This window comes from Somniosus microcephalus, chromosome 21, assembly GCF_052327205.1.
Source record: "Somniosus microcephalus isolate GS21.2 chromosome 21, FLI_Smic_1.0, whole genome shotgun sequence".
Lineage (NCBI taxonomy): Eukaryota > Metazoa > Chordata > Chondrichthyes > Squaliformes > Somniosidae > Somniosus > Somniosus microcephalus.
The window spans coordinates 18071911-18143999 of NC_141007.1; the positions used below are offsets into that span (position 1 = coordinate 18071911).

Genomic DNA, 72089 nt, shown 5'->3' on the forward strand with positions numbered 1-72089 from the left:
CTGGAATTCCCTCCCTAAACACCTCCGCCTTTCCACCTCTCTCTCCTCCTTAAAACCTATATCTTGTTTTAATATCGCTACTATCAGCAAGAACAGATTATCTGGTCATTATCACACTTGCTGTTTGTGGGAGCTTGCTGTGCACAAATTAGCTGCTGCGTTTTACAACAGTTACAACAGTGACTACACTTCGAGAAATTACTTCATTGGCTGTGAAGCGTTTTGGGACGTCCTGAGGTTGTGAAGGGCGCTATATAAATGCAAGCTATTTCTTTCTTTAGTTTTCAATCTGGAGAGTTTCCTGGTCATCTGCAGCCATACGCACCTCCCCTTTAAGAAGTGCTGGCTGCATTCAAGTGGCGTCAGAGACGCCCGATTTCCCGTCCCACCCTAAACTGGGGTGAAGCCAATAAATAGCGCGTGTAGCGAGGGTTGCTCGCCTGTATATCATTATAATGAGGTCCCAGCACGAATTTCAGGTGGTGCCTGGGACCACGAGACCAGGTGCATTTATTGTGTTCAGTGCCCCCTGCCCACTGCACGCCCATGTACGGGCGCGATCGAACTTCAAGACCAGTGTTCTAGTCTATCATGTATAGAAACATGGAAACATAGAAGATAGGAGCAGGAGTAGGCCATTCAGCCCCTCGAGCATTCAATGAGATCATGGCTGATCATCCAAATTCAGTACCCTGTCCCTGCCTTCTCCCCATATCCCTTGATCCCTTTAGCCTTAAGAAATATCTCTAACTCCTTCTTGAATATATTTAATGAATTGGCCTCAACTGCCTTCTGTGGTAGAGAATTCCATAGGTTCACCACTCTCTGGGTGAAGAAATTCCTCCTCATCTCTGTCCTAAATAGCTTACCCCTTATCCTTAGACTGTGACTCCTGGTTCTGGACTCCCTGACCATCGGGAACAACCTTCCTGCATCTAGTCTGTTTAGTCCTGTTAGAATTTTAAGTTTCAATGAGATCCCCTCTCATTCTTCTAAACTCCAGCGAGTATAAGCCCAATCAACCCAATCTGTCCTCATACGTCATTCCTGCCATCTCAGGTATCAGTCTGGTGAATCTTCGCTGCACTCCCTCCATGGCAAGAACATCCTTCCTCAGATAAGGCGACCAAAACTGCACACAATACTCAAGGTGTGGTCTCACCAAGGCCCTGTACAACTGCAGCAAGACATCCTTGTTCCTGTACTCGAACCCTCTCGCAACGAAGGCCAACATACCATTTGGCTTCTTAACCGCCTGCTGCACCTGCATGCTTACCTTCAGCGACTGGTGCACAAGGACACCCAGGTCTCATTGCACTTCCCCTTCTCCCAATCTATTACTGTTCAGATAATAATCTGCCTTCCTGTTTTTGCCACCAAAGTGGATAACCTCGCATTTATCCACATTATACTGCATCTGCCATGCTTCTGCCCAATCACCCAACCTGTCCAAATCATCCTGGAGTTTCTCAGCATCCTCCTCACAGCACACACGCCCACCTAGCTTTGTGTCGTCTGCAAACTTGGAGATATTACATCTAGTTCCCTCGTCTAGATCATTAACATACATGGTATCTGACCATGTATCTTTATCTAGATCTGCATTTGCCTTCTCTTGCCTGGACCCTAAGCTCTGGAATTCCCTGCCTAAACCTCTCCGACTCGCTACCTCTCTTTCCTCCTTTAAGACACTCCTTAAAACCCACCTCTGTGACCAAGCTTTTGGTCACCTGCCCTAAGTTCTCCTTATGTGGCTCGGTGTCACTATTTTTTGTTTGATAACACTCCTGTGCAGCACCTTGGGACGATTTACTGCTTTAAAGGTGCTATATAAATACAATTTGTCGTGACATTTTAATATCTTCCTTCATCAACCGTGCCTCTGGCCATCTGCTGGGAGTCAAAATAATTTTTATTGCTATTTTAAGTATTGTTTAACATTGCACGACATATTTTCGGGTTAAGCAAATGGGCTAGCGGTGAAAATTAAATCTCACCTATGAAATTTTTGTTTCCTCATTTGCCCTCCCACTTAACTAATTTTGGGAAGGAATCTAGGAACCAAGCAATAAAATCTTTCAGTCCTGCTCAGCTTCTGGAAAATAAAACCAGCTCCTGGTTTCAGCTGCAAGGGTCTGAAGCTGACGGCTCGGCATGGCGTCGCCATCTTCAAACTTGCGGGTCTCCGGGGAAAAGCTAATCTGTGCCATCTGTTTGGAGGTGTTCAAGAATCCGGCAACGATTCCCTGCGGGCACAATTTCTGCCTGGAATGCATCGGCAGATTCTGGGACCAGCAGTTCAGTATCGGGGCCTACAGCTGCCCTCAGTGCAGGGAAAGCTTCATCCCAAGGCCCACGCTCCACAGAAACACCATCGTCTGCGAAATAGTGGAAGACTTCCTCAACTCGAGCGCCAAGGTCGGGGGGGCCAGGCCCCTGGCGGGCCCGGGCGATGCCTCGTGCGATTTCTGCACCGACGGCAAGTTGAGAGCAGCCAAGTCGTGCCTGGTCTGCCTGGCTTCTTACTGCGAGGACCACCTGAAGCCTCACCGGGAGAGCGCGGCCTTCCAGGACCACCCCCTGACCGATCCCGTCCAGGATATCAAGGAACGCAAGTGCAAGCTGCACAAGAAGCACCTGGAGCTCTTCTGCAGGACCGACAACACATTCATTTGCTGCGTCTGCACGACCAGCGAGCACCGCAAGCACGAGGCGGTCACGCTGGAGGAGGAGGTGCAGAGTAGAAAGGTAAAAGCTGACAAACTGTTAGACCTGTGCAAAGGTATTGATCAGCATTTTCCACATTCAGTGTAACACACGGATAGCGGGGACACATTCAGTGTGACACACGGATAGCGGGGACACATTCAGTGTGACACACGGATAGCGGGGACACATTCTGTGTGACACACGGATAGCGGGGTCACATTCAGTGCAACACATAGAAACATAGAAACATAGAAGATAGGAGCAGGGGTAGGCCATTCGGCCCCTCGAGCCTGCTCCGCCATTCAATGAGATCATGGCTGATCATCCAAATTCAGTACCCTGTCCCTGCTTTCTCCCCATATCCCTTGATCCCTTTAGCCTTAAGAAATATATCCAACACTTTCTTGAATATATTTAATGAATTGGCCTCAATTGCCTTCTTTGGCAGAGAATTCCACAGGTTCACCACTCTCTGGGTGCAGAAATTCCTCCTCATCTCTGTCCTAAATGGCTTACCCTTAGACTGTGACCCCTGGTTCTGGACTCCCCGACCATCGGGAACATCCTTCCAGCATCTAGTCTGTCTAGTCCTGTTAGAATTTTATAAGTTTCGATGAGATCCCCTCTCATTCTTCTAAACTCCAGCGAGCACAAGCCCAATCGACCCAATCTCTCCTCATACGTCATTCCTGCCATCCCAGGTATCAGCCTGGTGAATCTTCGCTGCACTCCTTCCATGGCAAGAACATCCTTCCTCAGATAAGGCGACCAAAACTGCACACAATACTCAAGGTGTGGCCTCACCAAGGCCCTGTACAACTGCAGCAAGACATCCTTGTTCCTGTACTCGAACCCTCTCGTTACGAAGGCCAACATACCATTTGCCTTCTTAACCGCCTGCTGCACCTGCATGCTTACTTTCAGCGACTGGTGCACAAGGACACCCAGGTCTCGTTGCACTTCCCCTTCTCCCAATCTATTGCCATTTAGACAATAATCTGCCTTCCTGTTTTTGACACCAAAGTGGATAACCTCGCATTTATCCACGTTATATTGCATCTGCTATGCTTCTGCCCAATCACCCAACCTGTCCAAATCATACTGGAGTTTCTCGGCATCCTCCTCACAGCACACACTTCCACCCAGCTTTGTGTCATCTGCAAACTTCGAGATATTACATCTAGTTCCCTCGTCTAGATCATTAATATATATTGTGAATAGCTGGAGTCAAAGGACCGATCCCTGCGGTACCCCACTATTCACTGCCTGCCACTCGGAAAAAGAGCCGTTTATTCCAACTCTTTGCTTTTTGTCTGCCAACCAGTTCTCTATCCAAGCCAATACCTTGCCCCCAATCCCATGTGCCTTAATTTTACACGCTAATCTCTTATGCGGGACCTTATCGAAAGCCTTTTGAAAATCCAAATACACCACATCCACTGGCTCTCCCTTATCTATTTTACCAGTTACATCCTCAAAAAATTCCAGTAGATTAGTCAAGCACGATTTACCTTTTGTAAATCCATGTTGACTTTGTCCGATCCTGTCACTTTTTTCCAAGTGCTCTGCTATTACATCCTTTATAATAATGGACTCTAGCATTTTCCCCAATACCGATGTCAGGCTTACCGGTCTGTAATTCCCCGTTTTATCTCTACCACCCTTTTTGAATAGTGGGGTAACATTAGCTACCCTCCAATCCATGGGTACCATTCCAGAGTCTATCGAATTTTGGAAGATGACCAGAAATGCATCTACTATTTCTAGGGCCACTTCCTTAAGTACCCTAGGATGTAGATTATCAGGCCCTGGGGATTTATCGGCCCTCAATCCCATCAATTTCCCTAACACCATTTCCCTACAAATACTGATTTCTATCAGTTTCTCCCTTTCATTAGACCCTATGTTCCCCGACATCTTTGGGAGGTTATTTGTGTCCTCCTTTGTGAAGACAGAACCAAAGTATGTATTTAATTGGTCAGCCATTTCTTTGTTCCCCATTATAAATTCCCCTGATTCTGACGGCAAGGGACCTACGCTTGACTTCACCAATCTTTTTCTCTTCACATATCTATAAAAGCTTTTACAGTCAGTTTTTATGTTCCCTGCAAGCTTACTCTCATACCCTATTTTCCCCCTCATAATTAATCCCTTTGTCCTCCTTTGTTGGATCCTAAACTGCTCCCAATCCTCAGGTTTACTGCTTTTTCTGGCCAATTTATATGTCCTCTCCTTGGATCTTATGCTATCCCTAATTTCCCTTGTTAGCCATCGTTGAGTCACCTTTTTTGTTTTATTTTTATGCCAAACTGGGATGAACAAATTCTGTAGTTCATCCATGCGATCTTTGAATGTTTTCCATTGCCCATCCACCGTCAACCCTTTGAGTGACATTCCCCAATCAATCCTACCCAACTCGCACCCCATACCATTGTAGTCTCCTTTATTTAAATTCAGGACCCTAGTCTCTGAGTCAACTATTTCACTCTCCATCTTAATGAAGAATTCTATCATATTATGATCGCTGCTCCCCAAGGGGCCTCACACAACAAGATTGCTAATTAATCCTTTCTCATTACATAATACCCAGTCTAAGATGGCCTGATCTCTAGTTGGTTCCTCGACATATTGGTCCAGGAAACTATCCCGTATACACTCCAGGAATTCCTCCTCCACAGTATTGTTACTAATTTGGTTAGCCCAATCTATATGTAGATTAAAGTCACCCATGATAACTGCTGTGCCCTTATTGCACGCTTCTCTAATTTCCCATTTACTGCCATCCCTGACCTCCGCATTACTGTTTGGGGGTCTATATACCACTCCTACTAACGTTTTCTGCCCCTTGGTATTTCTCAGTTCTACCCATACAGGTTCCACATCATCAGAGCTAATATCCTTCATTACAATTGTGTAAAGCCCCTCTTTAACCAGCAATGCTACCCCACCTCCTTTTCCTTTCTGCCTATCTTTCCTGAATATTGAATAGCCCTGGATGTTGAGTTCCCAGCCTTGGCCACCTTGGAGCCATGTTTCCGTAATCCCAATCATATCATATTCGTTTACCTCTATTTGCGCAGCTAATTCATCCACCTTATTACGAATGCTCCTTGCATTAAGACACAAAGCCTTCAGGCTTGTTTTTTTAACACTCTTAGATCTTTTAGAATTATTATTTACTGTGGCCATGTTTGATTTAAACCCTTGATTTCTCTGTCTGTCACTTTTGTTTTTCTCCTTCCTGTCTTTTGCTTTTATCCTTGTTTCCCTTTCCTCTGTTTCCCGGCTCAGGTTCCCAAACCCCTGCCATTTTAGTTTAAACCCTCCCCCAGAGCACTCGCAAACACTCCCCCTAGGACATCGGTCCTGGCCCTGCCCAGGTGCAAACCGTCCAGTTTGAACTGGTCCCACCTCCCCCAGAACCGGTTCCAATGTCCCAGGAATTTGAATCCCTCCCCCTGGCACCATTCATCTAGCCATGTATTCATCTGAAATATCTTTCTATTTCTACTCTGACTAGCACGTGGCACTGGTAGCAATCCTGAGATTACTACCTTTGAGGTCCTGTTTTTTAATTACCTCCTAACTCCCTATATTCAGCTTTTAGGACCTCATCCCGTTTTTTTACCTATATCGTTGGTACCTATATGCACCACGACAACTGGCTGTTCACCCTCCTCCTCCAGAATGCCCTGCAGCCACTCTGAGACATCCTTGACCCTTGCACCAGGGAGGCAACACACCATCCTGGAGTCTCGTTTGCGGCCGCTGAAACGCCTATCTATTCCCCTTACAATAGAATCCCCTATTACTATAGCTCTCCCCCTCTATTTCCTCCCGTCCTGTGCAGCAGAGCCACCCCTGGTGCCAGGAAGTTGGCTGCTGCTGCCTTCCCCTGGTAAGCCAGCCCCCCCATCAGTATCCAAAGCGGTATATCTGTTTGAGAGGGGGGTGGCCACAGGGGACCCCTGCACTACCTGCCTGCGCCTACTACTCTGCCTGTTGGTAACCCGTTCCCTTTCTGCCTGTGCCACCTTTATCTGCGGTGTGACCAACTGATTAAACGTGCTATTCACAACGTCCTCAGCATTGCGAATGGTCCAGTATGTATCCAATTGCTGCTCCAGCACCGCAATGCGGTCTGCCAGTAGCTGCAGCTGGACACACTTCTTGCACACGTAGTTGTCAGGGACACAGGAAGTGTCCCTGAGTTCCCACATAGCACAGGAGGAGCATACCACGGCACCGGGCTGTCCTGCCATGACTTACCCTTTAATTAATTGAAATTAAATTAAATCAAATCAATCCCACCAATTACACTACAGATAAATGATATATTTTAGGGCCATGGTTTACCACCACAGAGACCCTAGAAACTATAAACCACAGAGTTAGAGTTTAAAAAAGAAAGAAATACTCACCAACCAATCACTTACCTGCTTTCTGGTGACGTCACACTTCGATTACTTTTTACTTCTCTCCCTCTCTGAGATTGGAGATTGGTACGCTCTGAGGCCTACCTGGTCTCTGGGGGCCTTTTAAAGCCTCGCCGCTCGCGTTTCCCGCTGCTGCCGCTGTGAGGACTACCTGGTCTCTGGGGGCCTTTTAAAGCCTCGCTGCTCGCGTTTCCCGCCGCTGCCGCTGCGAGAACTACCTAGTCTCTGGGGGCCTTTTAAAGCCTCGCCGCTCGCATTTCCCGCCGCCGCCGCTGCCGCTGACACTGTGAGGCCTACCTGGTCTCTGGGGGCCTTTTAAAGCCTCGCCGCTCGCGTTTCCCACCGCCGCCGCTGCCATTGACGCTGAATAGCACACACGGATAGTGGGGTCACATTCAGTGTAACACAGATAGCGGGGTCACATTCAGCGTAACACACGGATAGCGGGGTCACATTCAGTGCAACACAGAGAGTGGGGTCACATTCAGTGTAACATGGATAGCGGGGTCACATTCAGTGTAACACAGGGATAGCGGGGTCACATTCAGTGTAACACACGGATAGTGGGGTCACATTCAGTGTAACACGGATAGCGGGGTCACATTCAGTGTCACACAGGAATGGCGGGGTCACATTCTGTGGAACACGGATAGTGGGGTCACATTCATTGTAACACGGGGATAGCGGGGTCACATTCAGTGTAACACGGATAGCGGGGTCACATTCATTGTAACACAGGGATAGCGGGGTCACATTCAGTGTAACACGGGGATGGCGGGGTCACATTCAGTGTAACACACAGATAACGGGGTCACATTCCGTGCAACACGGGGATGGCGGGGTCACATTCAGTGTAACACGGATAGCTGGGTTACATTCAGTGTAACACACAGATAGCGGGGTCACATTCAGTGTAACACAGATAGCGGGGTCACATTCAGTGTAACACACGGATAGTGGGGTCACATTCAGTGTAACATGGGGATAGTGGGGTCACATTCATTGTGACACACGGATAGTGGGGTCACATTCAGTGTAACACGGGGATAGTGGGGTCACATTCATTGTGACACACGGATAGCGGGGTTACATTCAGTGTAACACGGATAGCGGGGTCACATTCAGTGTAACACACGGATAGCGGGTCACATTCAGTGTAACACATGGATAGCGGGGTCACATTCAGTGTAACACGGATAGCGGGGTCACATTCAGTGTAACACATGGATAGCGGGGTCACATTCAGTGTAACACGGATAGCGGGGTCACATTCAGTGTAACACGGATAGTGGGGTCACATTCAGTGTAACACGGATAGTGGGGTCACATTCAGTGTGACACACGGATAGCGGAGTCACATTCAGTGTAACACGGATAGTGGGGTTACATTCAGTGTAACACGGATAGCGGGGTCTCATTCAGTGTAACACCCGGATAGCAGGATCACATTCAGTGTAACACACGGATAGCGGGGTCACATTCAGTGCAACACACGGATAGCGGGGTCACATTCAGTGTAACACACGAATAGCGGGGTCACATTCAGTGTAACACGGATAGCGGGGTCACATTCAGTGTAACACACGAATAGCGGGGTCACATTCAGTGTAACATGGGGATAGTGGGGTCACATTCATTGTGACACATGGATAGTGGGGTCACATTCAGTGTAACACGGGGATAGTGGGGTTACATTCAGTGCAACACACGGATGGCGGGGTCACATTTTGTGCAACACACGAATAGCGGGGTCACATTCAGTGTAACACGGATAGCGGGGTCACATTCAGTATAACACATGGATAGCGGGGTCACATTCAGTGTAACACGGATAGCGGGGTCACATTCAGTGTAACACGGATAGTGGGGTCACATTCAGTGTAACACGGATAGTGGGGTCACATTCAGTGTAACACGGATAGTGGGGTCACATTCATTGTGACACACGGATAGCGGGGTCACATTCAGTGTAACACCCGGATAGCAGGATCACATTCAGTGTAACACACGGATAGCGGGGTAACATTCAGTGTAACACATGGATAGCGGGGTTACATTCAGTGTAACACATGGATAGTGGGATCACATTCTGTGTAACATGGGGTAGCGGGGTCACATTCAGTGTAACACGGGGATGGCGGGGTCACAATCAGTGTAACACGGATAGTGGGGTCACAATCAGTGTAACACGGGGATGCCGGGGTCACATTCAGTGTAACACACAGATAGCGGGGTCACATTCCGTGCAACACGGGGATGGCGGGGTCACATTCAGTGTAACACGGATAGCTGGGTCACATTCAGTGTAACACACGGATAGCGGGGTCACATTCAGTGTAACACACGGATAGCAGGGTCACATTCAGAGTAACACGGATAGCGGGGTCACATTCAGTGTAACACACGGATAGCGGGGTTACATTCAGTGTAACAGACGAATAGCGGGGTCACATTCAGTGTAACACACGGATAGCGGGGTCACATTCAGAGTAACACGGGGATAGCGGGGTCACATTCAGAGTAACATGGATAGCGGGGTCACATTCAGTGTAACACGGGGATGGAGGGGTCACATTCTGTGCAACACACGGATAGCGGGGTCACATTCAGTGTAACACGGATAGCAGGGTCACATTCAGTGTAACACACGGATAGCGGGGTCACATTCAGAGTAACACGGATAGCGGGGTCACATTCAGTGTAACACGGGGATGGCGGGGTCACATTCAGTGTAATATGGGGATAGCGGGGTCACATTCAGTGTAACACGGATAGCGGGGTCACATTCAGTGTAACACACGGATAGCGGGGTCACATTCAGTGCAACACGGATAGCGGGGTCACATTCAGTGTAACACGGATAGCAGGTTCACATTCAGAGTAACACGGGGATAGTGGGGTCACATTCAGTGTAACACACGGATAGCGGGGTCACATTCAGTGTAACACGGGGATGGCGGGGTCACATTCTGTGCAACACACGGATAGCGGGGTCACATTCAGTGTAACACGGGGATGGCGGGGTCACATTCTGTGCAACACACGGATAGCAGGGTCACATTCAGTGTAACACACGGATAGCGGGGTCACATTCAGTGTAACACGGATAGCGGGATCACATTCAGTGTAACACGGATAGTGGGGTCACATTCAGTGTAACACACGGATAGCGGGTTCACATTCAGTGTAACACGGATAGCGGGGTCACATTCAGTGCAACACGGATAGCGGGGTCACATTCAGTGCAACACACGGATAGCGGGGTCACATTCAGTGCAACACAGATAGCGGGGTCACATTCAGTGCAACACACGGATAGCGGGGTCACATTCAGTGTAACACACGGATAGTGGGGTCACATCCCGTGTAACACAGATAGCGGGGTCACATCCCGTGTAACACAGATAGCGGGGTCACATTCAGAGTAACACGGATAGCGGGGTCACATCCCGTGAGCTCCTGATCTGGCCTGCTGAGTGTTTCCAGCATTTTCTGTTGTTATTTGAACCTTTGTAATAATTGGGTTATAATTCCTGATTAATGAATATAACTTTGATGGTGTATTCCTACTGCCTGGGGAAAGTTGTATGTATAATTCCCGAATGCTGAGCAGAGCTCTGCCCCCAGTCCCGCCCCTCTGCTCCCTGCTCTGACTGTCAGTGAACCAGGAATGATTTACTCCCATTCCGTGCTTGCCTTGATGGTATTTGGTCTCTCATTTCCCAGAAAGAGCTTCGCCTGACGGACCTTGAGATGGAGAAGCAGTTACAGGGGACCCTGCTTGAGATCGGAACAGTTCAGCAGAACATCAAGTCAATCACGGTGAGTTGGTCCGCAGCCTCCTTGGCAATGAGGCACTCGGGAATTGCCTGCGTTTCCCAATCCCGTTTCGGGATTGAGGGGGTGATCTTCCGCTCGAGTTCCTCGGCGCGACGGCCCATCGGGAGATTGCACAGACCACAGCCTGCGATTTTCTGGCCTTTGGGCGGGAAATCACGATCGCTTATATTGAGAGTGATGGGTTTTTGTTGGGTAAGGTATTGAGGGATGTGGAGCAATGGTGGGTAAATGGAGTTGAGGTACAGACCAGCCGTGATCCAATGGAATGGTGGAACAGGGCCTGAGGGGCTGAATGGCCTCCTCCTGTTCCTGCGTTCCCAGGAACAGGGCAAGGCAGCTGCACTCGAGAATCCCCTTCCTTTTCCAATCCCCCACCTTCTCCCTCCAGATATGCCATTGTGTCCGGAGCTCATTTACGCCGCCCAATTCAATGTAACCAACCTCAGGGCTCCATTACCCCATCTCACTTGACTTCCCTCCTTGCTCCTGATTAGCTCTGTTTTAGGGTTTTCGAAATTCTATTGAATGGGAGTGAGCGAGAGCAGGCGGTCTAACCGGACGGTGTTCTGTAGAGCAGCTGCTTAATGACGAGTGGAAGTGTTGCTGTGTGTGCTCCAGGGTGTGTTGGTGGAACACTGATAACAAATGAGGCCCAGTATTGGCTGTGGTGACAGAGCTAGTGTCGCCAACTCTGATTGGACATATTCCTGGATGTTTCACCACACGACCTCCGACCTCCAACCGCCCCACCTCGGACAGCCAATATTTTTATAATTGGTAAGCTAAAGTATTCAAAGAAAATGAAAGAAACACAGGATTTTTTTTAATGCCCCTGTGATTTTTCTCCCTAGTCGCTCCCAGCTGTGTTCGGGAGATTAATCTTCAATTCCTGGAGACTCCAGGCCAATCCTGGAGGGGTTGGCAACCCTTGGCAAGGCGGATCAATATTCAGGTCACTGATTTCTGCCCTGCCTGAAGGCAGCTGCTTTATTTTGAACGATAAAAGCCTCCATCTAGTTGCCAGTTTTTTTTGGAGTGGGACAACTTTTTCAGGCACGTGCCTCTCTGTGCTCCCTCTTGCCCTCTTTGTGCTCAGTCTTGCCCTCTCTCTGCTCACTCTTGCCCTCTCTCTGCTCACTCTTGCCCGCTCTCTGCTCACTCTTGCCCTCTCTCTGCTCACTCTTGCCCTCTCTCTGCTCACTCTTGCCCTCTCTCTGCTCACTCTTGTCCTCTCTGCACCAATCACCCTGCGAATTGCTTATCTGCTGAACCTCCATGAGACCCGGGAATTTGGAAAATACGAAGAGGCTTGGCACTGGGTGCTAGGAATGGGTGCTGGGTGGCACTGGGAGCGGGTGCTGGGTGGCACCGGGACCGGGTGCTGGGTGGCACTGGGAGCGGGTGCTGGTTGGTATCGGGAGCGGCTGCTGGGTGGCACCGGGAGCGGGTGTTGGGTGGCACCGGGAGTGGGTGCTGGGTGGCACCGGGAGCGGGTGCTGGGTGGCACCGGGAGTGGGTGCTGGGTGGCACTGGGAGTGGCTGCTGGGTGGCACTAGGAGCGGGTGCTGGGTGGTACCGGGAGTGGGTGCTGGGTGGCACTGGACAGGTTGGACGAGGGTTTAGAACACTTTCTTTATCTCCCACCACAGAGATCCTCGCAGAAAGCGGAATCGGAAATCACCAACAAGTTTTCTGCAATGACTGAAGCCATTGAAGAGGCCCTGAAAGTGGTGATTGGGCTGATCGGGAGGGAGCAGCGAGTGGCGCTGAACCAGGCCAAAAACATCAGGACCCAACTGGAGCAGAAATGCACTGAGCTCAGAGAGAAGAAACTCCAATTGGAAATCTTAGCCAATAAGAGTGATAATTTCAAATTCGTGCAGGTAAAATCATTATTCACCATTAGTTCAATGTACAATGTGACGGTTACATACTTAGTTCATTGGTGGGAACTTATAGTACATTTTTAAGAGGCTTTTACGGAATTTAACAACTTGACCTTTTTTTTGAGTTATAATGTAATGCACGTTACATGGTACGCACGGACATTTAGTGAGAATCGAAGGTTCAGTAACTCTTATCTCAAGCAGGCTGTCTAAGGCAATAGATATTCAAGAAGCTAATGAGAGTTGGATTGGATATGATGGGTTGGGGAGGCTTGGAGAGTTGGATTGTGTCAGAGAGACCTGGAGAGTCAGGACTGGCTGTGTCGGGGAGACCTGGAGAGTCAGGACAGGCTGTGCCGGGGAGACCTGGAGAGTCAGGACAGGCTGCATCAGGGAGACCTTGAGAGTCAGGACTGGCTGTGTCGGGGAGACCTGGAGAGTCAGGACAGGCTGTGTCGGGGAGACCTGGAGAGTCAGGACAGGCTGTGTCGGGGAGACCTTGAGAGTCAGGACAGGCTGTGTCGGGGAGGTTTGGCGCGTCAGGTGGAGTAAGTGAGGCCTGGGGAGTTAGGATCGGTCAGGTTGAGAAGGCCTGAAGAGCTGGGATGGTTGGGTCAGAGAGGCCTGGAGAGATGAGACAGGTTGGGGATGTCTGAAGAAAATCGGTCATGAGTGAGGAACCGAACATGCTAACGTGCACAAGATGCAATGCTTTATCCAGACAAATGAAAGGATCGGGTACAGCTGCTGAAATGTTTAGTTCAGTTTTTGTAGCGTTTACTCACGGCTGCTACTTCTGGAGCCCATTATACCAGCTTAGAGTCACTGCCAGTAACCAACACCCATTAGCGACTGTGGATTGCCTTAGTACAACTGACATGGAAGTCTGATTCTGATCCGGGGATATCTCACTCACCGAGAATGTCTGAAGATCAGGCCTTGATCTTGTCTTGGAGGTGCGGAGGGAGCGGGGGTGGGGGGCTGTTCTGCGGTTGAGAAACCTGGAAGAAAGGGTTTCCCTCAGACCCTGACGAATTTAACGGAAGGACCTGATTACCATTTTTTGTCTCCAGATTGGGAGGCCGGATGGCTGTCGGGTGGGTAGGCCTTCGGCACCAGTCGGAAGGGTCGGGGGGAGATCGGAAGGGCCGGGGGGAGATCGGAAGGGTCGGGGGGGAGATCGGAAGGGCCGGGGGGAGATCGGAAGAGTCGGGGGGGGTGATCGGAAGGGTCGGGGGGGAGATCGGAAGAGTCGGGGGGGTGATCGGAAGAGTCGGGGGGGGTGATCGGAAGAGTCGGGGGGGTGATCGGAAGGGCCGGGGGGAGATCGGAAGGGTCGGGGGGAGATCGGAAGGGTCGGGGGGGGTGATCGGAAGGGTCGGGGGGGAGATCGGAAGAGTCGGGGGGGAGATCGGAAGGGCCGGGGGGAGATCGGAAGGGTCGGGGGGAGATCGGAAGAGTCGGGGGGGAGATCGGAAGGGTCGGGGGGGTGATCGGAAGAGTCGGGGGGGAGATCGGAAGGGTCGGGGGGGTGATCGGAAGAGTCGGGGGGGAGATCGGAAGGGTCGGGGGGGTGATCGGAAGAGTCGGGGGGTGATCGGAAAGGTTGGGGGGGTGATCGGAAGGGTCGGGGCAGATTGGAAGGGTCGGTGGGGAGATCGGAAGGGTCGGGGGGGAGATCAGAAGGGTCGGGGGGGATCGGAAGGGTGGGGGGATGCTCATTATCAAGTTGACTGTTTGTGGGAGCTTGCTGTGCGCAAATTGGCTGCCGCGTTTCCTACGATACAACAGTGACCACACTTCAAAAGTATTTCATTGGTTCCAAAGGGCTTTGGGATGTCCTGAGGTTGTGAAAGGCGCTACATAAATGCAAAATGCTTGTATCTTTCTTACGGTTTTGTGTTTTCTCTCAGGAGTCCCTTTGTTTCAGCACAGCCTCTCAGATCCCCGATGTCCCTCAGTTAAAGTCCGATTTACAGTCCAAGCTCGCTCGTGCCAGTGAGGCTGCCACTGAACTTTCCACCCAGGTGAAGGAGTGTCTGCATCGAGCCGTGAAACGCAAACTGAAAAGTACAGAAACACGAGGTCAGTGAATTCCATAACAGGCCAGTTTGCGGACCAGGCTCGAGGGGCTGAATAGCCACCTCCCATTCCAAAGATCCTAGTGTCTCGAGACGTTGACACCGGCTTTGCATTCACGGGGTCAGAGGGTAGCTGCAAGGGAGGTTCATCAATCCAAAATCAAAACAACTTCCATTCCCCCCCCCTCCCCATCTCATCCCCTAACTGGAGACCACTCCAAGTGTTGCTCACTCTTTATGTACCAGCACGTGAACAATGAGGGAGTGGAAAAGATGCTCTGGTCCGGCCAACCTGTCCCACACATGCCTTGTGCCTCACAACACACACATTGGCGAAAAACCAGATAAAAACCCTGGCCCACTTGGGGAAAAAAATATCTGGGAAATTCCTCTCTGAGCCCCCCAAGCGATCGAAATTAGTCCAGGCGATCACTCTGGCCCCGGTAATTCGATGCCGTACCTACCTCTTGTGCAAGGTGATCGCCCCCCCTGCCAGAAACAGGTCCCGCTCGCGCTCGAAGGCGCTTTTCCTGACATCAACTATCCTCTCACCAGTTCTGGCGATGCCTCCTTGCTGTAGTATCCCAGCCTACCGCGATGTCGTGCTCTGGATTAACCTTATTCATCCCATCTAATATCTTGTACCCTTCTATAAACTCACCTCTGTTTCACCTCCTTTCAAGGCTAAAGAGTCCCAGTTTCTCCATTCTTTCCTCATCACTCAATCCTTTGACACCAAGAATCATCCTCTTGGATTGTCTCTCCTTTTCCTCAGTCACATCCTGCTTCTTGGAAACATTTAAGTGGATAGAGAATTTCCCCCTCCTCTCTCTCTCTCTCTCTCAATTAGCAGTACAGTTTGAAACTGAACTAAGATAGTAAAACAGAACTAATTTGTATTTAAATAAGTACTTTTAAAGTGTAGGCCTAGAAATTGAATGACGCTGAGCTTGTTTTACAGGCGGGTGGCAGGTGCGATTGCATCCTGAGCTGGAAGTGCGCCACCTGCCATTTTGGAATAGGCATCAAAGGAGGCGCCCAGGACCCGGAAGCAGGAGTTAATCAGGTTGCCAATTCTGATTGGATGTATTTCTGGAGGTGCCATCACATGACCTCCCGCCTCCAACCGCCCGGCCCCCCACGCTCCCGCCATCGGTCGCCCGACTCGGCCAGCCTCAGGGTGCCCCGCCTTCCCACGGCCAATTGGTGAACAGAATCTTCGTTACCTGATTAGATGATTCTTGACTTGTTGGTCAAACAGCCTTTACTCCCACGTCTGATATTTTTATAGAAACTGATGTGCCTCAATAATTCCGAGACTCGATGTTAGCGAAACAAAACAAGGCTTTTATTAACTTAGAAAGTAACACGTAAGAGAGAGAGGTATCTTCCTTCTGGAGACTGAGGCCAGACTGAGCTAGCTTACAAAAGGGGCCAGGTATGGGTGGAGCTCTACACACACAGCACATTCCAGCACATTCCAATAAACAATACAATGAGGACTGGGGGGAAGGGAAATGACACTGAAACCGACCACAGTCACAGGCAGTGATGAATGGAATATTTCATCACATTCACCCCTTCTATCGATTTAGTCTGTTCGGGGGTTTGATAGTCCTCTGTGACCGACGTTGCTGTTGTGGTGCCGCGGGTGTCGGCTGGGTGTCCCCGGTAGCCTCCTGGGTCTCTGCCGGGGGTGCCGCCAGGGTTGTTGAAGGGGTAGTTGGTGGGGGTGCCGTTGGTCGATGTTCTTCCGGGGGTGCTGAAAGAGTAGTGGGTGGGTAAGAGTTGCTGTGATCGTTGTTGCTGCTATTGCCGTGGTTGTTGTCGATGCCGGCTGGGGCGACGTCTTTTATGGACACGGTGTCCTCCCTTCCGTCGGCGTGCCGGACATATGCGTATTGGGGGTTGGCGTGGAGTAGGTGTACTGGCTCCACGAGAGGGTCCGTCTTGTGGCCCCTCACATGCCTTCGCACGAGTACCGGACCTGGGGTGGAGAGCCATGACGGCATGGATACGCCTGAGGTGGATTTCCAGGGAAAGACAAACATTCATTCATGAGGCGTGGCATTAGTGGCCGTACACAATAGCGACCGTATCGAATGGAGCACATCCGAAAGGACTTCCTGCCAGCGGGAGATAGGGAGGCCCTTGGTCCTTAGAGCTAGAGTGACTGCTTTCCATACTGTCCCGTTCTCTCGCTCCACTTGGCCGTTACCCCGGGGGTTGTAGCTGGTGGTACGGCTCGTGGCGATCCCCTTGGACAGCATGTACTGGCGTAGCCCTTCACTCATGAAGGACGCCCCCCTATCCGTATGGATGTAGCTCGGCATACCGAACAGGCAGAACAGGCTGTTGAGGCATTTAATGACCGTGGCGCTGGTCATGTCTGGGCAGGGGAAGGCGAATGGGAACCGGGAGTATTCGTCCACAATGTTCAGGAAGTAAACATTGCGGTCGACGGACGGGAGGGGGCCCTTGAAATCTAAGCTGAGCCGCTCAAAGGGCCGTGTAGCTTTGATTAAGTGGGCTCTATCTGGGCGGTAGAACCGAGGCTTGCACTCAGCGCAAGTGCGGCAGTTCCTGGTCAGAGACCGAACTTCCTCAATCGAGTAGGGTAAGTTACGGGACTTTATGAAGTGGAACAGCCGCGTGACCCCTGGGTGGCAGAGGTCGCTGTGGAGGGTCTGTAGCCGATCCCCGGTGGCGCTGGCACACATCCCTCGTGAGAGGGCGTCAGGGGATTCGTTAAGGGCCCCTGGCCGGTAAATGATGTCGTACTCGAAGGTGGAGAGCTCGATCCGCCACCTAAGAATCTTATCATTTTTAATCTTCCCCCTCTGTTTATTATTGAACATAAACGCTACCGACCGCTGGTCGGTAAGTAGGGTGAAGCGTTTGCCGGCTAGGTAGTGGCGCCAGTGGCGCACTGCCTCCACGATGGCTTGGGCCTCCTTTTCCACGGAGGAGTGTCTGATCTCGGGCCCTTGGAGGGTCCTCGAGAAGAAAGCTACGGGCCGCCCCGCCTGGTTGAGGGTGGCCGCCAAGGCGAAGTCAGACGCATCACTTTCCACTTGAAATGGAGTGTTCTCGTCCACTGCCTGTAGCGTGGCCCGCTCAATATCCTGCTTAATGCTTTTGAAGGCGGCGTGGGCCTCAGCAGAGAGCGGAAAAGAGGATGCTTTCAAGAGGGGGCGGGCTTTGTCGGAGTAGTTGGGGACCCATTGGGAATAATAAGAAAATAACCCCAGGCACCTTTTCAGGGCTTTGGGAGTGTTGGGCTGGGGCAGCTCCCGTAGGGGGCGCAATCGGTCGGGGTCTGGTCCGATTTCCCCATTCTCCACCACGCTGCCTAGTATGCAGAGGCGCGTGGTGTTGAAAACGCACTTGTCCTCGTTGTAGGTGAGGTTGAGTTTTTGTGCGGTTTCCAGGAACCTCTCGAGGTTCGAGTCGTGATCCTGCTGATTGTGGCCGCAGATGGTGACGTTGTCGAGGTAGGGGAAGGTTGCCTGCAAGTGGTGGTCATCGACCATGCGGTCCATCTCCCTCTGAAAAACCGAGACCCCATTCGTCACCCCAAAGGGGACTCTGAGGAATTGGTAGAGGCGCCCGTTCGCCTCGAAGGCGGTGTACGGGCGGTCCTCTGGTCTGATAGGGAGCTGGTGGTATGCTGACTTGAGGTCAATGGTGGAGAACACCCGGTATTGGGCAATTTGGTTCACCATTTCTGATATGCGGGGTAGCGGGTAGGCGTCTAGTTGGGTGTACCTGTTGATCGTTTGACTATAGTCGATCACCATCCGTTTCTTCTCGCTACCCCTTACCACTACCACTTGGGTGCGCCACGGGCTGTTGCTGTGTTCAATAATGCGCTCTTTCAGGAGCCTGTCTACCTCGGTCGCGATAAACCGCCTGTCCTCCCAGCTGTACCTCCTGCTTTTGGTCGCTATTGGCCGGCAGTTAGGGGTAAGGTTCGCGAATAGCGAAGGCGGCTTTACCTTCAGGGTAGCCAGACCGCACACTGTGAGGGGCGGCTGGGACCCACCGTACTTGAGCGTGATGCTTTGGTGGTTGCACTGGAAATCCAGGCCCAAGATCACGCTCGCACATAGGTTCTTCATGATTAATACTTTAAAATTATCGTATACAGTTCCGTTAACGCCCAATTGTACCGTGCAGTAACCCAGAATGGTCGATGTCTGGGTTTTATCAGCCATAGAGATGGTACCCTGAGCAGGGACCACCTTTAGGGAGAGTTGTTGTGCCAGTTCAGGGTGGATAAAACTCTCCGTGCTTCCACTGTCAATTAAACATTTAACCCGGCACCCGTTTACCTCGATGTCCACCATTGATTTGGATAGCGGGTGCGGCCTGGTCTGGTCCACTGTGACCGATGCCACTGTAGGGCCCTGATCGATACAAGATGGCATCCACGCTGTCTGCTCATAAGATGGCGGACCCCACGAGGTCGGGCAAGATGGCGTCCAAGATGGCCGCTCCCACGGCGCACACGCGGCGGTGGTGGGTTTTCCGGCGGTTGGTTTTCCGGCGGGGTTCCCTCTGCACACCTTCCCGAAGTGCCCCTTCTTACCGCACTTAAAGCAGGTGGTGCCTTTTGCCGGGCACAGGTTTCTGGTGTGTTTTGGCTGCCCGCAGAAGTAGCAGTTGGGTCCCTGACGCGTCGCGGCTGTCGTAGGGCTTCTGGGGGGAGAGCGGGGCCCCGCCGGTGTCGGGCTGCCGGGCAGGGAAGATGCCTTCCAAGATGGCGGTGCCCTCGGTGCACACGTGGCGGCGTGGACGGCGCGGGCTGAAGAGTAGGCGTCCGAGTTTCTCTGGGCCACATCCAGGGATTGCGCGGTGTCCGCAGCCTGTTTCAGGTCCAACCCCGTTTTTTCCAGCAGTCTTTGCCGGATGTAAGTGGAGCTGAGGCCTGTGATAAAGGCATCGCGAACAAGCTCGTCAGTGTACACTGCGGCTTTTACATCTTGGCACTTGCAGTCTTTGCCAAGCATTTTCAGGGTGCTTAGGAACTCCTCTACCGATTCCCCAGGTCGCTGTGCGCGAGTAGCGAGCAGATGCCTAGCATACACCTCATTCGTAGGCTGCTGGTAGTGCGCCTTTAAGATGTTGCAGGCGGCCAGGTACGTACCGGCGTCTTGGATGAGGGGGTAAACCCGGTGGCTTACCCAATTCCGCAGAATTCCGAGTCTCATCCTCGCAGCGTCCGTAGCGTCTTTGACGGCTGCGGAATTGTCCAGGAAGAATTCCATACACTCAAACCAGTGTCCGAAGCGTGCTGATGCGTCCGGAGCATGTTGATCCAAATCCAAACGTTCGGGTTTCAGGAGTTGATCCATAGTGTTGAAAAATAAGTTAATAAAATTGATGTGCCTCAATAATTCCGAGACTCGATGTTAGCGAAACAAAACAAGGCTTTTATTAACTTAGAAAGTAACACGTAAGAGAGAGAGGTATCTTCCTTCTGGAGACTGAGGCCAGACTGAGCTAGCTTACAAAAGGGGCCAGGTATGGGTGGAGCCCTACATACAGCACATTCCAGCACATTCCAATAAACAATACAATGAGGACTGGGGGGAAGGGAAATGACACTGAAACTGACCACAGTCACAGGCAGTGATGAATGGAATATTTCATCACAGAAACATAGAAAAATAGGAGCAGGAGTAGGCCATTCGGCCCTTCGAGCCTGCTCCGCCATTCAATATGATCATGGCTGATCCTCTATCTCAATACCATATTCCCGCTCTCTCCCCATACCCCTTGATGCCTTTTGTGTCTAGAAATCTATCTATCTCCTTCTTAAATATATTCAGTGACTTGGCCTCCACAGCCTTCTGTGGGAGAGAATTCCACAGGTTCACCACCCTCTGAGTGAAGAAATTTCTCCTCATCTCAGTCCTAAATGTCCTACCCCGTATCCTGAGACTGACCCCTCGTTCTAGACCCCCCAGCCAGAGGAAACATCCTCCCTGCACCCAGTCTGTCTAGCCCTGTCAGAATTTTATACGTTTCAATGAGATCCCCTCTCATTCTTCTAAACTCTTGTGAATACAGGCCTAGTCGACCCAATCTCTCCTCATACGACAGTCCTGCCATCCCAGGAATCAGTCTGGTGAACCTTCGCTGCACTCCCTCTATGGCAAGTATATCCTGCCTTAGGTAAGGAGACCAAAACTGCACACAGTCCTCCAGGTGTGGTCTCACCAAGGCCCTGTACAACTATAGTAAGACATAACAACAGGAAACGCTGGAAAAACTCAGCAGGCCAGGCAACATCCGTGGAAAAACAGAGTCAACGTTTGAGGTCAAAGACCCTTCGTCAGAACTGAGAAAAAAGCAGGAAATGAAACATTAAAAAGCAAGTTTGGGGGCTGGGAAATGGAGGAGGGGATGAAAGAACAAAAGGGAAGGTCTGTGGGAGGTGAAGAGATCCTTGCTCCTGTACTCAAATCCTCTTGCAATGAAGGCCAACATACCATTTGCCTTCCTAACTGCTTGCTGCACCTACGGATAAAACAAAAGTGTTCAAATAGAATTTTAAAAACTCTCAATTTTTATTGCCCCTGTGATTTTTCTCCCGGGATTGCTCGCAGCAGTGTGGTGGGGATTAGCCTTTAATTCCCGGAGACTCCAGGGCAATCCTGGAGGGGTGGAAACCTGAGACGTTAGGCTCTTTGCGTTTTTAAATGAGGGGCCCAACGCCTGCTTGACGCCTCCTTTACCAAATTGGGTCGCCTAGAACGCAGTGGGCACCGGGCCAGCTGCATTCAGGAAAGCGCGGTCTACATGCAGCCTAACCAGCAGTCCTTGAAGGGCCGCTGCAGCCGCCACCAAAAAGGTAATACAATAGCAAAATACTGCGGATGCTGGAAATCTGAAATAACAACAGAAAATGCTGGAAATACTCCGCAGGCCAGGCAACATCTGTGGAGAGAGAAACAGAGTTAACGTTTCAGGTCTGGGACCCTTCATACTGCAATGATATCAGCAAATAGTGATGATATTTGTCTGTGTTTGATTACTTATGCCTTACAGCATATTTGTCTGTGTTTTTGATTACTTGTGCCTGACCAGCAGAGGTCATGTGAGAGACAAGCAGTCCAGAGGAGTTTTACTTTCAGTTTCATTCTAGATGCATCACAGCATAGTGTGTTCTGTAAAAAGCTGTAGAAAGTCTTGAACAAGACTTTAGATTAAACAACATTCTCTTTCAGAAATGAGTCTTTATTGAACCCAAAAAGAAATCAAAACATGATGTCAGAAGTGGCTGAAAGAGAAAACATCTGAAGTTAGCAACTCGATGGGACAGTGAAAGGAATTGTGGCAAGTAAGCGAAATCAGCTCTCCACAGATTAGCAAGCCAGAAGAGAACATCGTTGCTTACCATTAGAGAATAGCTAACGAAGTGAAAAATGGAAGGTTTACACCCACCGGCGACGCTTCAATTGTCAGGTAATGTGGCTGAAAATTGGAGAAGGTTCAAACAACGTTTAGAGTTGTATTTAGCGTCAATCGGAGCTGACAAGAAAAGTAATAAACAGAAATCGTCACTGTTCTTACATGTCGTGGGTGATGCAGCGCTGGAGGTATATAATAATTTCATATTTGCCGATGATGGAGATAAAATGAAGCTAGATAAAATAATGGAACAGTTTGAGGCCTACTGCATACCTAAACACAACGTGACCTTTGAGAGGCACAAATTTTTCACATGTGTACAGAAAATCGGCGAGACTATTGATCAGTATGTGACTGAACTGAGAAACCGGAGCAAATCGTGTGAATTTGGGGGACTCACAGACTCGCTGATAAAAGACAGACTGGTGTGTGGTATTCGAGATAATGGTCTAAGGGAAAGACTGCTCAGAGAGCAAGATCTAGACCTGGGAAAAGCCATAGCACTGTGTAGGGTTACAGAGACTGTGAAGTTGCAGGCAAAGGAGCTGTTCAGTGACAGTAGCTGCAACGTGGATGCAGTGAGAAAGAACGGATACAAACCGTTTAACAAAGAGAGCGCCAATGTGAAAAAAGAGACGTGGCCAGCAAACGAAAATGAAAGAGACAATCGGAAGTCATGTAGTCAATGCGGTACACAGCATCCACCAAGAAAGTGTCCAGCATATGGTAAAACATGCAATAGATGCAACAAAAACAACCATTATGCCCGTTGCTGTAAGAACCAAGCGCAACAAAGCAAGGTCCATACAGTAGATGAAAGCGAGATAGAGGAATTCAATGTAGATGTTGTGTCTGAAAACAAAAAAGAAAGAGACTGGATGTTGACACTAAAAGTGAATGACATACACATTCCATTTAAATTGGATACTGGAGCACAAGTTAATGTGATATCAGAGACCGATTTTAAGAGAATTAGACCCAGACCAAAGTTACATGGAATACAAGTGAAAGTGACCGGATACTCAGGTACTGATATACCAGTGAAAGGAAGATGCATTGTCAAAGTAAAACACAAGGACAGAGAGCACACGCTAGCATTAATCGTGGTGCCAAAGGATGTGCAAGCCATACTAGGTTTAAAAGCCTGTGAGAGACTGAACCTGGTAAAGAGAGTCCTCGATGTGGAAAGCGAAGGAGAGACAGTCTATGATGAACTGAATGTTGCGTACACACCGGGTAAGCTGATGTATACAGCAGACACGTTGTCCAGAGCTGTTGACCCAGGAGAGCCCGCAAACACAGTGAAAAGACTGAAGTACAAGGCAAAAGACAGTGGAACTGACTTCTACCAGAGCATGCTTGTATACCGCACAACGCCGCTCGAGTGTGGTATGTCACCAGCCCAACTCCTGATGGGACGTCGGCTAAGGTCAAACCTACCCATCCCGGAGAACCTCCTGAAAACAAAAGAGGGAGAAAGTGAGGAAGTTCAAAGAGCAACAGAAAGAAAAGCAAAAGTACTACCATGACAGAGGAACACAAAACCTACCTGAACTCCACACTGGTGACCAAGTAAGGTTGAAAGACAAAACAAACACATGGACTCTGAAGGGAACTGTCCTGAGTGAAGTTCAACCAAGATCATACACCATTCAGACAGATGAGGGTGCTGTTCTGAGAAGAAATCGTCGAGATCTTCTCATGGGACCAGCCACAGCAGGTCAAGAGACTGATACTGGTGAACAACCTGATCACACAGCTGAGAACCAATCATCTGAGGCAACAACTCAGATTCAAGGACAATCAATCAGAAAATCCTCAAGACACGTGAAGCCTCCTGAGAGACTCATTGAGCAAATTTAAGGACTATTGTTAAAGAAGGAAGTAATGTTATCTTATTCTTTCTTCAAGTTCTAGTGTATTGACATATTTCATGTGAACACACAAAGCAAGGGTAAAAAACCTTGATCATGATAATGATAATGTAAGTTCATTAAATGTTGTTAGTTAAAAGTAAAATACTTTTGTTTTAAGAAAGGGAGATGTAATGATATCAGCAAATAGTGATGATATTTGTCTGTGTTTGATTACTTATGCCTTACAGCATATTTGTCTGTGTTTTTGATTACTTGTGCCTGACCAGCAGAGGTCATGTGAGAGACAAGCAGTCCAGAGGAGTTTTACTTTCAGTTTCGTTCTAGATGCATCACAGCATAGTGTGTTCTGTAAAAAGCTGTAGAAAGTCTTGAACAAGACTTTAGATTAAACAACATTCTCTTTCAGAAATGAGTCTTTATTGAACCCAAAAAGAAATCAAAACACATACTTACCTGAATCTGGAGCTGGGAAGGGTAGGAGTGCTCCTCCTGACTCCACACTAAAAACGTTGGCCACAGCCAGCCACCGCTCACCTCCATAGTCCCCTCCGCCTCTCCCAGTTGCTCCCCACCCTCCCTCTCCCGGTCACCTGAGACCTACCTGAGGGCTGCTGCCGGTGACATAGCAGCGCAAAATGCCATTGTCAGAGAGCTTCCTGAGGACACCCAGCAATATTGGCCAGGACACCGGGGAGAACTCCCCCGCTCTTCTTCCAATAATGCCGTGGAATCTTTTACGTCCACCTGAGAGGGCAGACGGGACCTCGGATTAACGTCTCATCTTAAAGACGGCCTCTCCGACAGTGCAGCACTCCCTTAGCACTGCACTGGGAGTGTCGGCCTAGTTAATGGGCTCAAGTCTCTGGAGTGGGACTTGAACCCACAGCCTTCTGACTCAGAGGTGAGAGAGAGAGCTGCCACTGAGCCACGGCTAACACCATACGATAATGAATAACATCCCAGAATACACAAATATACTCCACTCTTTTATCTCTTTTGTTGTGTGCAGGGAGTGAGAAAGCTGCTCGATCATCAGATGTGTCTCCACAAACCTCTCTGCTGCCCCCAGAACCTAAGGTTCGGAAGGATTTTGTACAGTGTGAGTAGATTTTTGCAATTTTGGTTGAATTGATCACACCCAGTGCTCGTATCCTTACTCCTTCAGGACGGTCAGCTGATGATGCAGATCCGGTAGATGGCAATCACACCGAAACTTTTCCCTTTTTAAGGGCCAAACAATCAGCTGCTGACTGTGAGCGACCTCCCGATCGAATTGAAAGTTGCCGGGTTTCCCACTCGATTTCTACCACTGAGAATAAAAGAAGTTGCATTTATAGCGCGCCTTTCACCACCTCCGGATGTCCCAAAACGCTTTGGGGCCAACAAAGTACTTTTGTGAAATGTAATCACTGTTGTCACGGTGGAAAATGTGGCACCCAATTTGCGCACAGCAAGCTCCCATAAATAGTCTGTTTTGGTGGTGTTGGCTATGTATGAAGCGTTGACCAAGACACTGGGAGAATTCCCATATTTGCCTTCGAATAAAGATCCTTTATGTCCACCTGACCGGGCTGGTAAGGCCAGGGTTCAACATCTCATCCCAAAAGGTGACAACATAGCACTCCTTCAGTACTGCATTGAAGCCTACATTATCTGTACAAGTACCTGGACTGGGACTTGAACCCACAGTGTTGCTGACTCACGGGTGGGAGCACTACCGATTGATCCCCGCTGACAGCTCGCAGTGAAGAGCTGAGGTCCCTGGAGACTTGGCCCTGCAGCAGGTTTTCAAGTTATTCCCAAACTCTGAATGTGACTGGGGGAAGCAGGGTGAGGAAGTGATCTTTGGGATGGACAAACAATCTGCGAATCAGGAAAGATTGGGAGGGCACAGAGTGCTTGTGTATGTTTTTATAAAAGAACGGATTTGGTTGAAAGGAAAAATGTTTCTGTGTTCAGTAAGAAAGGGAGTGAGACACTGAAAAAGAAGGGTAGAGAGACGCAAACAGACAGCGAGGTCTAGAAACGCAACCTGCAGCAGTTCCTGTGACCCGGACTTGAACATCAGGGGCAGGAGGTTCCTGTGCTGGTCGTGGGTCTGACCTTTCAGAGGACCAGCAGCCCGGCCACATCTGTAATAGCACAGCTGCGAGCCGTGGCTCAGCGGGCAGCACCCTCGCCTCTGAGTTAGAAGGTTGTGGGTTCAAGTTCCACTCCAGAGACTTGAGCACAAAATCTAGGCTGACACTCCCAGTGCAGTGCTGAGGGAGTGCTGCACTGTCGGAGGTGCTGTCTTTCAGATGAGACGTTAAACCGAGACCCCGTCTGCCCTATCAGGTGGACATAAACGATCCCATGGCACTATCTGAAGAAGAGCAGCGGAGTTTGTCCTGGCCAATATTTATCCCTCAACCAATATCACTAAAACAGATAATCTGGCAATTATCACATCGCTGCTTGTGGGAGCTTGCTCTGCACAAATTGGCTGCTGCATTTCCTACATCACAGCAGTCACTACACTTCAAACAGAATGTCCTTATTTGGCTGTGAAGCTCTTTGGGATGTTGTGAAAGGTACTATATAAATGCAAGTTCTTTGTTCTTTAATTGGCCTGGGTTTTTATCTGTTTTTTAGGAGCTCGCATGGTTTTGGGTGGGGTGGCGAGTATATACACAGGCATCGCAGTTGTGTGGGGCAGGCTGGACAGACCAGTAGGTCTTTTCCTGTGCATCATTGTTCGTACGTTTGTTGCACCCTTGTCTCTGATTTAGAGGTTATGGGTTTCAAGCCCCATCTCAGGACTTGAGCACATAATCTAGGCTGACACTCCAGCAGAGCACTGAGGGAGTGCTGCACTGTTGGAAGTGCCGTCCCTCAATGAGCCATTAGACTGCGGCCCTGTCTGCCTGCTCAGGTAGATGTTAAAAAAATCCCACGTCACTATTTGAGAAAGAGCAGGGAGTTCTCCTGGTGTCCTGGTCAACATTTGTCCTTCAGTTACCACCCAAAAAAGCAGATTGCCTGGTCATTCAGATCATTGCAGTTTGTGACATCTTGCTGTGTACAAAATGGCTGTCACACTTGCGTACATAACAACAGTGACTGCATGTTCAAAAAATAATTGATTGTACATGAAGTGGTCTGGGACACTTCTTTGAGCTGTGAGAAGGCTCGATATAAACACAGGTCTTCCTTTTGCCTGGTCCGAATGTCAATTAATTATTGGCATGAGAACGTTGATTGTTACAGACACTGTTTGGGACTCGGGCAGTAGCCAAGCCTCGGATTGAAATGAAAGAACTGGGGGACCCCAGCACAAAAAAACATAAGATGCTTTTTTTTATTGGTTGTTCTGCCGAGGGAGAGTGACCTCCGTGCGTTGCTGACCCCTTTTGCCTAAGGTCAAGTGCTGATCAATATGGATTCCATTTTGCGACGCAGAGACCCAGTCGCTGAATCAGGAGAAGTGCATTTACTTTTCTGAAACCGTTTCTTTTAATCGGACGGCACATTCACAGACACAACCGTTTCATTACAGAATTCTCTCCACCTTCTTTCACCTGAGTTTTTCACTCCTCCCCTACTTCCACATCCCAGCCCTTTGCAGCAAGATAACCACTGATTTACAGCGAGCAATGTCATGGGAAGTCTATCAATAATATATTAAAATCTTGGATCTGCACAAAACTCCTCTAATTTTTTTCCATGATATATTCCCGCGTCCACATTTATAATGGGAATTGCTTAAGTAAAACTTGTCGGGCTGTAATTACACTCTTCCCCCAAGTGGAAAAAAAAGTGAACCAATCATTTTACACATTTTGAAAAACTTACATCCACCATTTTTTTTTCTAAGGAATTGAAATTTCTAAAGTCCAAAGTAAGATTTTAAACACAATAAATTTATAGATTTAATTGTCATTTATGTCTTTACTTGGAGACCTCGGTCTCTCCCAAAAGCTTGGGCTTTCCATTGATAGTTTTGCCCAAAACCTTGACTCTTAGCTAAAGGCAGATCCTGCAGCCTGAGCACATGTGTGATTTCCTAGGATGCAGAAGTGGCAATTAGTCAGCTTCCAGTAATAGTTGGTTGATTTGTTTAGATTATTTGAAGAATAACTAGAGGACAAATTTCAAAAGTTGTAATCAGGGGAAGTTTACACAAACTAGATGATACATTTGAGTTGGTTTTCAACTAAACGTTAAACAAATGTTATTCAGTTTTTACTTCAGAAAGTGTATCAAGCTAAGAAAGAGAGAGGGGCAGCCAGACAGAAACAGATTCTTTCCTCATCTTAACTTGCATTCATTTTCTTTTCAAATGAATTTAATTTTGAAAGCTTCTCGGGCAACCAGAAAGATTCTTATCATCACTTGTGTTCTGTTGGTAGTTAGAAAATATATAGTTCCAGCTCAGAGACAGACACTGAAGCACATGTTTTGGAGTCAATCATAAAACACTGAATTCAGTATTTGCAGAGATCTCTTAGAAGCTTCCAAGCCAGTGTTACCAGACCCAGGAACAGCTCCCCACCCCAATTCTATCAGTCCTGCACCCTCTTTTACCCAGCAATGCTGAAATGCCCAACAAATAACTTGTGAACCAAACATTACATTTCACAACCCAGTTCTGCTGAAGCCCATTACCCTCTTCACCTTGGTGCTGGACCCCACCTCGGGGCTGTCGCAAGTCCAGGGTTCCTCACCAATGGCGCGGAAACCCACCCACCTGCTCCTGCGTACCGGTCAATACCAGAAATGCTGCACCATTTGCGGCACTGAATTAGCATAATCTGGGGGGAGGGGGGAGGAACTTGTGGCTGAGCCCATTTCCACTGGGCTTCCGCCCCCTTCGAAATTCCAACTTCTTCTGAAGGGATAATTACTAGTCCTAGGCTACCCCGGACCAGGCGTATTTCTCAGACTTTCACTTTCAACTAAAGTTTGAGGTAGCCAAATCCTAAAGACGCTTAATTGGGTCTAAAGGTCTGGACTGTCTCTCCCTAAAGGAAAGGAGCAACCTGAAAATGTTACTGTCCTCCAGATAGCACTTTTAATAAGTTTAGCTAGACTGTAACATTCAGAATATTGTGAGGGTCTGGTAAACTCCCCCAGAATTCTGCAACTCCTCACCAAAGAGTGTGCAGAGATTGAGTTTGTGAGTTTGATACAGAAGTCTTATGTGAGACAATTCTAAAAATATATAGATTTATTAAAGAACCGACATGCAGTTTACAGTTGGTGAGTCAATCGCAACATTAACAGTTCCAAAAAGAGAAAGCTTACAATTCTATTATCAGAGAACCTTACTCTCAAATCTTAACTTCACTACAGTTTTACAGTTCTTAAAGTTCTATTCAGGATATCCACCAAAATCAAATACCTTTGATCCCCGAGGTACAAAGAGTTGGAGACTTACAGAACCGCCTCTGAAGCCAAGAATCACTTTGCCCCTTTAAAGCGAGTCTACTATCCCATTTGAGAGTTCAATATTTATACCCTTTTCCAGTGGTATTTCCTTTAAGGTTTTCTGCTGATGTAAGCTAATTATCTCCAGTCATTTTTTTGCTGACCCCTGCAGTTCTTACATTCATCTCAGCTGGTAGCATTACAGAATTATGTCTCTTCTCTAGGTGTTCTAAGTTTACCATAAAAAACGGTGTAACGGCAGGTGTGTTTTACTTGATGTCATTTTTATGAGGGCAGATGTTTCTTACTTTTATGTGCTTCTTTACGAAGTGTAAATTAGAACACCTTATCCAGGGTGAACCATTGTTTCATTCTGAAAGGCTCAGCCTGCCGGCGCCTTTAACCTTCTGTTTCAATAAGGTTATTGATTCAGCGTCAGCAACTATCTTATCTCTATAGCCAGAATGCTTTCACAGCTTTTTCACAGTTCGGTTTCTAGATTTCCAGACCCAGTTTGTCATGTTTTAATGAGGCTAGAATTCTTTCACAGAATGGTGTCTTTTTCTGAATAGGTTATTTGGCTTATTCCTTCACACTTCCGCCCACCCTCCTCCATCGTTTATATCCATTCGCGGGATGTGGGCGTCGCTGGCAAGATGGACATTTATTGCCCATCCCTAGTTGCCTTGAGAAGGTGGTGGTGGGCCTTCTTCTTCTTGAACCGCTGTTGTAGCGGGTTTGATCCATTGAGTGTCTCACTGGGTCACTTCAGAGGGCAGTTATGAGTCAACCACGTCGGCATGGGACTGGAGTCACATATAGGCCAGACCGGGTGGGTAAGGACGGCAGTTTTTCTTCCCTGAAGGACACTAGTGAACTAGTTGGGCTTTTAATGACATTCCGACAGTTTCACAGTCACTTTTACTGATCCCAGCTTTTTATCTCCAGATTTCTTTTTTAAACTGTATTCAAATTCTCATGGTGGGATTTGTGGAAGTGGATTTTTTGAAGGGAGACTGACAGGATGCTGGGCTCCCCTGGAAATCCCAGCGGTTCCACCCAGTGTGCAGCCAGTGGCAGGTACATTGGCGTCAGGTGGCTGTAGGCCCCGCGTCCCCATCTCCCAACAGCATTTGATCTAAGAGAGGCCAACTACGGTTTGGCAGGCGGAGCAGCCAGAACCTTGATCGATGCACCATGAATGCTCAGGCCAAAACGACCTTTGCCCCCTCGGCAGCGGGTCAGGGGGTCATTTCAGAATCCCGCTGGCTCCATGGGGACACCGGTGAGAACTCCCCCCTGCTCTTCTTCGAAATCATGACCACGGGATCTTTCACGTCCACCTGGGAGAGCAGACGGCGCCTCAGTTTAACATCTCATCCGAAAGACGGCACCTCTGACAGTGCAGCGCTCCCTCAGCACTGCACTGGGAGTGTCAGCCTCGCTTTATGTGCTCAAGTCTCTGGAGTGGGACTTGAACCCACGACCTTCTGACTCAGAGGCGAGAGTGCTGCTGAGCCACATCTAAAAGCCACTTAGTTATGAGAATAATGGATAGTGTTGAGATTCACGTATCTCTGGTAAACAGGATCAAGTGCAAACCAATATGGTGGGTATATTGTGTTTAATCAGAGTTTAGGACAGAATATAACACACTAGTAATACAGCAAAAACATACGACCGTGACAAGCAGCTGATAGCAGACCCAGTCGGACAGACGGCTGGCATGCGTGAACAGTTCTCTGGCTTCTGGTCTCTCTCTCTTTCTCTCTCTAGGACCTTCGATGGTGAGCATGGGATCACTCTTAAAAGAGCGTTCGACCAGCTGTTCGGCTTTCCCTTCCGCAGTCTGTGTGCAAGCCCTTGGGGTGTCACTTTTTATTCTCTTTTTAGGGGTGGGCCTGAGGCCAAGTTATTGACAAGACCATTTAACCTATAGAGGTTCCTCCAAAACTTCATCAGCCAATGACAGCTTAAGTTCTTTGTCTTGGTGTTTGGATGAAAGCCCTCCCCAAAAGGAGGTCTCATTACTTCATCCTTGTTTTTACAAATTGAAGGTTCCTCCATTGGAATCCATCTTATCTCTTTTTATTCTCTCCCCCTTTTTCCCCAGCAAGTACAAGGCCCGGCCCTGTCTCTCTTAATCATGGCCCCAGCCAGAGCTGTCACACATTAACCAGTCGCTATCTCACCTTCATCTAGCAAATGGCCCATTGTAAGATGGATACCTTATCCTTCTCAAATTCCTTTCATTCTATGTCTTTTCCTAATTAACTTTCAATTATCTCCACAAGCAGTTCTGCTAAACAAACTCCAAATTCTATCTGTGGAGATTATAATATGGTTATTAGTAATAAATTAAAGATACATTAACAAAGTCAAAACCCTAACTTACAAACAACAGATAACTAGCCTGGCAGGACCATCCTATGGGCCCCCGTGTGGAATGTTTATGTTTCACCTAATCTAACTGATTAAAAAGACTGTCTCAAATTCTAATGCAAGCTTCCCAGGAAAACGAAACTTATTATTTAAAAGCCATATACATTTTTAGGCACCCCTAGTTTCTAACAGTAGAGCTATGGCATGCGCTTGCCAAAGCACCTGTAAAAACCACAGAATATTGTGCAATAAAAAACGAATGTGACTTATTCACAGTCCCTTCAAATGAGTGGCCCAATGTGATCTCCTACAGACATAAACAGCCTTGTTATTAAACACCGTGTCCTCTGGTGGACAACAGGTCTTCCAGTCATAGGTTAAAAATTTGGAGCCGAGATCCAAGATCGCCACCCATCAATGACCTCCTGCACGGACCCCACTGAAGTCTCCGGAGGCAGTGGAAGGGGATTTCATTAGCACGGGACAGTCGGCGATATGGGCGCTTTTCCAGCACCCGCCTACCAATGGTGGCTCGAACCTTCTGCCCCCTCACTGCCTCTTGGATGGGTGGGGGGGGGTGCTTTCCCAGGTTACCTCTCCTCCCCTTCTCCCAATCCCAGCCTTAGTCTCTGCGGCCTGCGTAAGGAGGGCCAAACATTAAATTTAAAATGTCAATTCTTTCTTCGGGTGTCCCGGGCTGCTTCCCACACTCGCACTTCTGGAGGCCTCAGCTGGCTTCCACCCAATACGGCGGGTCTTGACGGCACCAAAGGAGCAGCAACTCCCACGACAGGGAGTCCCTGTCGCTGGCTGCGGCCCTTCACCGCCGTCATTTGCCACCACCTCCAAGTTCCCCTCCAAGTCACACACCATCTTGACTTAATCGCCGATCCTTCATCGTCACTGGGTCAAAATCCTGGAACTCCCTCCCTAACAGCACTGTGGGAGTACCTTCACCACACGGACTGCAGCGGTTCAAGAAGGTGGCTCACCACCACCTTCTCAAGGGCAACTAGGGATGGGCAATAAATGCTAGCCTTACCAGCGACGCCCACATCCCATAAAAATGAATTAAAAAAAATTGAGGGGTGGAAGGTGGTTCCTCTTCTTTACACGGCGATAGGAAACTTCTGGAAACTCTGCTGTTGTACAGGGGAGTTCAGCCAGTCTCCGTCAGAGTTACAGCAAGACCAACCCCCCCATCCCCAGGGAATCTCGGCGTCATGCGCCTAGCACGTGCTTGCTGCTGTCTCACTTACTTCCTGTGTTACGGTTTTGTCACGCTTGGGTGTAACACCTAGGTATTACGTTAGACTGTAAGGTATGTATACTGACCATTATACTTACCTTTCAGTCCTCCCAGCTCTAGGTGGCGCTGCTGCTCCTCCAAGTCCCGTCTCCCAGGTCTGTTCCTCTAGGCGGCGCTGCAGGTAAGTTTACATTTTATATTTATTTTTATCTTCATGTTCCCTGCAGTTAAGTGTTTTTGTTGTGGAATGTAATTTAATGATTCCATTCTGTTTGAATTAACTTAGCTGTTGCTGACTCCACAGGCCGCAGGCCTAGTATTTCTCCAGCTGCTTTCTCTCTCCGGGCCTGGTGTAATGGGGTCTCTGGCTGTCTTGTCCCTGCCTGCTCAGGTTCCTGGGCACTGGAGATTACTCCCTCACCTGCCCTTTGGCCACTCTGTCCCAGTTGCTATGCTTTTTCTGCAATGGCTTCCTGGCACTAAGGGGATGGGACAGAGGGTAGGGGGATAGTGGATTTGAGGGAGGGGATGGGAAGGGAAGCTTTTGGCCTCTGGACACCCAACCTCAGTGGAAGGGAATAGGACATGGAGGCAGGGATGAAGGAGAGGGGAGATGATAGGGGAAGAAGGAGGAAGGGAGATATGGGGGTCAGGGGATAATGCGAAGGGGAATAGGTGAGGCAAGGTGATGGAAATTAAAGGATGATGAGAAGAGGAGGGGGAATCAAGAGGGATGGAGTGTGGGGAGAGGATGGGAAGGGAGCAGATTAAAACTACATTGCTCACGCACCTGAAGCAGAAAATGTGAGCCTGCAGCCTTCAGCAGTTTCCTTCCTTGCCAATGTCACGTCACGACACGCCACACCACGCCATGTCACGCCACATCACGCCATGTCACATCAAGCCACACCGCGCAATACCATGTCATGTCTCGCCACACCACGCAATGCCACATCACTCCATATCACACCACACAATGCCATGTCACATCACGTCACATCACGTCATTCACATGATGACACGCCACACCACACAATGCTATGTCACTCCACATCACATCACACCGTGCCATGTCATATCACATCACGCCATATCATGTCATGTCACGCCTAGTCACGACACGCAATGCAATGTCATGTCATGTGACAACACCACACACCAAGAAAGACAGAAGAAAACAAGAAAAAGAGAATGGAGCAGAAAAGAAGAGAAAGGGAGCTTGAAGCAGAAGAGGTGGCAGACAGAGAAGTAGCAACATGAAGATGACAGAGAGTGGCCACTGGCATGGACATCCTGTGTACAGAATCATGGCTGAGCCATAGTGATATCAATGACAGCGCTGCATCTATTGTGTCAGTCACACCAAGAATTCAAATGGCCTCAAATTTTCTAAGAAGCAGTTGAAAATCACCTCAGTCTCTGACGACATCGCTTTACAAAGTTCCCTCCTAATCTTTTTAGTGCAGTCCTCTCCCTCTCCCACTCCCCAGTACCTCCCCTTTAACGCCTGGCTTACCATGAGCAATATGATGAGAGACCCGCTGGCATATAGCTGTGACATATTGAAGTTTGGCACATAGTGTGCACTTCTTTTGCATGGAGAACTCCTACCCTGCCACACTTTTCCTGTCATGCTTTTTCTATAGCACATTTTCTGTTACATTATGAGTGAATTAAGCAAATGGGCAAAACTGTGGCAAATGGATTTCAATGTAGGCAAATGTGAGGTCATCCACTTTGGACTTTCTAAATGGTGAAAAGCTAAAAAAAACAGTGGCGGTCCAAAGAGACTTGGGGGTCCAGGTACATAGATCATTAAAATGTCATGAACAGGTACAGAAAATAATCAAAAAGGCTAATGGGATGCTGGCCTTTATATCTAGAGGACTAGAATACAAGGGGGTAAAAGTTATGCTGCAGCTGTACAAAGCCCTGGTTAGACCACACCTGGAGTACTGTGACCAGTTCTGGACTCCATACCTGAGGAAGGATAGATTGGCCTTGGAGGGAGTGCAGCGTAGGTTTACCAGAATGATACCTGGACTTTAAGGGTTAAGTTATGAGGAGAGATTAAACAAACTCGGGTTGTATTCCCTAGAATTTAGAAGGTTAAGGGGTGATCTGATCGAAGTTTTCAGGATATTAAGGTTGAACAGATAGGGTAGAGAGAAACTATTCCACTGGTTGGAGATTCTAGGACTAGGGGGCATAGCCTAAAAATTAGAGCCAGACCTTTCAGGAGTGAAAATAGGAAACACTTCTACACAGAAAGGGTGGTAGAAGTTTGGAACTCTCTTGCGCAAATGGCAATTGATGCTAGATCAATTGTTCATTTTAAATCAGAGATTGATGGCTTTTTGTTTACCAAAGGTATTAAGGGATATGGGCCAAAGGCATATGGACATGGAATTAGGTCACAGATCAGCCATGATCTCATTGAATGGCGGAAAAGGCTCGAGGGTCTGAATAGCCTCCTCCTGTTGCGATTTTGGCCCGGTTTCTTGCATTTACCTATGATTGGTTCATTTCCCCACCAAATGTACTAAATTATGCTAATCAATGTATAATTTATTCAAATTTCTTGCAGTTGCTTGGGTAGCTTATCATTTTACTCCAGCTCAAGCAATTTTCTCCAGGCTAATCGGGTGACAGGCAAATTTTTTCCACAAAACTCATAGAAGCTCACAGTGCAGACAGAAGCTATTCAGCCCCTTGTGTTCTTGCCAGCTCTCTGCTAGCATGATCCTTTGGGATGGACTCGGATACTAACTTACTTAAAGGGCTAAAGGCTAACCAAGTGAACCAATAAACTCGCTCAAGAGAGGTTTCTTAGGTCTGCCACTTTTTCTCAGTAACCAAAATTCTTTACATCTAATACAAGGCTTTAAAACAAAATAAAAAACATCAAAATATCACCTGGCCCACAATGACACGATTAAACTTGTAAAACCTGCTTCTGATTACCTTCATTAATATTTTATTACCCGAGGGTCTCAGATTCTCTGAAGTGCGTCGGCTTGAAGATGACATTTTGATTACTGACAGGGTGGGACCAAAGAGGAGATCTCCTTGTGGAGGCAGAGGGCGTAGCTGAGGTACTGAATGAGTACTTTGCATCTGTCTTCACTAGAGAAGGGGCTGCTGCCAATGTAGCAGTAAAGGAGGAGGCAGTAGAGAAATTGGATAGGATAAAAATAAATAAATAAAGAGGAGGAGTTGCAGCGCTCAAAGTAGAAAAGTCACTCGGTCCGGATGGGATAAGAACATAAGAAATAAGAGCAGGAGTAGGCCATATGGCCCCTCGAGCCTGCTCCGCCATTCAATAAGATCATGGCTGACCATCGACCTCAACTCCACTTTCCCGCCTGATCTCCATATCCCTTGATTCCCCTAGAGACCAAAAATCTATCGATCTCCGCCTTGAATATACTCAAAGACTCAGCATCCACAGCCCACTGGGGCAGAGAATTCCAAAGATTAGGAGTGAAGAAATTCCTCCTCATCTCAGTCTTAAATGGCCTACCCCTTATCCTGAGACTATGCCCCCTAGTTCGAGACACGTCAGCCGGGGGAAACAACCTCTCAGCATCTACCTTGTCAATCCCCTTCAGAATCTTGTATGTTTCAATTAGATCACTTCTCATTCTTCTAAACTCCAGAGAGTATAAGCCCATTCTACATAATCTTTCATCACAGGACAACCCTCTCATCCCAGGAATCAATCTAGTGAACCTTCGCTGCACCGCCTCCAAGGCAAGTATATCCTTCCTTAGATAAGGAGACCAAAACTGTGCCCAGTACTCCAGGTGTAGTCTCACCAAGGGATGCACCCCAGGTTGCTGAGGGAAGTAAGGGTGGAAATTGCAGAGGCTCTAGCCACAATCATCCAATCCTCCTTAGATAGGCGAGTGGTGACAGAGGGGCTGGAGGGTTACAAATGTTACACCCCTGTTCAAAAAAGGGGAGAGGTATAAACCCAGAAACTACAGGCCAGTCAGCCTAACGTCGGTGGTGAGGAACTTCTAAAGACCAAAATCCGGGACACAATTAATTGTCACTCACTTGGAAAGCTGGCACGGATTTCTTAAAGGCAAATCGTGTTTGACTAACTTGAGTTCTTTGATGAAGTAATGAGAGCGTTGATGAGGGTAGTGCGGTTGATGTTGTGTATATGGACTTTCAAAAGATGTTTGATAAAGTATCACATAATAAACTTGTTAGCAAAATTGAAGCCCATGGTATTTAAGTAGCAGTGTGGACATGAAATTGGCTAAGGGACAGAAAGCAGAGAGTAGTGGTGAACGGTTGTTTTTCAGACTGGAGGGAAGTATACAGTGGTAGCCCCCACGGGTCAGTATTAGGACCACTGCTCTTTTTGATATATATTAACGACCTGAACTTGGGTGTACAAGGTATAATTTCAAAGTTTGCAGATGACACGAAACTCGGTTATGTAATAACAGTGAGGAGGATAATAACAGACTTCAGGAGGACATAGACAGACTGGTGAAATGGGCAGACACACGGCAGATTAAATTTAAAGCAGACAAGTGTGAAGTGATGCATTTTGGAAGTAAGTATGAGGAGAGGCAATATAAACTAAATGGCATTGTGATGAAATATGCCATTCATCAGGCACTCTGTATTCTCTGTGTTTGATTGTGCCTGTGACTGTGACAAGCAGGGGAGTTTAGTTTCAGTTTCATTTCCTTACCTGTATTGTATTGTGTGTAGGGCTCCGCCCATACCTGGCCCCTACTTAAGCAGGCCCCAGCGTGTCTCACAGGCAGTACAGCAGATCTCTGGATGAGAGACACTTCTCCACTGTGTATTACTTTCTGAGTTAATAAAAGCCTTGCTTTGCTCCGTTAACGTTGAGTCTCGGATTCATTGAGGCACATCAATTTTATTAACTCAATTTTCAACACAATGGATCAACTCTTGAAACCCGAATGTTTGGATTTGGACCCGCATGCTTCGGACGCATCGGCACGATTCGGACACTGGTTTAAGTGTATGGAATTCTTCCTGGACAATTCCGCAGCCATCACAGACGCTACGGACGCTGAAAGTATGAAACTCGGAATCCTGCAGAATTGGGTAAGCCACCAGGTTTACCCCCTTATCCAAGACGCCGACACGTACCCGGCCGCCTGCGACATCCTAAAGGCGCATTACCAGCAGCCTACAAACGAGGTCTACGCTAGGCATCTGCTCGCTACTCGCACACAGCGACCTGGGGAATCACTAGATGAGTTCCTAGTCACCCTGAAAACGCTTGGCAAAGACTGCAAGTGCCAAGATGTAAAAGCCGCAGTGTACACTGACGAGCTTGTTCGTGATGCCTTTATCACAGGCCTCAGCTCCACTTACATCCGGCAGAGACTACTGGAAAAAACGGGATTGGACCTGAAACAGGCTGTGGACACAGCGCGATCCCTGGATGTGGCCCAGAGAAACTCGGATGCCTACTCTTCAGCCCGCGCCGCCCACGCCGCCACGTGTGCACCAAGGGCGCCACCATCTTGGAAGGCATCTTCCCCGCCCGGCAGCCCGACACCGTCGGGGCCCCGCTCTCCCCCCAGAAGCCCTACGACAGCCGCGACGCGTCGGGGCCCCAACTGCTACTTCTGCGGGCAGCCGAAGCACACCAGAAACCTGTGCCCGGCGAAAGGCACCACCTGCTTTAAGTGCGGTAAGAAGGGGCACTTCGGGAAGGTGTGCAGAGGGAACCCTGCTGGAAAACCTGCCACCGCCGCGTGTGCGCCGTGGGAGCGGCCATCTTGGACGCCATCTTGCCCGACCTCGTGGGGTCCGCCATCTTGTGAGCAGACAGCGTGGACGCCATCTTGTCTCGATCAGGGCCCTACAGTGGCATCGGTCACAGTGAACCAGACCAGACCGCACCCACTATCCAAATCAATGGTGGACATCGAGGTAAACGGGTGCGGGGTTAAATGTTTAATTGACAGTGGAAGCACGGAGAGTTTTATCCACCCTGAACGAGCGCAACAACTCTCTCTAACGGTGGTCCCTGCTCGGGGCACCATCTCTATGGCTGATAAAACCCAGACATCGACCATTATGGGTTACTGTGCGGTACAATTGTCCGTTAACGGAACTGTATACGATAATTTTAAATGACTAATCATGAAGAGTCTATGTGCGAGCGTGATCTTGGGCCTGGATTTCCAGTGCCACCACCAAAGCATCATGCTCAATTACGGTGGGTCCCAGCCGCCCCTCACAGTGTGCGGCCTGGCTACCCTGAAGGTAAAGCCGCCTTCGCTATTCGCAAACCTTACTCCCAACTGCCGGCCAATAGCGACCAAAAGCAGGAGGTACAGCTGGGAGGACAGGCGGTTTATCGTGACCGAGGTGGACAGGCTGCTGAGGGAGCGCGTTATTGAACGCAGCAACAGCCTGTGGCGTGCCCAAGTGGTGGTGGTGAGGGGTAGCGAGAAGAAATGGATGGTGAACGACTATAGCCAAATGATCAACATGTACACCCAACTAGACGCCTACCTGCTACCCCGCATATCAGAAATGGTGAACCAAATTGCCCAATACCGGGTGTTCTCCACCATCGACCTCAAGTCAGCGTACCACCAGCTCCCTATCAGACCAGAGGACCGCCCGTACACCGCCTTCGAGGCGAACGGACGCCTCTACCAATTCCTCAGAGTCCCCTTTGGGGTGACGAATGGGGTCTCGGTCTTCCAGAGGGAGATGGACCGCGATGACCACCACTTGCAGGCAACCTTCCCCTACCTCGACAACGTCACCATCTGCGGTCACAACCAGCAGGATCACGACTCGAACCTCGAGAGGTTCCTGAAAACCGCACAAAAACTCAACCTCACTTACAACGAGGACAAGTGCGTTTTCAACACCACGTGCCTCTGCATACTAGGCAGGGTGGTGGAGAATGGGGAAATCGGACCAGACCCCGACCGACTGCGCCCCCTACGGGAGCTGCCCCTGCCCAACACTCCCAAAGCCCTGAAAAGGTGCCTGGGGTTATTTTCTTATTATGCCCAATGGGTCCCCAACTACTCCGACAAAGCCCGCCCCCTCTTGAAAGCATCCTCCTTTCCACTCTCTGCTGAGGCCCACGCCGCCTTCAAAAGCATTAAGCGGGATATTGAGCGGGCCACGCTACAGGCAGTGGACGAGAACACTCCCTTTCAAGTGGAAAGTGACGCGTCTGACTTTGCCTTGGCGGCCACCCTCAACCAGGCGGGGCGGCCCGTAGCTTTCTTCTCGAGGACCCTCCAAGGGCCCGAGATCAGACACTCCTCCGTGGAAAAGGAGGCCCAAGCCATCGTGGAAGCAGTACGCCACTGGCGCCACTACCTAGCCGGCAAACACTTCACCCTACTTACCGACCAGCGGTCGGTAGCGTTTATGTTTAATAATAAACAGAAGGGGAAGATTAAAAATGATAAGATTCTCAGGTGGCGGATCGAGCTCTCCACCTTCGAGTATGACATCATTTACCGGCCAGGGGCCCTTAACGAATCCCCCGACGCCCTCTCACGAGGGATGTGTGCCAGCGCCACCGGGGATCGGCTACAGACCCTCCACAACGACCTCTGCCACCCAGGGGTCACACGGCTGTTCCACTTCATAAAGTCCCGCAACTTACCCTACTCGATTGAGGAAGTTCGGTCTCTGACCAGGAATTGCCGCACTTGCGCTGAGTGCAAGCCTCGGTTCTACCGCCCAGATAGAGCCCACTTAATCAAAGCTATACGGCCCTTTGAGCGGCTCAGCTTAGATTTCAAGGGCCCCCTCCCGTCAGTCGACCGCAATGTTTACTTCCTGAACATTGTGGACGAATACTCCCGTTTCCCATTCGCCTTCCCCTGCCCAGACATGACCAGCGCCACGGTCATTAAATGCCTCAACAGCCTGTTCTGCCTGTTCGGTATGCCGAGCTACATCCATACGGATAGGGGGGCGTCCTTCATGAGTGAAGAGCTACGCCAGTACATGCTGTCCAGGGGGATCGCCACGAGCCGTACCACCAGCTACAACCCCCAGGGTAACGGCCAGGTGGAGCGAGAGAACGGGACAGTATGGAAAGCAGTCACTCTAGCTCTAAGGACCAAGGGCCTCCCTATCTCCCAGTGGCAGGAAGTCCTCCCAGATGTGCTCCATTCGATACGGTCGCTATTGTGTACTGCCACTAATGCCACGCCTCATGAACGAATGTTTGTCTTTCCCCGGAAATCCACCTCAGGCGTATCCATGCCGTCATGGCTCTCCACCCCAGGTCCGGTATTTGTACGAAGGCATGTGAGGGGCCACAAGACGGACCCTCTCGTGGAGTCAGTGCACCTACTCCACGCCAACCCCCAATACGCGTATGTCCGGCACGCCGACGGAAGGGAGGACACCGTGTCCATAAAAGACGTCGCCCCAGCCGGTAACGACAACAACCACGACAACAACAGCAACAATGATCACAGCAACTCTTACCCACCCACTATCCTTTCATCACCCCCGGAAGAACATCGACCAACGGTGCCCCCACCAACTACCCCTTCAACAACCCTGGCGGCGCCACCGGCAGAGACCCAGGAGGCCACCGAGGACACCCAGCCGACACCCGCGGCACCACAACAGCTACGTCAGTCACAGAGGACTATCAAACCCCCGAACAGACTAAATCTGTAGAAGGGGTGAATGTGATGAAATATGCCATTCATCAGGCACTCTGTATTCTCTGTGTTTGATTGTGCCTGTGACTAGCAGGGGAGTTTAGTTTCAGTTTCATTTCCTTACCTGTATTGTATTGTGTGTAGGGCTCCGCCCATACCTGGCCCCTACTTAAGCAGACCCCAGCGTGTCTCACAGGCAGTACAGCAGATCTCTGGATGAGAGACACTTCTCCACTGTGTATTACTTTCTGAGTTAATAAAAGCCTTGCTTTGCTCCGTTAACGTTGAGTCTCGGATTCATTGAGGCACATCAGGTATAATTTTAGAGGGGGTGCAGGAACAGAGAGACCTGGGGGTGTATGTACACAAATCTTTGACAGTGGCAGGACAAGTTGAATACAAAAACAAAGAGGTTATGCTGAACCTTTACAAATCACTAGTTAGACCTCAGCTGGAGTATTGTGTCCAATTCTGGGCACCGCACTTTAGGAAGGATATCAAGGGCTTAGAGAGGGTGCAGAGGAGATTCACTAGTATGGTACCAGGGATGAGGGACTTCAGTTATGTGAAGAGATTAGAGAAGCTGGAGTTGTTCTTTTTAGAGCAGAGAAGGTTAAGGGGAGATTTAGTAGAGGTGTTCAAAATTTTGAGGGGTTTTGATAGGGCAGATAGGGAGAAACTGCTTCCACTGGTAGGAAGGTCAGTAACCAGAGGACACAGATTTAAGGTAATTGGTAAAAGAACCAGAGGGGAGATGAAGTGATTTTGTTTTAACGCAGCGAGCAGTGTAAGATCCCAGAGGGACCCTGGTTCTGAATGATTCGAGGTTGACCCGTGTCGGTGACAGTGATTTAACTTTAGTCAGCACAAGCAAGACTTAATACATTACAGTATTCGAGCAGCAGTTTACGGAGTATAATTTGAGACTTATATCACCCCGTTATGCTCTGGGTAGAAGTCACAACTGTGAGTAGGCTGCACCGTGTCTCTCGTCTGTCTCTCGGGTGTCCCCTGGATTCTTCCTGAAATCTTCTACACTTTGTGGTTGTTGAGGCCCCTTTCTTATACCCTTACTCTCATTCAAAACCTATGGAGGCTCATTGGACCAACCACTGGCTTACACCCAATTCCCCAAAATCCAATCACAAAGATGCCATGTCCAAAGCACCTTTGCTTACTCGGGTCCTGGTCTTATGACCCCCTTGCATCATCTGTTTTTGACCATCAAGACTCATATCTGGGTAGTTATGGCAACACAAAAGAACCTGTCTCCACACTGTAGAGATTTGGCGCCCTTGATGGCCCTGTGACAGGCCCACATTCCAGCTTCCTGACAGACATCAGAACATTTCACTCTGGTCGCAGCTACAACTGGCCTTCGTTCCCACAGCCAGCTCCACTCTATTCCTCATCCGTACTCTCGGCTAATAACCAACTTTCGTAAATTCACCCAACAGCTTCCCTATTCGACTGCAGCAGTCCTCATTTTCACCTCAGGCTGTTTGGGTTACAGCATACTCACAGTATTTAATTATAAACAAAAGAGTTACACGTCTAATATAATTCAGGTTACCACTGCATACAATTGATGATTACAGACTTCTACATTTAATTCTTAAACACGATTATAAATCCATTACTGATGATTATAACCTATTGATGATTATAAGATAATAAAACAAGTATTCTAAAAACCAACTAATTCATGATAATCTTACAACAGTTGTGATCTGGAACGCGCTGCCTGAAAGGGCGGTGGAAGCAGATTCAATAGTAACTTTCAAAAGGGAATTGGATAAATATTTGAAAAGGATAAATTTGCAGGGCTCTGGGGAAAGAGCAGGGGTGTGGGTCTAACTGGAGTGCTCTTTCAAAGAGCCGGCACAGGCACGATGGGACGAATGGCCTCCTTCTGTGCTATAAGATTCTATTCTATAATTGCCGTTCTTTTTAGTCAAATGAATTGAATTTTGAAAGGCTTCTCAGATAACTACAATTATTATCATTGGCTGTTAGAAAATGTAAACATTCTAATTAGCGACAGCTACACCAGAGATTGAGAGAGAGACCGAGAGCGTTTCTCATACTATTCATTCTTTAACACTACAGGAAACTTTGTGCTATCCGGAGGTGAGCTATCCGGCAATCTGGAGCCACCGGCAAAAATCAGCAGCCGTTTTTTATTCTTTTTGTTTGTTTTTTTTGCTTTGTTTGAACAGTCAAGCTGTGCAAGGTCTGTAGCTATAGCAACAGCTTCAGCTACAGAGCTTTAGGGCCACACCCGAGTGTTTAGAAGCTGTTGCTAAGCAACAGTGTTTGTTGTCAAATACGGAGATAAGAATCTCCGTATCTCTCAACATTAACTCTGGAGAGTACGGCAGTTTTGAGGCAACGGCAGCAGCTCGGTCCCGTGGGTGCCGGATAGCACAAAGTTTCCTGTATTTGCTGATTCTATTGCACATACGCTCAGCAAATACAATATTAGCATGAACTACACCCAACAAAACAGCTTCAGACTGACTGTCCCGGAACGTGGACTGTTGCTTCTGAGCCCGCCTGGGAGATCAATGATTGGAACAGCACTGTACCAGCAATAATACACAGACCAATATCTATCCCTCAACTAACATCACTAACACAGATTATCTGGTCATTTATCTCATTTCTGTTTGTGGCAGCTTGCTGTGCACAAATTGGCTGCCGTGTTTCCTACATTACCACAGTGACTACACTTCAAAAGTAGTGGCTTCAAAGCACTTTGGGACGTCCTGAGGCAGCCAACTTGCACAGAGCAAGATCCCACAAACAGCAATGTGATAACGATCAGATAATCGTTTTGTTTTAGTGATATTGGTCGAGGGATAAATATTGGCCCCAGGAACCCGGGGAGAACTCCCTCTGCTCTTGTACGAATTGTGCCTTGGGATCGTTAATGTCTACCTGAGAGGGCAGACGGGGGCCCTCAGTTTAATGTCTCCTCCGAAAGACGGCACCTCCGACAGTGCAGCACTCCCTCAGAGTGCCAGCCTAGACTAAGTGCTCGAGCCTCTGGAGTGGGACTTCAACTATAGCCTTCTGACTCAGGGGCGAGAGTGCTACCCACTGAGCCACTGCCCACACCTGGGTACAATGCATGCTAATTTATTGTTACAGTAAGAAAATAAAGTACAACGTTGGACCAAAATCCATCATCTTTCTGTCTCTTAGATGCCATGAAGCTGACTTTTGATTCAGACACAGCAAATGAATACCTTCGCTTGTCCAGTAGGGGTCAGAGAGTGGAGCACACCTATCCAAAGTCATGGCACTATCCGGATCACCCGCAGAGATTTGACAACTGCCGGCAAGTCATGTGTTTGGAGAGCTCGTACCAGGGGAGATGTTACTGGGAGGTCCAGCTTGTCGAGGGCCTGTGGGGCGTCTGGGCCGACGTGGGGGTTACGTACAAGATGGTGAAGCGGAAAGGCCGGGAATGCTCCTGTTACCTGGGGAGGAATGACGTGTCCTGGTGTTTGGGAATCACCCCTTCTAGCGGCCTGGTGAATGGATTGCAGCGTGTGCCTTACTCTGTGTCCACCTGGCACAATAAGGTAGCGTCTAAATTACCTGGCCAGGCATACAACCGGATCGGGATTTACCTGGATTATCCGGCTGGCACTTTGTCGTTTTACGGCGTGGCTGACACGATGAAGCTGCTATACAGGTTCCGAGCTGTCTTTAAAGAGCCGCTGTATCCTGTGTTTTGGATTGGCTCAGGCACATCGCTTTGTATTTGCCAGCTCAAGTAACCAGGGGCTGGCTGGCATTGTTAGAGCAAAGTTTATTTCTCACCTGTGTTTTTTTTATGCATGTGTTCTGAAGGCATCTGGGTCGCACCGGGTCAACTCTCCCAAATGGCCATTCTTCATGTGGGAGCCTGGAGAGTGAGTGCCATTCGGCTATTCCACCATAGATAGCGTCACAACCAAGCCTGATAACTGTCCTCACCTGACAACAACACACATTCAAGTACCAGAGGTCACTGGGCAGCTGTGAGGAGCAGGTACCCTGGCTGATATTTGCTCCTGGGGCATTGAGGTCAATTGTAACATCCCTACCACTGCCTTTGCTGAGATCAGATAGATCAGGCACAGACCAGGGAGTGATCCTTGGGCCCTGGTCTAGATGATTGCGTACTACACCACCTGATAGACCCTCACACAATGGGACTTGCCCATTGTATTTGAGACCTTTATTGCTAATAGTTTGAGCTGGATGTTCTGCAGCGAGTGACTCACCTCCTGACTCCCCAAAGCCTTTCCACCATCAACAAGGTACAAGTCAGGAGTGTGATGGAATACTCTCCACTTGCCTGGACGAGTGCAGCTACAACAGCACTCAAGAAGCTCAACACCATCCAGGATAAAGCAGCCTGCTTGTTCGGCATCCCATCCACCACCTTAAACATTCACTCCCTCCACCATTGGCACACTGTGGCTGCAGTGTGTACCAGCCACAGGATGCAATGCAGCAACTTGCCAAGGCTTCTCCGACAGCACCACCCAAACCACGACCTCCACCACCTAGAGTCATAGAGTCATAGAGTTATACAGAACAGAAAGAGGCCCTTCGGCCCATCGTGTCCACGCCGGCCATCAAGCCCTATCTAATCTAATCCCATTTTTCAGCACTTGGTCCGTAGCCTTGTATGCTATGGCGATTCAAGTGCTCATCTAAATGCTTCTTGAATGTTGTGAGGGTTCCTGCCTCTACCACCCTTTCAGGCAGTGAGTTCCAGATTCCAACCACCCTCTGGTGAAAAAGTTTTTCCTCAAATCCCCTCTAAACCTCCTGCCCCTTATCTTGAAACTATGCCCCCTGGTTATTGACCCCTCTACTAAGGGGAAAAGTTCATTTCTATCACCCTATCTATGCCCCTCATAATTTTGTACACCTCAATCAGGTCCCCCCTCAGCCTTCTCTGCTCTAAGGAAAACAACCCCAGCCTGTCCAGTCTCTCTTCATAGCTGAAGCGCTCCAGCCCAGGTAACATCCTGGTGAATCTCCTCTGCACCCTCTCCAATGCAATTACATCCTTCCAAAGTGTGGTGACCAGAACTGCACACAGCATTCCAGCTGTGGCCTAACTAGCGTTTTGTACAGCTCCATCATAACTTCCCTGCTCATATATTCTATGCCTCAGCTAATGAAGGCAAGTATCCCATATGCCTTTTTAACCACCTTATCTACCTGTCCTGCTGCCTTCAGGGGTCTATGTACATGCACACCAAAGTGCCTCTGATCCTCGGTCCTTCCTAGGGTCCTACCATTCATTGTGTATTCCCTTGCCTTGTTAGTCCTCCCAAAATGCATCACCTCACACTTTTCAGGGTTAAATTCCATTTGCCACTGTTCTGCCCATCTAACCAACCCGTCTATATCGTCCTGTAGCCTGAGGCTTCCCTCCTCACCATTTACCACTCCAGCAAGTTATGTGTCATCTGCGAACTTACTGATCATACCTCCTACATTCATATCTAAATCATTAATATACACTACAAACAGCAAAGGACCCAGCATCGATCCCTGCGGCACACCACTGGACACAGGCTTCCAGTCACAAAAACAACCTTCAACCATCACCCTCTGCCTCCTGCCACTAAGCCAGGACCAACAGGTGCATGGGAACACCATCGCCTCCAAGTTCCCCTCCAAGTCACCCACCATCTTAACTTGGAAGTATATCGGCCGTTCCTTCATCGTCGCTGGGTCAAAATCCTGGAACTCTCTCCCTAACAGCACTGTGGGGGTACCTTCACCACACGGACTGCAGCGGTTCAAGAAAGCGGCTCACCACCACCTCCTCAAGGGCAACGAGGGATGGGCAATAAATACCTGCCTTGCCAGTTATGCCCACAGCCCGAGAATGATTCAAACCCAGCCGCCGTAGTGAGAGCTGGACCCAGTGCGGGACTCGGTTCCTCGTTTTGTACCCATGCCCAGATGCCCCCTTATTTCCATGTGTGGTTATTGTATTCACGGGGGTCCACACTGCCGATCGAAGGTGTGGTTGCGATGTGGCCCACACCCACACACGTGGAAATGCTACAAGGTCTCAGGTCATTCCACCACCGGCATCATTGCACCAATTTTCCAGACGTGCACTCCTGGCAGTGGTGGTCTCGCCATTCTGCCGACATTTATCGGAAGACGGCCGGCGCGCTTCCCAGGATTGTCCGTGCACCCAGGCATGCGGTGGGGGTGGGGGGGGGGGGTGGGGGGAGCATGCCTGCGATTGCTCGATTCACAATCCTGGTGGACAGGGCCTCGAGCCCAGACCGTGCGTTTGTAAAACGGGCCCCTAACGCAAGATGCTGCCGAACGCTGGAAGTGTCATTTCTGCAGCCAAATTGCCTTGAATGCTCCCGTGTTGCACATTTTATTCTCTTCCCGCTGCTATATCGTGTATATCACATATTTTAACGCTTGCTTCCAGCTCCTCTAACAGTTGTTAGTTGGATGTTTGCACCGGAGGCGCGACAAGTACCTGCTGTTTTATTAAAGACATATGATGGCATTCATTAAAATAAACCTTTCTCTTTCTACGTTCCAGTTATTTAGGAACCGTGTTATCAACGGATAATAATGTTTATATAAAGCAAACTGTTACTACTTCACTACAATTGAATAAGATTTAGATCAATAAAGGCTAGGTATACGATCACTTTATGGGGTGGCGTGGTCCTGAAACTCTATACGGAATGACTGGTCCTGACATAGCTCCAAATGCTGGCCCTGATTTTAACTCCAGGCAGGTTTTGTGCCGGTGAGGGGCGGAATGCTCACCCGTTGTAGCAGAAAACAGGAAAGGGTTATTTTAACTCCCAGGGCCTGTTAATAGGACGCCAGTGAAACTCCTGCCTGGGACGGGTGGGAAGTGCGTGGGAAGCAGCTGCTGGCCTGAGGTAAATATGGCTGCCCGCTGGCTTGTAGGTGGGTGTGGGCAAGACTGTTCCGGGAGGGAGCCCGGGGCAGGAGGGGCACATGTTGTATTAGAGGGAGAGAAAAACACGGCATGGCATCCTCCAGTCTTTCATCGAAAAGACTTTGTTGCCGTAAACAAGTGAGAGAACGTGTTCGCCAGATGACCAAGGAATAAGAACATAAGCAATAGGGGCAGGAGTCAGCCAGTTGGCCCCTCGAGCCTGCTCTGCCATTCAATAAGATCATGGCTGATCTTCTACCTCATCTCCACTTTCCCCATATCCCTTGATTCCCTTAACATTCAAAAATCTATCGATCTCTGACTTGAATATACTCAACGACTGAGCCTCCACAGCCCTCTGGGGTAGAGAATTCCAAAGATTCACTTCCCTCTGAGTGAAGAAATTTCTCCTCATTTCAGTTCTAAATGGCCGACCCCTTATTCTGAGACTGTGACCCCTGGTTCTAGACTCCCCAACCAGGGGAAACATCCTCCCTGCATCTACCCTGTCAAACCCTGTAAGAATTTTGTATGTTTCAACGAGATCACCTCCCATTCTTCTAAACTCTAGAGAATATAGGCCTAGTCTACTCAATCTCTCCTCATAGGACAACCCCTCCATCCCAGGAACCAGTCTGGTGAACCTTCATTGCACTCCCTCTATGGCAAGTATACCATTCCTTAGGTAAGGAGACAAAACTCGGTGGCATAGTGGTTAGCACTGTTGCCTCACAGCGCCAGGGACCCGGGTTCGAATCCGGCCTCGGGCGACTGTCTGTGTGGAGTTTGCGCATTCTCCCCGTGTTTGCGTGGGTTTTCTCCGGGTGCTCCGGTTTCCTCCCACAGTCCAAAGATGTGCGGGTTAGGTTGATTGGCTATGATAAAAAAATTGACCCTTAGTGTTAGGGGGATTAAATACGTGGGGTTACGGGGATAGGGTGGGATATGTGTTGGTGCAGGGGTTACGGGGATCGGGTGGGATATGTGTCGGTGCAGGCTCGATGGGCTGAAATGGCCTCTATCTGCACTGTGGGGTTTCTGTGATTCTGTGAAAACTGTACACAATACTCCAGGATAAAAACAGAAAACGCTGGAAAAACTCAGCAGGTCAGGCAGCATCCGTGGAGATAGAGACAGAGTTAACGTTTCAGATCGAAGACCTTTCGTCAGAACTGGAAAAAACCCTGAAACATTGACTCTGTTTCTCTCTCCACAGATGTTGCCTGGCCTGCTGAGTTTTTCCAGCATTTTCTGTTGTTATTTAGGATTTCCAGCAGCCACAGTATTTTGCAATCGTATCACAATACTCCAGGTGTAGTTTTACCAGGGCCCTATATAATTGCAGGAAGACGTCTTTACTCTTATACTCAAATCCTTGTGTAATAAAGGCCAAAATGGTGGGACTCGGAGGAGGTGGAAGGTGGACGGTTCGAATGGAGATGAGGATGGGTAGAGTCACCTCCTCTCACAATATGGAGAGATTAAATTGTGACCCGAGCATTTTATTAGTGAACCTCTCACTGAGTTCTGGGCTCACAGTCCAAGTCAAGAAGTGACCTCTGCCTCTCAGCATTGGAAAGACCAGAACAGAGTAGGAAGGAATAGTTAAAGGTTGTTAAATTCCTGGGTCACGTTCAGAAGTTGTGTCTTATTTTGCTCAAAGCGTCGGTTAGTCACAAAAGCTCTGTTGTTCTGCTAAAACAAGTGACGAGAAGCGACTATGTGAATCAACGTGTTCTACGTATGAGCGTTCGGTTTATAACACAGTGCAGCGGGTGTGAAAGGTTGTGAGAAACAGAAAGGTTATTCATTTTTTGGGCTAAAACAAGACCAGCCTGAATTGCAATGATTTAGGAATATAGGAACAGGAGGAGGACATTCAGCCCCTCGAGCCCTGCTCCACCAGTCAGTGAGATCACGGCTGATCTGTATCTCGACTCCATTTACCCGCATTAGCTCCCGATCCCTCAATACCCTGACCCAACAAAAATCTATCGATCTCAGTCTTGAAAGCTCCAAATGACCCCCAGCATCCACAGCCTTTTGGGGGAGAGAGTTCCAGATTTCCACTGCCCTTTGTGTGAAGAAGTGCTTCCTGATTTCCCTCCTGAATGGCCTGGCTCTAAATTTAAGATTATGTCCCCTCGTTCTTGATTCCCCCATCAGAGGAAATAGTTTCTTTGTACCTACCCTGTCGAATCCTTTAAAAATTTTAAAGAACTTGATCAGATCACCCCTCAATCTTCTAAACAAGTCCAGTTTATGCAACTTGGTTCCCAGACGTTTCTCGGTTAGTTCCATCTATTTAAAGGGTGATAGATGCCTTGGAAATGATTCAAATCCATGAACGACCGCAAAGGACAGCGTGACTCACAGTTCAAACCCACACTTTTCCAACACCTTCCAATGTTTGACGTCTAAAGCAAGATGCTTTGTCTACGCGATGCGTGGGCGTGAAGGGATGCAATGTATCAAACTGCTTTGGCAAGTGGCAATCTTTCTGTGTTTGAACTTAAACCTTGTGATTCAAGTCAGTACACCTGCTGCACGCTAAATAGGTCAGTCTAGACCAGTCACTCTGTAAATGCTACCAAGCCATTAGAGTGCTTAATAGTAGACGGCAGAACTAAACTATGATTAGTGCAAATGTGAAATAAATAAACAGAAAATGCTAGACAGGAGCAGCATGATCAGTCAGCATCTGAAAGAAATAACATTTCTACAGCACCTTTCACAACCTCAGGACGTCTCAAAGCGCTTTACAGCCAATGAAGTACTTTTGAAGGGTAGTCACTGTTGGAATGTAGGAAACACGGCAGCCAATTTGCGCACAGCAAGGTCCCACAAACAGCAATGAGATAAATGACCAGGTAAGCTGTTTTAGTGATGTTGGTTGAGGGATAAATATTGGCCAGGACACCGGGGAGAACTTCCCCTGCCCTTCTTCAAAATAGTGCCATGGGATCTTTTAAATCCACCTGCGAGGGCAGAGAGACCTCGCTTTTAACATCTCACCCTAAAGACGGCACCTCCAACAGTGCAGCACTCCCACAGCACTGCACTAGAGTGTCAGCCAAGATTTTGTGATCAAGTCTCTGGAGTGGGACTTGAACCCACAACTCTTCGACTCAGAGACAAGAGTGCGACCACTGAGCCAGGGCTGACATGGAAAGGTAGGTCAGATGTGCTCCTCCAGGACATGAAAGAGAAAGGTTGGTCAACGTTTCAGGTGGGACCCTACATCAGAACCGGCAGAGGCTGACTGGAGGAACACCTTCATAGCGTTGAGCTTGAAGCTGGGTCAACGAGCATGTCCTGGGGTCTTGAGATTACTGCCTGTCTGTCATTAGATTTTTGTACTTGTTGACTTACCAGCGCATTAGCCATGATTTCAATGCGCTGGTGCAGCCTGAGAGGGCAGAAGCAGGTGGCAAACTGTCCAACTCCCCGCAAACCTCCCCCGCCCAACTCCCCCCACAGCATGAGGGAGATTTTAACTCTCGGGCCTCACTTCATTGATTTAAATCATACTTGCAACTGATCCCGGCGGGAATGGCAACATGGCCGGCGAGTGGGAGCGGGATATCGGGCAGCAGGAACTCAAGGGAACCGTCCCTGGCATAAGGTGACTGTGTAAGGGGTGTGGAGGAGGGGTGGGTGGTATTGAGGAGATTGCAGTCGGTGGAGGGGAAGGGAAGTTCGGGCTGGGCAGGCCTAAGGTTTCTTTGTGAGGCGCAGAGGAGCAGCCCCCGGCCCACAAGACATCGTCGAACCCCGACATTTAAGTGTTAATGAGGCCCCTGCCTGCTTGCGATGGGCAGTCCCAGCACTGCTGAAAACTCCACGGTTAAAATGGCGGCCAGGAATGTGACGGGAACACAATGTTAATCACCCGAATGGCATTTTAACTACCTAGGGTTAGGGTTAAAATTGGGTGAATTTTTCTGCATGATATTAAAATATTTTCTTTGGGCAGTTGATGCTCTCTTTCAGAAGCTCGGATACTGGGGTCCCTGGGGGTCTCACCATATTCAGGTAGCCCCCCTCCCCAAAATAAAGAGGGGAGACTGTTAAGACAGCCTATTTTTATATACGTAGGATTAGGATTTTGTTTAATCTCATAGGATTAAGGTTTATGTTTTCTTTTCACTTATAAATAGCTTGTAGAGTTGTACTGTAGCTAGAAATAATAAAACGGTCAATTTGCTCATTCCCAGAATGCTTCAGGGTATGGATGACATTTAGCAATAAAAATCTTTGTCAGCCAGGAATGCTGAATAAGGGGGTCAGTGGTCTTTCAGATAAGAGGGTAGCCTATATCACAAACAAACAAGACAATGATCTACAGACTCGTTAGGAAACTGAATAACAGTGCGAAAGCTGAAAAACAACTCCTATCACACCATACTGAATCGTCAAGGTTACAAGGGATGGTTGTGCATGACTAGAGCTCTATAAAGATCTTAGGCTTTCCTTCACAATTCGTAGAGAGAGCCAACAACTAAATAATCAATGATGGTTACATCACTACCCAGAGCAAAAGCGGGTAGTATTGATTATTTCTCTGTAGGACTATTGCCTAAGGCATTGAATGTGTCAAGACTTGGTCGAACTCAATAAAAATTATTTGTAACCAGAAAATGGTGTCACATCTAAGATCCTTACAAGACCAAAGGGGGCGGTCAAGGGGACAGATGCACTAATTCACAAAGAGGCAGCTAGGTTTTAGATTGTTGGAGTGAGGTGAAAAGTTATACATGGGCTACCTCAGTCAGGCAAAGGTAGTGGAACAAACACAGGAGCCCACAAAAATCTTCGGAACCCAAACAGCAAGGTGCAGGAGGGAGGGCTTTAGTTTCCTGGATCACTGGGCCTGCTTCTGGGGAAGGTGGGACTTGTACAAGTCGGACGGGTTGCACCTGAACCAGAGCGGGACAAATATCCTTGCGGGGAGGTTTGCTAGCACTGTTTGGGGGGGTTTAAACTAAAATGGCAGGGGGTTGGGAACCTGAGCAGGGAGACAGAGGAAAGGGAAACAGGGATAAAAGCAAAAGATAGGAAGGAGAAAAACAAAAGTGGCAGTCAGAGAAATCAACAGTTTAAATCAAACGTGGCCACAGTAAATAATAATTCGAATAGGTCTAAGAGCGTTAAAAAAACAAGCCTGAAGGCTTTGTGTCTTAATGCGAGGAGCATTTGTAATAAGGTGGATGAATTGGCTACGCAAATAGAGGTAAACGAATATGATTTGGTTGGGATTACGGAAACGTGGCTCAAGAATGGCCAAGACTGGGAACTCAACATCCAGGGGTATTCGATATTCAGGAAAGATAGGCAAAAAGGAAAGGGAGGTGGGGTAGCATTACTGGTTAAAGAAGGGATTAATACAATTGTAATGAAGGATATTAGCTCTGATGATGTGGAATCTGTATGGGTAGAATTGAGAAATACTAAGGGGAAAAAAGCATTAGTGGGAGTGGTATATAGACCTCCAAACAGTAAGGCGGAGGTTGGGGATGGCATTAAAAGGGAAATTAAAGAAGCGTGCAATAAGGGCACAGCAGTCATCATGGGTGACTTTAATCTACATATAGATTGGGCCAACCAAATTAGTAACAACACTGTGGAGGAGGAATTCCTGCAGTGTGTACGGGATGGTTTCCTGGACCAATATGTCGAGGAACCAACCAGAGATCAGGCCATCTTAGACTGGGTATTATGTAACAAGAAAGGATTAATTAGCAATTTTGTTGTACGAGGCCCCTTGGGTCTGAGCGATCATAATATGATCGAATTCTTCATTAAGATGGAGAATGAAGTAGTTGACTCAGAGACTAGGGTCCTCAATTTAAATAAAGGAAACTACGATGGTCTGAGGAGCGAGTTGGGTAGGATTGATTGGGGAATGGCACGCAAAGGGTTGACGGTGGATAGGCAATGGCAAACATTCAAAGGCCGAATGGATGAGCTACAGAATTTGTTCATCCCAGTTTGGCATAAAAATAAAACAAATAAGGTGACTCAGCCGTGGCTAACAAGGGAAATTAGGGATAGCATAAGATCCAAGGAGATGACATATAAATTGGCCAGAAAAAGCAATAATCCTGAGGATTGGGAGCAGTTTAGGATTCAACAAAGGAGGACAAAGGGATTAATTAAGAAAGGGAAAATAGAATATGAGAGTAAGCTAGCAGGTGACATAAAAACTGACTGTAAAAGCTTTTGTAGATATGTGAAGAGAAAAAGATTGGTGAAGTCAAGCGTAGGTCCCTTACAGTCAGAATCAGGGGAATTTATAATGGGAAACAAAGAAATGGCAGACCAACTAAATTCATACTTTGGTTCTGTCTTCACAAAGGAGGACACAAATAACCTCCCAGAGATGCCGGGGAACATAGGGCCTGATGAAAGGGTGGAACTGAAAGAAATCAGTAATTGTAGGGAAATGGTGTTAGGAAAATTGATGGGACTGAAGGCCGATAAATCCCCAGGGCCTGATAATCTACATCCCAGGGTACTTAAGGAAGTGGCCCTAGAAATAGTAGATGCATTGCTGGTCATCTTCCAGAACTTGATAGACTCTGGAACAGTACCCATGGATTGGAGGGTAGCTAATGTTACCCCACTATTCAAAAAAGGTGGTAGAGAAAAAGCGGGGAATTATAGACCGGTAAGCCTGACATCGGTAGTGGGGAAAATGCTAGAATCTATTATAAAAGATGTAATAGCAGAGCACTTGGTAAGCAGTGACAGGATCGGACAAAGTCAACATGGATTTACAAAAGGTAAATCATGCTTGACTAATCTACTGGAATTATTTGAGGATGTAACTGGTAAAATAGATAAGGGAGAACCAGTGGATGTGGTGTATTTGGACTTTCAGAAGGCTTTCGATAAGGTCCCACATAAGAGATTAGCGTGCAAAATTAAGGCACATGGGATTGGGGGCAAGGTATTGACTTGGATAGAGAACTGGTTGGCGGACAGAAAGCAAAGAGTTGGAATAAACGGGTCGTTTTCTGAGTGGCAGGCAGTGACTAGTGGGGTACCACAAGGATCGGTCCTAGGACCCCAGCTGTTCACAATATATATTAATGATCTGGACGAGGGAATTGGATGTAATACCTCCAAATTTGCAGACGACACAAAGCTGGGTGGTAGGGTAAGCTGTGAGGAGGATGTCGTGGAACTCCAGTACGATTTGGACAGATTGGGTGATTGGGCAGAAACATGGCAAATGCACTATAATGTGGATAAATGTGAGGTTATCCACTTTGGTGGCAAAAACAGGAAAGCAGATTATTATTTGAATGGCAATAGATTGGGAGAAGGGGAAGTGCAAAGAGACCTGGGTGTCCTTGTGCACCAGTCGCTGAAGGTAAGCATGCAGGTGCAGCAGGCAGTTAAGAAGGCAAATGGTATGTTGGCCTTCGTAGCAAGAGGGTTCGAGTACAGGAACAAGGATGTCTTGCTACAGTTGTACAGGGCCTTGGTGAGACCGCACCTTGAGTATTGTGTGCAGTTTTGGTCGCCTTACCTGAGGAAGGACGTTCTTGCCATGGAAGGAGTGCAGCGAAGATTCACCAGGCTGATACCTGGGATGGCAGGAATGACGTATGAGGAGAGATTGTGTTGATTGGGATTATACTCACTGGAGTTTGGAAGATTGAGAGGGGATCTCATCGATACCTATAAAATTCTGTCAGGCCTGGACAGACTAGATGCAGGAAGGATGTTTATGATGGCCGGGGAGTCCAGAACCAGGGGTCATAGTCTAAGGATAAGGGGTAAGCCATTTAGGACTGAAATGAGGAGGAATTTCTTCACCCAGAGAGTGGTGAACCTGTGGAATTCTCTGCCACAGAGGGCGGTGGAGGCCAGTTCATTAAATATATTCAAAAAAGAGTTGGATATATTTCTTAAGGCTAAAGGGATCAAGGGATATGGGGAGAAGGCAGGGACAGGGAATTTGGATGATCAGCCAGGATCTCATTGAATGGCGGAGCAGGCTCGAAGGGCCGAATGGCCTGCTCCTACTCCTATCTTCTATGCTTCTATGTTTCTATGTAAACTCAGCTCCCAAAGAGCGAGGAGGCAAGAAACAGTCAACAATCCTGAACTGGAGCACTCAGCAACTTGACGCATTCGGGCAGACAGAATGGGGTTGGGAATAGAGAGTGTTCAGGCCCCATGACGATAATGGTCAAGATCCTGTACATGAAATGATTCAACAGTGTAAGGTCCAGCAGTCACCATGGGGCAAAGCCATAGGGGGAGGAATTGGGTACCTTTGTGCCTATTGGTATATAAATACATATATATGTATAAATACCTTTGGCTCTAGACACTTACCGCCCGGGCGCAGCGAGAATATCGCCTCCCGCTAAATTCGGCAGGAGGTTTGCCGCGGCGGTATGGCGTTGCGCCCCGATCTGCTTCGCCCGGAGATCGTGACGTAATCGCCGCTCGCATCGCCCCGGTTGCGCCCTGGACCCGAACTTCGGTTCCGTGCCCTGCAGCATCGCCGGGTGACCACACTGACAGCTGCAGGAGGCGTTCATCGGGAGGCCGGGTGCTATGGCGGGGGGGCGATACTTAAAGGCGAGGTGGCCGCGCGGTAGGGAAAAAAAATAACCAAACGCTCGTTTTCAGTTTTTTTTTTCCATTTTTCCCCGATGATTGATCAACCCGGCACTCTGCACAGCAGGCTGATCGGGCCGGATCGCGGCTGCCGTCGGGGACCGGGTAAGTTTTGCCCTTAGAGCCTGCAGCGACGGCCCTTCCCTGTAAGGGAGGGAAGGAGCCTCCCAACGCGGCAGCGCTGCCCGGCCCAGTGTGGAGCGCTGCTCACCTCCCACCCCGCCTGCTGCCTCTTACGCTCCAGGAAGGAAGCAGAGGGCTTGATTTAACGCTTGATCCACTTCCTTCCTGGAACGCAAAACTGAATTTTTTTAAAGTTGAGAAAGAGCAGTGCCCGGCGCTAATTTTTTCAACTTTTAAAAGTTAGCGGCCAAACGGGGCTACAATGAATTTCTCCCCCATAGACTTCACTGAATGCAGAGACACCGAGGTGCACTTTAAAACAGGATGGAAAATCGAGATGGAAATTCATCCCGCCCCCACCCACACTGCTTCAAACCACAGACTGAAACAGTTTGAGGTTCTTAACCTAAAGTTATCACAGTAGAACAGTAAAATCACTGCAACACCATCCTGACTTGGATATATATCACTGAGAGAGTCCAGTATTGCATCTTGACCGAACAGTAATGAATAGAGGAGACGGAATGTACCTTTCACTATTTACTGAGTAAATGGGTGGACATTACAGCACAATGGCCCAGAACTTGGTGTCGGGGGCTTGCCGCGCGTGCAAGCCCCCGATCTGCACTCACCCTGCGCGCTGACATCTGAAGCCCGGGCCTGCTTGCATTTCCTGTCACAGGCCCGGTTCAGATGTCAGCGCGCAGTGTTTACCTGATCCAGCGGCGTAGTTAGTGCGATGTGCCGGCTGGGATCAGGTGAGCACTGTACAACCAATCAGGGGAGGGGAAGGTTCATTCATGAGTTTGAGAGTAAGAACTGTCAAACTCATGAAAACTATGGGGGCCCAAAACACTATTTAAACTTTCAATAAAAATTTAAAAAACATCCCAATCATTAAATTAAGTATAAATAAGTTAAAAAAAATAATTTAAACAATAATTTTTTTTTTGAAAAAAATAAATTTTTAATAAAAAGCGTCTAAAACTAAACTTACCTTATTGCAGATTCTTTAAAATAATAAACCTGTGGGAAAAAATATTCTAAATTGCACTAAAACACCACTTACCTGTAAAAATAAATACTTACGTGTGCTTTTTACAAGCGTAAAGACCGGAGGCCTTTACACATGCGCAAATCCCCCAAAACAGAGGAAATCCAAGACGCACGCGCTGCCCCCTACAGCGCACGCGCTAGCCTCTTCACCTCTTGGGTTAGAGGAGAGGAAATGCCGGTTTTCAGCGCATGCGCTGTGCATGCTGAAAACCGGCATTTCCTCCGGCCAGACGCGTGAGTACCCCTTCCGTACTCACGCGTTTGGGGAGGAATTACTGCCCCATTGTCTTTCAGTTTCGGGTTCTGCCATGCAGACAAAGTAAAACGGAGCCCCCCAGCACCCCCTTCAGGTAACACCCGGGAACTGGGCCAAACTTAATTGAAGCAAAACTCAAAACACAACACTCCTTTCCCCCAGATAAAACCCCTTAGTCCTCCAGGCGTCTGGGACGGAATCTAACCCGACTTGAGCGCCGCTGGACAGGCATAGTCGGGGTGCCACTGCTAGCCGCAGGAAAACCTTCCTCTGTGGTTGATGACTCCGTGACACCTTCTGTCGATGTGGCTTCTGTCGCTGTTGCAGGAAGCAGGCCGTCACTGCCTGGCAGAGGTGGCGAAGACAATGGCCTAGCCTGTGACGTCTCTGTTACTCTCACTGGAGTACGACCCCGTAGCTGGTCTACGTGGTGTCTGTGTAGCTGGCCATCAGGTGTACGGACACTGTACGACAGGGGACCCGTGGCCTGCTCCACCACGGCAGGCATCCATTTGTCTCCTCCTGCATAGCAACGGGCAAACACAGTCTCTGACGTCTCGAACTGCCTGGCGGTGCCCTGGTGCTTCTTAGCCAGCTCTTCTTGCTTGGTGTGCATCTCATCCCTGTAGTCCGGGTGTAGCCGGTCCAGTGCAGTTGCCAGCCGGCGACCCATCAGCATCTCGGCAGGACTCTTCCCCGTTGCTGAGTTTGGTGTGGTATGCTGTGATAACAGGAACCTGGCCAATCTGGTTTGCCAGTCCCCCACCGATATCCTCACCAGTGTCTCTTTTGTGGTTTGCACCATCCTCTCTGCCTGCCCATTAGAGGAAGGGTGATAGGGCGCTGTGGTCACGTGGCGGATCCAATTTCTGCCTGCAAAAGCCTTGAACTCTGCTGACGTGAAGGCTGCTCCATTGTCCGAAACCAGCACGTCGGGGACCCCATGTGTGGCAAACAGCAAACGCAACGCGTTGATCACTGCACTGGATGTCATGGAGCTCATGATAGCCACCTCCAGCCATTTCGAATGCGAATCCACCACTATCAAAAAGACCTTCCCCTGAAATGGCCCTGCAAAGTCAATGTGGAGTCTTGACCATTTATGAGTGGTCCACTCCCGGGGGTGAAGGGGAGCTTTGGATGGGCTATGGCGAGTCTGCTGACATGTCTCACAGCTCTTTACTACCTCCTCCACGTCTCAGTCCAACCCCGGCCACCAGACGTAGCTTCTCGCCAATGCCTTCATGTGCACAATCCCAGGGTGTGAGTCATGCAGCATTTTCAGCACCTCCTCTCTTGCAGCGGCAGGAACCACCACACGGCTTCCCCAGAGCACGCAGTTCTTGTGTGCAGACATTTCATGGCACTTCTGAACGAAGGGCTTGAAATGCTCCTCCTGGACCTCAGAGGGCCAGCCATGCAGCAGCCAGCGTAGCACCCGTGATAAGACTGGATCTTTCTGTGTGAGGCTGCCAATCCGCTGGGCATGGAGTGGGGCCTCCGGAACCTCCTCCAGTAGCAGCACCTCCAGGGGTGGCGGCGTCTCAGCCATCGGCCGGTTCAAAGGCAAGCGACTCAGAGCATCAGCATTAGCCAGCATCTTCCCAGGCCTGTAGCAAAGTTCATAACTGTAGGCCCCCAACACCAGACTCCACCGAAGCATACGCGGTGATATGATCTGGGGCATGGGCTTGGAGTGATGCAGGAGCCCCAAGAGTGGCTTGTGGTCTGTGTAGATGACGAACTGCCTCCCTAACAGGTACTGGCTGAACTTCTTTACCCCAAATATGATGGCTAGGGCCTCCTTGTCAATCTGAGCGTAATTACGTTCTGTTGTTGAGAGTGTTCTTGAGGCAAAACTGATAGGTGCTTCCCGGCCATCTGGCTCTTTGTGACCCAACAGAGCTCCCAGCCCGTATGGTGAGGCATCACACACCAACACCAATGGCTTGTTTTCATCATAGTGTGCCAGAACCTTATCTGCTTGTAGCAGTTCCTTTGCCTGTCTGTAGGCTGTTTCATGAGCTGAGGTCCAGTTCCACACTATTGCTTAGTCTAACAGCCTGTGCAGTGGCTCTAAGATTGTGGCTTTGCCCTTGAGAAAACAACTGTAGAAGTTTAACAGTCCGAGGAATGCCTGCAGTTCGGTCTTGTTCTTGGGGGTGGGAGCACTCCTGATAGCCTCCACCTTCTCCGTAGTCGGATGCACACCGTCTTTGTCCACTCGGAATCCCAAGAACTCCACCCCATTGGCAGCGAACACACATTTCTCCTTCTGAAGGCGTAATCCTACCTCATCCAGCCAGCGTAGTACTTCCTGCAGCCGCTCATCATGGGCTTCCTGTGTCTTGCCTGTAATCAGTATGTCATCCAAGTAAGGCTGAACTCCCGGAACACCAGCCAACAGGGTGTCCATGAACCTCTGAAAGATTGCCACAGCCGTAGACACCCCAAACTGCAGCCTTGTGGCTCGGAAAAGTCCTCTGTGGGTGTTGATTGTCAACAGCTCGGCTGACTCTTCATCCAGGACCAGTTGCTGGTATGCTTGCTTGAGATCCAGCTTGGTGAACAGAGTGCCTCCAGCCAGTGTTGAAAACAGCTCTGTAACTGTTGGTAAGGGATACACATCTGGTAACACAGCAGTATTAACCGTACATCTGTAATCTCCACAGATTCGCAGGCCCCCATCCTTCTTTGCAATGGGCACGATAGGGGTGGCCCAACGGGAGTTCTTCACTGGCAAGAGAACCCCTTGGTTCACCAGCTTATCCAGGACCTCATCCACCTTCTTGCGCAACGCAAAAGGAACTGGTCGTGCCTTGAAGAACTTAGGCGCTACCCCTGGGTCCACTTCAATTGAGACTGGCGGTCCCCGACAGGCCCCGAAATCACCAAAAACCTCTTCATAGTTCTCCAACATAGGCATTATGGGCTGTCACTGTACCGTGTGTACTCCTGTCACTTCAATACCGAGGGGCTCAAACCAATCTCTGCCCAGCAGGCTTATGCCCTGCCCTGCCACCACATAAAGTGGAAGTGTGTCCTTGACTGCCTGATACTTAACTGCCTAATCATACCCAGCACCTGGAGTTGAGCTTGGGACCACTGCCGTAGCACACCACTGACCTGAGCCATCGCCGGGGGTTCACTTGGCCACAGCCTATTGTAAGTCTCTTCACTTATCAACGAACACGCTGAGCCTGAATCCACCTCCATGCAGAGTGGTGCCTGTGGTGATTATTTCCTATGTTTAATAAGAAGTATTGTGATTGGTGAATGGGGTGGTTGTTCTCTGTGTTAGTAAGAAGTATTGTAATTGGTTGTTTGTTTCTACCTTGAGATATATGCTGTAAACTCATTGGTAGTGGATGTCAGGTGATTTGTGGTGGCCATCTTAAATTCAGTTCTCTCCAGTCATGGTTGGAGACTGGTGTTGAAAGATGTGCTACTGGATTTTTAAAGTTAATAAAGCCTAGATTAGAAAGGCAAATCTATTCTTTATTTCAATTTATTAACTTTTTATCAAAATGGTAACATGCCAACTCAATCCTCCACCTCATTATTTTATCATTTTTGATCTTTCCAAAATGTTTAACATCAAACATAAAGGACACAGATTTTTGATCGGTTACCAACGTGAAATGTCGCCCCGATAAATAATGTCTCCATTTACGCAGTGCTTCTACTATTGCATATGCCTCTTTTTCTATTGAAGAATGTCTTTTTTCACTATTGTTCAAGGTACGTGAGAAAAAGGCCACAGGTCTTCCATTCTGGTTCAGAGTAGCCCCAATTGCAAAATCAGAAGCATCTATCTCAAGGTAGAAAGAAACAACCAATTACAATACTTCTTACTAACACAGAACAACCACCCCATTCACCAATCACAATACTTCTTATTAAACATAGGAAATAATCACCACATTCACCCCTCCTTTTAAAACATGCTCCAACCTAAAACAACCTTTACAATTTATAATCAATTTATTAACTTTTTATCAGAATGGAGCGATATCTTCAACCAGAACGATTCAAGGCTGACCCTAATTCTGCAGGAGTGGATGATAAATGGAAACATTGGTATTGTACATTTACAAACTTTTTGGGTGTGTTGGAACAAGAGTCTCTGAATAAACTGAATATGCTGATCAACTACATTGCTCCGGATGTGTATAAGTATATTTTGGACTGTAAAACTTACGAATTGGCTATTTCTACATTGGAGAAGATTTTTGTTAAACCAATGAATGAGGTATTTGCACGTTATCTTCTATCTGCCCATAGGCAGCAGGTGGGAGAATCTTTGGATACGTATTTACAAGCACTTCGGCACCTTCGTGCTAACTGTAATTATAAAGCCGTGACGGCCGAAGAATATAAGGAAGAATCGGTATGGGATGCTTTTATTAATGGACTACTGTCTAGATCAATTCGTCAGCGGTTGTTAGAAAATAAGACTTTGGACCTCAAGAGTGCTTTTGAGCAAGCTTCTACATTGGATATGGCTCAGAGAAGTTCGGATTCTTATGCTCTTTCTAATCGACCTGCGACTGTGGTTTCGGCAGTTCCAGACGAAAAAGAATTAGGTGGACTTAATGGGAGTGGTTTACTAGATTCTGAAACAGTTTCTACTTCGGCGGCTGTTGCCTCTAGGATTCAGAAGTGTTATTTTTGTGGGAACGTCCGGCATCCTCGTTTGAAGTGTCCTGCCCGGGAGGCTGTGTGTAGTAAATGTGGAAAGAGAGGTCATTATGCACGTGTTTGTAAATCATTAGGTTCAATTACCTCCTCTTCTGCGACTATTCAACCTGTAGAGAGGGCGTTTATTGCATCAATTTCTGCTGCATTTGCTCATGGGCTAAACAAAGCTATAGTTATGGCCCAAGTTAATGGGTTAGAAGTGAAGGCTCTCATAGATACGGGCAGTACCGAGAGTTTTATAAGTCTTCAGTTTGCGAAGGAAAAGTGTTTGAAAATCTTGCCTGTTACTTATCAGGTGTGTATGGCTCAGACGACCCTTACTTCACAAGTAGCTGGTTGTTGCCTTGTGAAAATGATTCTTCTAGGTAATACGTATACTGATATACGCCTATCTGTTTTGCCTAATCTTTGTGCGGATATTTTGATTGGTCATGATGTGCTTAAATTACACGAGTCTCTCAGTCTTTCATTTGGAGGGACTAAGCCACCCTTATCCATTTGTGGATTAACTTCTTTATCCATTTCTCCATTATCACTTTTTTCCAATTTGATGCCGGATTGTAAGCCAATTGCTACCAAGTCAAGAAGGTATAGCAGTCAGGATAGAGAATTTATTAATTCTGAAGTCCAACGTCTTTTATTGGAAGGAATCATTGAACCTAGTTGTTCGCCTTGGCGGGCTCAGGTAGTTGTCACCACTAACGAGAGACATAAGAAACGAATGGTGATAGACTACTCTCAAACTATTAATAGGTATACTCAATTAGATGCGTACCCTTTGCCTAAGATTGATGAGCTTATCAACAAAGTATCTCAGTATAAGTTTTTTAGCACTATTGATTTAAAGAGTGCTTATCATCAGATTCCTATTGTTAAGAGGGATCAACCATATACAGCCTTTGAGGCTGGTGGAAAGCTCTATCAGTTTTGCCGAATACCATTTGGTGTTACTAATGGTGTTGCTTGTTTTCAACGGGCAATGGATGCTTTTATAAGTGATAACTCTCTCTCTGACACCTTTTCATATTTAGATGATATCACGGTGTGTGGTAAATCAAGGGTGGAGCATGATTCTAATTTAGAAAGATTCCTTCAAGCTGCGGAAAAAGTTGGTTTAACTTTTAATAAAGAGAAGTGTATCTGTTTGACTACTGAGGTAAATCTACTGGGGTATATTATCTCGGGAAATAAGATTAAACCAGATCCAGAACGTTTGCGACCATTGATCGATTTACCTTATCCTACTAATTCTAAGGCTTTGCAACGAGTTGTTGGACTGTTTTCTTACTATTCTAATTGGATTGCAAACTTTTCGCAGAAGATCCGGCCCCTTATTCGGGTTACGACATATCCTCTATCATGGGAGGCCAGGATATGTTTTGATAATTTTAAAAAGGATATCTTAGGAGCAGTTGTGCATTCTATTGATGAGCAGGTTCCCTTTGTGATTGAGACGGATGCTTCTGATTTTGCAATTGGGGCTACTCTGAACCAGAATGGAAGACCCGTGGCCTTTTTCTCACGTACCTTGAACAATAGTGAAAAAAGACATTCTTCAATAGAAAAAGAGGCATATGCAATAGTAGAAGCACTGCGTAAATGGAGACATTATTTATCGGGGCGACATTTCACGTTGGTAACCGATCAAAAATCTGTGTCCTTTATGTTTGATGTTAAACATTTTGGAAAGATCAAAAATGATAAAATAATGAGGTGGAGGATTGAGTTGGCATGTTACCATTTTGATATAGTTTATCGTCCGGGGAAGGATAATGTTGCTGCTGATGCACTGTCGAGGGCTTATTGTTCTGTGATTCACGGAGATACGCTTATTAATCTTCACAATGCCTTATGTCATCCTGGGGTTACGAGGATGATACACTTCGTACGCAGTAAGAATTTTCCCTTTTCAGTTGAAGACGTCAAGCGGATGACTTTATCATGTTCTATCTGTGCTCGGTGTAAACCGAATTTCTTTAAGCCTCAACGAGCTCATCTTATAAAGGCTACTTCTCCTTTTGAACGTCTGAGCGTTGATTTTAAGGGGCCTCTTCCTTCAACGACTCAAAATCGATACATATTTACTGTTGTGGATGAGTTTTCAAGGTTTCCTTTTGCTTTTCCTTGTGCAGATGTATCAGCTGCTACAGTTATCAAATGTCTGACTCAACTTTTTGTCATCTTTGGGATGCCTGCGTATATCCATTCGGATCAGGGAAGTTCTTTTATGTCTTCCCAGTTGAAGGAATACCTTCAGAGTCGGGGAATTTCTACTAGTAGAACTACCCCGTATAACCCCCAGGGTAATGGACAGTGCGAACGATACAATGGGGTGATCTGGAAGGCAGTTATGTTGGCTTTGACATCCCGGAACCTTAAGAATACACAGTGGGAAATGGTACTGCCTGATGCCCTGCATTCCATTAGATCATTGCTTTCAACAGCTACTAATGTGACCCCCCATGAAAGGCTCTTTAATTACCCGCGGAGATCTACTACGGGATATTCGGTACCTTCATGGCTTACTATGCAGGGACCTGTGCTGCTTCGACGCCATGTTAGATTGTCAAAATATGATCCTTTAGTGGAGGAGGTGGAGCTGTTGGAGGCAAATTCCCAATATGCTCATATTCGATTCCAAGATGGGAAAGAAAGTACTGTTTCAATTAAAGATTTGGCTCCTTGTGGTGGCCAGCCCTCTTCTGAGGATACTAATAATAGTCATGATTCAGATAATGTGGATGTTGTTATAGATACTATGAATATTTCCAATCCTACTGCAGATAATTATACTTCTATTAGTCAGCCTTTGATGGATGTTCATGACCGTCCTAGTTTACTTCCTGATGGGATTTCCAATCTGGAAACCGTTGATAATCGGGATATGGATAGCCTTCCTGCAGAAGATACTTCGGTGTCTCCGGGTGTGGGAGGGCAAGGAATTTCACCAAGGTTAAGAAGGTCGACACGAACAAGATATCCGGTCGACCGATTGAAAATGGACTTTTAAATTGATAGTAATGTTTTAAAATTGTTGAAATATTATATTTGTATTTTAGTTGTAAATAAATTAATTATAAATTGTAAAGGTTGTTTTAGGTTGGAGCATGTTTTAAAAGGAGGGGTGAATGTGGTGATTATTTCCCATGTTTAATAAGAAGTATTGTGATTGGTGAATGGGGTGGTTGTTCTCTGTGTTAGTAAGAAGTATTGTAATTGGTTGTTTGTTTCTACCTTGAGATATATGCTGTAAGCTCATTGGTAGTGGATGTCAGGTGATTTGTGGTGGCCATCTTAAATTCAGTTCTCTCCAGTCATGGTTGGAGACTGGTGTTGAAAGATGTGCTACTGGATTTTTAAAGTTAATAAAGCCTAGATTAGAAAGGCAAATCTATTCTTTATTTCAGTGCCCCATTCATGATCACATTTGCCGTGTATCCCCACCGTCTGTGGGGTAGCTGCTCAGCTTCCGTGGTATACACTGTGTACTCATCGTTGTCCTCCAGTGTCAGGGTGTGTGTCTGCGATGCTTGTGTTGGCTCTGCTGCAGCAGCCTGAGCTTTCTTCATGCAGGCACGAGCTATGTGTCCTCTTTTCTTACAGAAATGACATACCGCTGACACAAATTTGCATGTAGTGGAACCATGGAGAGCCCCACAGCGGAAACATTTTCTTCCTGTCTCTTTAGTTGCCTCCATGTCTCTCGCAGCAGCAGCTGCGTGTGTGGTCTTGTGCACCTCCTCGGCGGCCTGAGATGGTGCTGCCTCTGTATGGAGCATACGTGTGTTCATCGATGCAGCCTCTGCTGCTAAAGCCTTCTCCTCGGCCAGTTGGAACGTCAGGGCCTTCTCCGCTAACAGCTGTCTCTGCAATGCCGAGTCCAGCACTCCATACACAATCCGATCACGGAGCATATTGTCTAACTGGTCACCAAAATTTCAATGTAATGAGCGTTTCCTCAACTCAGCAATGTAACTTGAAATAGATTGTCCAGGCTGTTGTTTACAATTGTGAAAATGGAAACGCTGCACAATCTCTGAGGGTTTTGGGTTAAAATGTTTCTGCATCTTCTCAATCAAATCAGCATAATCCACCTCACTAGGTTTACGAGGAGCCACCAATGAACGCAGGACGGAGTAAGTAGCAGCTCCGCATACACTTAGCAACACTGAGCGCTTCTTCTCTTCTTTGTCAATATTATTGGCCTCAAAGAAACACCCCAATCTTTCTGCGTATTCCTCCCATGAACTGTCCTTATCCCCAGAGAACTCTTCAATATGTCCCAAGGTCGTCATAGTTTTAATGTGCACTGTCCCTTTAAGATCCACGGACTTTTTTCTTTTTAAAAAAAATTCTTTTTCTCCTCCGGCCAGAGTTACGGTAGCTACACTCACGGTAGTTGCCTGGCCCGCACAATACTCTGCCGTCTACGTCGCAGCTAGCCAACTATCAAAATGCCGTTGATGTTGCTAGCTGAGTGGCCCGCTGGTCGCAATTTCCAATATCACGGCTGTAGGTTCGCATGTCTATCTCCGTCCTTCGAGAGAGTTCAACAGCCGCCTCATCGCCAGTATTGCATCTTGACCGAACAGTAATGAATAGAGGAGACGGAATGTACATTATACTATTTACTGAGTAAATGGGTGGACATTACAGCACATTGTCTGCATGGCAGAACCCGAAACTGAAAGTGAAAGACAAAGTAAAACCGAGCCCCCCAGCACCCCCTTCAGGTAACACCCGGGAACTGGGCCAAACTTAATTGAAGCAAAACTCAAAACACAACATCCAGGACACCTGAAGCAGCCACAGCCTTGAGGAGGAGAGGGGCTGGGGGGTGGGGGGGGTGGTGGGGTGGGGAGAGGGTGAGAATCAGTAGCAGGAAGGATGCCCAGATTGTCTCACGCATCCTCTGAGGTGTTGCTGGCTGAAATCAGGGCAAGAATGGATCGTCTGGTGGGCAGTGAAGGCAGGAAGCCTCACGGGAGAGCGGGGCAGGCTGTGGGCGGTGGGAAGCAATGTCTGTCTGTCTGTCTGAATGGGATAGTGTCCATGAGAGGGCGAATTATTCCTGGTCTGTGTCGGGGAGGGGAGGGGAAGGGGTTGGTGGAAGGGCTGGCCTCTTAAACCCTACATTGTAGACTTTCAAGGCTGAAGTGAAACCCGCAGGCTGAAGGCAGTGGAATTCTCTCCATTGACCACGTGTAGTGACAGTGCAATCCTGCTGGAGAAGAGTGTGCAGTTTTGGTCGCCTTACCTGAGGAAGGACGTTCTTGCCATGGAGGGAGTGCAGCGAAGATTCACCAGGCTGATACCTGGGATGGCAGGAATGACGTATGAGGAGAGATTGTGTCGATTGGGCTTATACTCACTGGAGTTTAGAAGATTGAGAGGGGATCTCATCGAAACCTATAAAATTCTGTCAGGCCTGGACAGACTAGATGCAGGAAGGATGTTTCTGATGGCCGGGGAGTCCAGAACCAGGGGTCATAGTCTAAGGATAAGGGGTAAGCCATTTAGGACTGAAATGAGGAGGAATTTCTTCACCCAGAGAGTGGTGAACCCGTGGAATTCTCTGCCACAGAGGGCGTTGGAGGCCAATTCATTAAATATATTCAAGAAAGAGTTGGATATATTTCTTGAGGCTAAAGGGATCAAGGGATATGGGGAAAAGGCAGGGACAGGGTACTGAATTTGGATGATCAGCCAGGATCTCATTGAATGGCGGAGCAGGCTCGAAGGGCCGAATGGCCTACTCCTGCTCCTATCTTCTATGTTTCTATGTTTCTAAGATCAAACTCCCAACAGAAACAATTACTACACCGATAACAAACGCAAGAGTAAGGTGCAGTCCCTGGTATCGGACTGTAGGTGGCAGGAGAACCTCACAATGCACAGCCATTTAGTAAGGTCAGGGCCCACTGGGATTCTCTCGGTCTTACAAATTTAACATAACAACAGCAATTCTTTTGCAGGAGGCCGCTGTGTTGTTTCTTGTCTTTTGTCCTGACTATATTTTGAAGGTATATTACTTCCCCTGTGGTTTTTAACTGCTCACCTCATTCCCTCCCCTGCCCAGGACACTGACTCCTGATGGGTCACAGTCCCCAGGGTGGTCATTCCCTCCCCTGCCCAGGACACTGACTCCTGATGGGTCACAGTCCCCAGGGTGGTCATTCCCTCCCCTGCCCAGGACACTGACTCCTGATGGGTCACAGTCCCCAGGGTGGTCATTCCCTCCCCTGCCCAGGACACTGACTCCTGATGGGTCACAGTCCCCAGGGTGGTCATTCCCTCCCCTGCCCAGGACACTGACTCCTGATGGGTCACAGTCCCCAGGGTGGTCATTCCCTCCCCTGCCCAGGACACTGACTCCTGACGGGTCACAGTCCCCAGGGTGGTCATTCCCTCCCCTGCCCAGGACACTGACTCCTGACGGGTCACAGTCCCCAGGGTGGTCATTCCCTCCCCTGCCCAGGACACTGACTCCTGACGGGTCACAGTCCCCAGGGTGGTCATTCCCTCCCCTGTCCAGGACACTGACTCCTGATGGGTCACAGTCCCCAGGGTGGTCATTCAGACATGAGCCCAGACGGTGAGTGTCGGTAGGAGATTCCACTCTACAGAGAATCACAGTGAGTCTGCTCCTGTCCTCATCTGTCTCCTCGCAGGCAGGCATCTTCCTGCATGGGCCCAATGGATGGTGAGCAGGAGCTGCTTCCCCTTGGCTGATTTTCCCCCTCCCCAATCCAGGGGGAATGAGGCAACTCTGTGGGCCACTGCAGTGGCCTGAGTACCTGCCAGGAGCTGGGGCAGGGCATTGGTGGGCGTAATATGTTGGAGGGCACACATGGGTGCAATGTGCTAGAGGGCACCCATGGGCATAATATGCTGGAGGGCACCCGTGGGTGCAATGTGCTGGCGGGCACCCATGGTCGCAATACGCTGGAGGGCACCCATGGTTTCAATACGCTGGAATACACTTGTGGTCACTGGTGGCCCCCAGAGTGTTGATGGTTGAAAGACTTGGCGATAGTGATGCTATTTGAAGGCCAAGGGCTTTCTCTTGTTTGAGATGGTCATTACCTACCATGTATGTGACTCGCGTGCTACCTGCCAATTGTCAGCCCAGGCCTGGATGTGCACCAGGTTCTGCTGTAGGCTGGCATGGACTGCTTCATTGGTCCAGAAATTTGGGTCGGGGGCTTCCCACGGGTGCAAGCCTCCGACCTGCACTTACCTAGCGCGCCGACCGTTCAGTTGTGGGCCCGCGTGGGATTCCAATCCTGGGCCTGCTCCAACTGCCGGCGCGCAGTGCTTGCGTATCCCAGGGGCGCAGTTAGTTCGATGCGTCCCCTGGGATCACGTGGGCCATGGGGAGCCAATCGGAGCAGGGAATGCCCATTCATCTATATATATAAATAAACGGATACTTCTTTCTGTCTGTCTATCTGTCTGTCCTCGGCTGTGCGTCTGTCCGGCTATGCACTCGAAAGTTACAGAGCGTACCTACGCGTGCGTTACGTCGAAAGAAAGCTCACCGTTCCAAAACGGTGGTAAGTGTATTTACGTTTCGGCCGGACAAAAATTGCGCCCGCGGTATCCGAAAAACCTTCAAAATTCCGCTCATTAGCATCTCATTATCTGCTCATTAGCGACAGAGTGACCTCGAGGTCGACCAATCGTACGCCAGGTTCCTGGCGCGTGCAGCCGGGCCCTCCTACGGTTGAGTGACGGGACGATTGACCAATCCTACGCTTTGGTGACCTGACGGTCGACCAATCGGTGCGTGTGGGGGCGGGCCTTATCGTTCTGAACCGAGGTGAGTAGCCGCCATCTTGCTTCCATTCTTTTTCCTGCTTTCTGCGTCTTTCTTTTCAAATATACATTTCCAGCAAAATAAAATTGCTTTTATTAAATTGTTTTAAAAAAAACTTCATTCATTTGTAAATATTTTCTCTAACCTGAAGATTCTTTTTCCTACCTTTCCCCGTTTTTGTTAGGCCTCAAAGCCTGGGCCTTTCTTGCCCAGCCAGGCCCGAGCTAGGTAATTGTCCCACGGCTTCTGCTAAGCTCCTCACCCCACCCCCGCCCGCCCCCCCGGTGTCACGTTACCCGGGGCAACGGCGTCAGCCACGAGGGTCACAAGGGTCAGGGTGCGCGCGCAGCAGGAGCAGCTGAGACGCGGCGTCTCTCTCTGTTCCCCGCTCAGCTCGGGCGGGGGGGGGCGGGGCTCTCGGGAGTGCGGATCTCGGGCGGGGCTTGGTGAGCGGGAAGGGTTACCCCGGCAACCGGGCCCGCCGCCGTCTCTCACAGCCGCAATCGGCGGACTTGAGCCAGCTCGGGAGGGCGGGGCTCCGGAGAGCGGGAGGGCAGGGGGCCGGCGGGAGGGAGA

General features: G+C 48.5%; 1 protein-coding gene across 3 annotated transcripts; it reads left to right on the top strand.

Annotated features, from left to right (window-relative positions):
* The first annotated feature begins 2051 nt into the window (after nt 1-2051).
* On the top strand, nt 2052-48536 carry LOC147102631 (tripartite motif-containing protein 16-like). 3 transcript variants are annotated; one of them, XM_085963308.1, is made up of 7 exons: nt 2052-2748; nt 10872-10967; nt 12635-12868; nt 14785-14956; nt 25258-25325; nt 33409-33469; nt 45162-48536. In XM_085963308.1, the coding sequence occupies exons 1-7, from the start codon at nt 2155-2157 to the stop codon at nt 45740-45742; spliced, it is 1806 nt and encodes a 601-aa protein (XP_085819434.1). In that variant the 5' UTR covers nt 2052-2154; the 3' UTR covers nt 45743-48536. The 3 variants fall into 3 exon arrangements, with proteins under 3 accessions (XP_085819434.1, XP_085819433.1, XP_085819432.1); XM_085963306.1 differs by lacking the exon at nt 33409-33469 and having other exon boundaries at nt 2055-2748; nt 25258-25347; XM_085963307.1 differs by lacking the exons at nt 25258-25325; nt 33409-33469 and having other exon boundaries at nt 2054-2748.
* The last annotated feature ends 23553 nt before the right edge of the window (nt 48537-72089 follow it).

Excerpts from the sequence above, each read along its gene's own strand:
- LOC147102631 (XM_085963308.1), top strand. The coding sequence starts at position 2,155 with ATGGCGTCGCCATCTTCAAACTTGCGGGTCTCCGGGGAAAAGCTAATC. Across the intron at positions 2,749-10,871 it reads AGGAGGTGCAGAGTAGAAAG|AAAGAGCTTCGCCTGACGGA; the intron begins GTAAAAGCTGAC and ends CTCATTTCCCAG. Across the intron at positions 10,968-12,634 it reads AGAACATCAAGTCAATCACG|AGATCCTCGCAGAAAGCGGA; the intron begins GTGAGTTGGTCC and ends CTCCCACCACAG.